General features: G+C 38.9%; 3 protein-coding genes across 10 annotated transcripts; 2 read left to right on the forward strand and 1 right to left on the reverse strand.

The window, feature by feature from the left end:
* Positions 1 to 1,493: 1,493 nt before the first annotated feature.
* LOC128211480 (uncharacterized) lies at positions 1,494 to 16,667 on the forward strand. Of its 2 annotated transcripts, none has more exons than XM_052916315.1 (3): positions 1,494 to 1,546; positions 15,395 to 15,618; positions 15,965 to 16,667. In XM_052916315.1, exons 2-3 carry the CDS (start codon positions 15,425 to 15,427, stop codon positions 16,269 to 16,271), a joined length of 501 nt encoding a protein of 166 aa, XP_052772275.1. In that variant the 5' UTR covers positions 1,494 to 1,546; positions 15,395 to 15,424; the 3' UTR covers positions 16,272 to 16,667. The 2 variants fall into 2 exon arrangements, with proteins under 2 accessions (XP_052772275.1, XP_052772274.1); XM_052916314.1 differs by lacking the exon at positions 1,494 to 1,546 and adding an exon at positions 14,930 to 15,012.
* On the forward strand, positions 16,258 to 38,737 carry LOC128211479 (TM2 domain-containing protein 2-like). 6 transcript variants are annotated; one of them, XM_052916311.1, is made up of 8 exons: positions 16,789 to 17,178; positions 22,955 to 23,132; positions 23,607 to 23,760; positions 28,105 to 28,240; positions 28,484 to 28,574; positions 29,707 to 29,822; positions 32,402 to 32,490; positions 36,099 to 38,737. In XM_052916311.1, exons 4-8 carry the CDS (start codon positions 28,119 to 28,121, stop codon positions 36,221 to 36,223), a joined length of 543 nt encoding a protein of 180 aa, XP_052772271.1. In that variant the 5' UTR covers positions 16,789 to 17,178; positions 22,955 to 23,132; positions 23,607 to 23,760; positions 28,105 to 28,118; the 3' UTR covers positions 36,224 to 38,737. The 6 variants fall into 6 exon arrangements, with proteins under 6 accessions (XP_052772273.1, XP_052772271.1, XP_052772272.1 ...); XM_052916307.1 differs by lacking the exons at positions 16,789 to 17,178; positions 22,955 to 23,132; positions 23,607 to 23,760 and adding exons at positions 23,767 to 25,128; positions 25,873 to 26,016; positions 26,197 to 26,339; XM_052916312.1 differs by lacking the exon at positions 23,607 to 23,760.
* A 55-nt stretch (positions 38,738 to 38,792) lies between these two features.
* LOC128211478 (C-type mannose receptor 2-like) lies at positions 38,793 to 55,212 on the reverse strand. Of its 2 annotated transcripts, XM_052916306.1 has the most exons (15): positions 55,060 to 55,212; positions 50,817 to 50,983; positions 50,182 to 50,327; positions 49,520 to 49,641; positions 49,106 to 49,269; positions 47,617 to 47,738; positions 47,153 to 47,283; positions 46,742 to 46,902; positions 46,327 to 46,451; positions 45,768 to 45,877; positions 43,234 to 43,251; positions 42,727 to 42,902; positions 41,421 to 41,554; positions 40,547 to 40,683; positions 38,793 to 39,761 (listed from the first exon to the last, which is right to left on the reverse strand). In XM_052916306.1, exons 1-15 carry the CDS (start codon positions 55,100 to 55,102, stop codon positions 39,685 to 39,687), a joined length of 1,833 nt encoding a protein of 610 aa, XP_052772266.1. In that variant the 5' UTR covers positions 55,103 to 55,212; the 3' UTR covers positions 38,793 to 39,684. The 2 variants fall into 2 exon arrangements, with proteins under 2 accessions (XP_052772266.1, XP_052772265.1); XM_052916305.1 differs by lacking the exon at positions 43,234 to 43,251 and having other exon boundaries at positions 45,750 to 45,877.
* Positions 55,213 to 72,089: the final 16,877 nt, after the last annotated feature.

Consider the following 72,089-nt stretch of genomic DNA (forward strand, 5'->3'; position numbering starts at 1 on the left):
TAATCAAGTTCATAAATTCGTAGAGGAAGCTCTTGTATCATTCACGTGATTAATAAATGACCGATAAAGATATTGTATTATTCATTCCAGTATTTTATCAGGTCATCTAACAGTCTTAGAATACTACCTGATTGGCTGACACATTGTCAACACAAAACTGACGCAGTGATTGTGTATCGGATGATTGGAAGTAGGTGGACCTTTAAACACACATGAAAGTTGATATTCTTAATGATTAAGTCTACTTCTTAATGATTGCCTATCTGCAATTTCATTGGCCGAAAATGTAGGTTGTTTTCTACGAAAAAATATTTTTTATAGCGCCCCTATCCCAAACATTCCGACACATAGGTCGCTGTTTCGATAACTTAGGTTATGAAAGAGGTAGTTTTATGGTAAAATTTACGGCACCATGCCTACTGCTTTCGGACTAGTTTTCACTTTGGTTAAGGTAGTTCGCGTAGAAAACTATTTCTGCAACTGGTGGGCAAAACAAACATAACAATAAATCTTTATGTTCGGGCGCAAAACATACTCGGCAGCGCAGTCACTTGAGCAACAGCGCCACCGCTTTTATAAATATGTGCATATTTACTTTTTAAGAAGTGCTTATTGTTTTATTGTGTTCCGGCGATAGTACTATGTACATTATAGTTATACTTGCATGCGCCAGAATGTCCTTATGGTGTGTGTGTAAGCAACGATGTGTACTTGAAAATTACAGCTGCACCACGGAAGTGTCGACAGCTCATTGTTTTACCCCAGCGATAAGTGGTAGAGCTGGCGTTTAGTGGCCAATAACATATTATCATTATTATACAATATACCCAGATTTTAAAACTTTTTTTATATCAACCTAATAATAAAATTGGACAACAAAACGGCATATGACCACACGAGATAGCATGTTCGTATGTCAGCATGTCTACGATGCGCATGATTTATTGCAATAAAAGGGGTAAAATAACTTATGACAATATTTAGAGAAGGCTTACTTCAGTAAACCATGGAGCGTGTGCAGAGACAAACAAGAGGCTGTCATGTCCGGCACAACTATCCTCTTATGGCAAGTTAGCATAGCCAAGTGAGCGCAAAACAAAATCCATCGATGTAATACGTTAAGCAAACAGAATTGACTGCTTCAATCGACCAATGTCTTATTTTCAAGTATTTTCTACTGTTTCTCACAGATGCAAGTGAGTTCGTGCTAAAGAAGATTTAGAATGGTTTCCGAAGCTATTGTACTAATTGAGCGATTTCATGACTTACGCTGGTAAGAGAACACTCCATGGACACAAGCTTTACTCTGTCGTACCATTTACGGTGGAAATAATATTGAGAAATTGAATACTTCATATCACTGAGAACCTGTTCGCTTTTACCAGTGGAAATATTCTTAAAGTATTGTGAAAATTGCGGCGTTTCTTTGACAAGTTGGCATAAACATGTATATATTTAGTTACTTGTGACATTTACCATTTCTACATTTTCAGAAAGAAGTTAACTTGCCCTGTGCTCACAGATACACACAAACGGTGCCCAATTGGTAAGTGTTTCAAATAACGCACTCGATATTTTGGTCAATTAGAGAGACACATCCAATAGAAGAAATAGCCGGGACCGATATTTCTGATAACAATTCAATAATACATTTTGTAGTCAATGAAAACTGACAAGCCAATTTGTAATGTAAAGGCTTTGTCGCATTGGCAAAAACAAAGTGTCTTTTGTCTGCTCAAGTCACGTCAGATTAATCTGAAAACGTTTTATCATTATTCAAGACCAGTGCTTCTTCGGCCCTTGTGTCGTTGTTGTTAACTGTTTTCTGCTATTACCAGGAGTGTATGTTAGACGATGTATAACATGTGTACACTACCGTACAGTATTCATTTAATCATGATGCAAAGAGGAGTTTCTCGGATTTTATGTTCTTGCTTCAACTTTTTCACTTTAGTTATTTTTATACAAGTACTAGATGACAAAGACGGCACAGACGACATCCTCCCATTGCAATAATGCACCAATCTAGCATTTGAGTTTCAGGCACATTGCAATAATGCACCAATCTAGCATTTGAGTTTCAGGCACATTGCAATAATGCACCAATCTAGCATTTGAGTTTCAGGCACATTGCTAGAAAGTGAGGAGCGTGCACAGCTGTTTCACTCACTGGTTTTATCTGTTTTTCGCCGAAATGTTCAAACATAAAACTTCATATTAAGGAATTTAAAAATGCTAACAATCGCGTTAAAAAACGGATTCACTTGAAATTAAAACAGCTCTTCGGTGATGAAAATGCTATTTTCACTGCCAGTTTTGTTATTGTCTTTGCTCTTATATATTTTGGTTATCAAGTTGGTTACTTAAGGTCAATGAGGTAACATAGAGTTTATTACGCCGGGTTGAAAATATTGGAAATGACGTCACAAAAATGTAGTCGTGACGTTGTGTAGTCGTGACGTTATGTTGTTCTCAGACGAGTTAGAACTATAAACAATTATATAGACAATTTCCTTAAAAACTCATCTCGTGACAGTTTATTATATTATACTTGTGGCTGAGGATTTTGATTCGAAAGCGGATTAACCTAAATATGGCAGTATTCCGATAAATGACCATGTTTTTAATTGAAACAAACATAGCAAACAAGATCATATTTCCTATTTTGACCATTCGAAAACTAAGGAGGTTTTACTACTCACACCGGCGTCAGTTGGCAATTTTCCACTTATTATTCATTCATAAATTAATAGTTCACACAATTGTCCAGGGCCACCACACAACGAGTTTACAGTTCTGCCTATCATCCTTAATCCAAAGCATGGTCCCTGATTGACGTAGGAACTCATGTCGAAATTTTAGGGCAGGCTACAGTGACACCCTTATTCCAAATCCATATGTACACATGTACAACAAACATCAATCTTGAGTGATTAACCTTTAACTACTTACTAAATAATGCATTTATGGAAAATATTTATTACTGATATTAACAAGATTGTAACCGTGTATTTAATAGCTGAAAACGCAAAAAATATTAAATGATTGGTGAATGCTAAAAGATAACTATAGATTCTAAAGGCACCCTTCTTTGAAATTACGCTCGGTATCCTTCATAAGAACCATTGTTTTCGAAATTTATTCATCCATTTGGGTATATAAAACAAAATTGTACTCATTGTTGTAAATCTTATTTGTGAGTAAGAGTGCATCTTTAAAGCTAACTTCTATACGCTTCATTCAATTAATACTTTATTACACAAATATTGACGACCATCTAACAGTTACATGAGTATTAGAATGTGTATGTTTTATACAATACCAAAGAGCTTGAGCAATAAATGTCTCTTTAAATATATACATAAACAAACAACTTTCATTATTCGCACTTACCAATTACATTTTTGTTTCCCCAAATTATGACAGTTTGTCATATTGACACGCACGGTATTTTGCGACATGCCGCAAACCGTCATGAATATTTTCACACCTACTTCTCGATCTACAGTTCGACTTAAAGAACATAGGATTGTGTGAAATTCGACCACTGGGACTGAAAAACGTGGACGACATAGCGAAAAAGTCGAGATAAAAAATCGAAACAAACAGATTTATTTTATATAGAATAAGAAGGAATAAATTCGGGACCGGAAAAAAGTCGACATAACCGGAAAGTCGACTTATCCGACGTCGACATAGCGAGGTTCGACTGTACATGAATTTTCATGGGATTGCGATTGCTAGGATAAATGTCACTGTTATTAAAATATATAACCATTTGGTACTAAATAACTTTAGTTAGTGTTGACATATTGTGACTAAACTTGATATAGAGGAAGTATTTAAGGAGGACTTCCATGCGAATGTATCTGGGGGCCCTAGGGTCTAGATCGCGCTACAATAATGCCCTTTTTTGTTTATTGATTATCTTAGACACTTCCAAATACATTCACAGACACATATAAATAAATAACTAAAATATGACAATTAACAATTTTAATGATATATTATTCCGTACAAAACTCTGAAAGTAGGACAGTATAACCTGCAGGTTTGTGTATATCACTGCGTGCATTTATTCAATTGTTTAGTTCCACGAAAAGTAGTCAAGGAATCTGCCATTTCAACTCCTAAATTATTTTTTTTGACCACCTTTCTACGGTTCAAGTATTGGATGTATGTTAGATATGGTTCCGATACTTCATGGCAATGAAGTGCACAACTAAGATTACAATATAAAGATAGCAATGGGCACAATTATACCACATGTCATAACAATGTGAGTATACATAAGTTTTAAGAACAAGCATATCAGGCGCACGTTTTGTTTGTTTCCACAAGCCCGACCGGCACTATCTTATCCTCCCGACCATACACTGTTTTTGCCGAAGTGAGGAGTTTTTACGTAATATTCTAAAAAACGTGCTTTTTTGAGTGAACATCAAGTTTGACCATTTTATATTTATAAGTTTTTACAAAAGTGATAATATATAGGGGATATAATGATAGGACGCTTATCTGGTGACATGTATCACGTCGAGTTCGGTGTTTAAACTCGAATCCATCGAGACCACAGGTCGAGACGAATACATGTTTACTCGCCGAGTTAAGCCATAAAACATTAATTTTAGAACGGAAATATGAAAATCTACGATCTGATCTTTTCTCAGCAGTCTTTTATCACTGGTTTGCAGATATTTACGCAAATAATTGCTCATTCCCAGACAAAAAAAGTTGTAAGAATGGTAAATCTGTGAGAGTGCAGCTTTAAAGAAAACACAAAAGTAAATGATATAAATTATTCTGTCTTAGTAATGAATACTTCAAATAGAAAAGCATAAGCAAATAATGCAATATATATATTAAAATAAATATATGACATCGGCAAAGACACCAAAATCTTGCAACATGTGATGTTAGCAACATACACAACACTGATAAAAACATTATTTTAGGGTTATGAATTGTACGCATTCATTGATCCGTAAATCATTAAATGTACTAATGTCACGTTTTAGCAGTAAGTCATCCCACACTTTACGTCTAGCAGATGATAAGTCTGGTTAAAATAAAGTATATACACAATAATTATTTCAGTCAAACTGTCGCATTTATAACAAGGCTGAATGAAGTACACGACATTGCGACACAGGTGGAATAATTGGCTGAATGAAGTACACGACATTGCGACACAGGTGGGATAATTGGCTGAATGAAGTACACGACATTGCGACACAGGTGGGATAATTGGCTGAATGAAGTACACGACATTGCGACACAGGTGGAATAATTGGCTGAATGAAGTCCACGACATTGCGACACAGGTGGGATAATTGGCTGAATGAAGTCCACGACATTGCGACACAGGTGGAATAATTGGCTGAATGAAGTCCACGACATTGCGACACAGGTGGGATAATTGGCTGAATGAAGTACACGACATTGCGACACAGGTGGGATAATTGGCTGAATGAAGTACACGACATTGCGACACAGGTGGGATAATTGGCTGAATGAAGTACACGACATTGCGACACAGGTGGGATAATTGGCTGAATGAAGTCCACGACATTGCGACACAGGTGGGATAATTGGCTGAATGAAGTACACGACATTGCGACACAGGTGGGATAATTGGCTGAATGAAGTACACGACATTGCGACACAGGTGGGATAATTGGCTGAATGAAGTACACGACATTGCGACACAGGTGGGATAATTGGCTGAATGAAGTACACGACATTGCGACACAGGTGGGGTAATTGGCTGAATGAAGTACACGACATTGCGACACAGGGTGGATAATTGGGATGTGTCCTGAAACTATCCATAAAGTTTCACAAGTTTTCTGCCTAAAAGCACTTTAAACCATTGGGCGGCAAATTGTTTGGCCGAGCTTTATAAGTTGGCTTTCCTGTCCTGGCACTTTAACGTTAAAGTCAAGAATCGGTTTCAACGTGATTTTAGGGAGGAACTTTCCCGTTTTCAAGTAATTAAAAAAGATTTAATATACACATGCCCATATTTCGGTAATTATAGTCTATATTCTTCTCCTAAACTATTTTTCATAGCAAATATACATGCATTTCCTATAATTAAATACTTCTTTAACTAGACACCTGTTTGGTAAACGACACAATTTCAAATTGAGAAATTCCTATTGCACATAGTGACCACTCTGTATTTTTGTTTGTTTGCAGTGGCTGCGTATACTTAACACAAAATTTGTCCATCTGTTTTAACAACCACTTTGAAAATCTTTTGGTCTGAAACCGCTAAACCTACTCGTGATGTTTTGAATGAAGCATCATCAAGTGGTATTTCATTAAGTTTGTTCAAATTATGCATCTGGGGACAAAACTGAAAACAAATATTAATGTTGTCCTTGGATGACATTGACTGTGACCTTTTGACCTTTTGACCTATTTATGTTTCAATTTGAGCAATGAAATTTGGAACATGGAACATTGGATTGTGTGTACAGTTTTTAAAACAAATATCAATGTTGTGCTTGGATGACGATCATAACCACTGCAACAGTTGACAATACTCGAACAATGTTTAATCCCAAGTAGCATTGCCACAAAACCTATAAAAAAACAAAGGTTTAAAACTTACACAACGTGGAGCGATAAAGGGCCGTCATGGCCCTCTTGTTCGATTTCATGTTTTTAATTTTATCAAGTTTCCATATTCCGAGATTTTTTTATTTTGAGCACAGACACTGCAGCTTATCCCCTTTATTTCATTCATGGGTTGTATACAACGATCGTAACAATTTAGCTGAGAAAACATGCTTGTTAATCCTCTCTTGTTGATTTAACGATATTTACAATCTATTTTTACAATTTTCATCACAATACGACACTGTTGTCTTTATAACCAGCAGAAGTCGGCGAAAATGGTACACCTTATAATATCAAGATTTAAATTAATCGTCGGCTATGTACCCACTACCTTACCCTTACCCTTACCTTTACCCAAGTGACGTATATAATAAGCATCTACGCAGGAATTTACACCCGTTAAATATAGCGCTCTCATTATATTCGATTTTTTTCTTAAATTTGGTCTGTTTAATAGTTTTAAAACGATTTTTGCAAACGAAGGGAAATTAAGCAAAATTATACTTTTCATCGAAATTCAAGCCCTTTTTAAAGAGGGTTCGGCCGTAATAATTCCAAGCAGATTAAAAGATTTTTCAATAGATTCAAGTCATGTGCGAACCTTAGTCACTTTCCTTTCACACATTCTCTCTTTTCCCTCCTCTTCCGCTCCTCCCCTGTCCTATGTTCTTCTTTCTTTAGCCTCACTCTCTCATCCTTTGTAAATTGATAATCGGTACTGGATCAATGTCTTCCACTGCACTCCCCTTTCACAATTGTCCTACCACACTCTCTCTTTCGTCTCCCTCCTCTATTATCCCTCCCTTACCCCTTCTCTTCTGCGCCTTTCTAAATCATTATGATTTTACACAATATCTTTCAACTATAACATCGTACGTGCGTGTTACGAGAACGGTTGAATCGACCTTCTCTGTTTCTACCAAGACACAGTTTCTTTTAACCTACCATTTATATTTTTTGTTTCTCTTTTAGCCTTTTCTTTCCTTTTGGCCCCCATCTTTTTCTCCCTTTACCTCGTCTCATCCCCTTTCTTTTCTGCCTCCCCTCCCCTTACCTTTCTCAATATCCCTCTTCTTAACCTCTCTCTTCGACCTCTTTCCATTCTCTTGTCCCCTCCCCTTTTCGCTCCCTTTCCTTTCATCCCCTCTTTTTTCACACTCCCCTTCCACCCATTCCCTCTGCTACCTCCTTATATCATCACATCCTCCTCTCTCATCTTTCATATCGCGAGAATCTCTCAGTCCCTGATTCTACTTCTTCTCTATCTCCTCGCCTTCCCGTCTCATTTCTTCCCCTCTTAATATCTCACTCACTATTTTCTCCCTCTATCATTACCAGCCTCTCGTCCGTATTGATCTCTCCCCCTTATCTCATTCCGCCTCTCTCATCGTACCTCTCTAACTCTTTATCTCTGCTCAAACTATCTCTCATCCTCTATTCCTATCTCAACTATCTCTCAACCCACCTCTCATAATTCATCTATTTCTTCCCACATTTTCACTCTCCCACGACTTCTCTCATTTTCTGTACATTTCTCTTCCAACATATTCTGTCACTTTCTTCGTACCTTTCTTACTTATTTCCTCCTTCCCCATTCTTCCAATTACTATATTTCATTCCCCAGCACTCGTCCATATCTCGTCTCTCCCCCCATTTCCCCCGCACACGTCTATATCTCCTCTGTCCCCCCATTTCCCCCGCACTCGTCTGTATCTCCTCTCTCCCCCAATTTCCCCTGCACTCGTCTATATATCCTCTCTCCCCCATTTCCCCTGCACTCGTCTATATATCCTCTCCCACCCATTTCCCCTGCATTCGTCTATATATCCTCTCTCCCACCATTTCCCCCGCACTCGTCTGTATCTCATCTCTTCCCCATTTCCCCCGCACTCGTCTATATCTCCTCTCTCTCACCATTTCCCCGCACTCGTCTATATCTCCTCTTTCCCACCATTTTCCCCGCACTCGTCTATATATCCTATTTCCCCTATTTCCCCCGCACTCGTCTATATCTCCTCTCTCCCCCATTCCCCCCGCTCTCGTCTATATCGCCTCTCTCCCACCACTTCCCCCGCACTCGTTTATATCTCCTCCCCCCTATTCCCTATAATTATCATAATAATATAAAAAAAACACACACAACATATGAAGCTGCAGGGGATTTTTAAACATAATATTCTCGAAAGGCATGTACTTTGGGTCTTGTTAATGTGGTAAAAACAGTCTGTACTAGCATTTTTGTTTCCATTATAACATGATATTATAAATCAAGGCGTGGGCAAGCGCATTAAAGGAAACGCGTTTGAATACTAAATAATACTACCAAACTGGAACACTAAATATTGTCTCCGTTTTGGAATTGTTTGTTCAATTTATTAGGGATTTTATAGTTTGTTATATTTAAGTTTTATTTGTTACAAAACTCATTGTGCATTTATAAAACATCATGATACCATTCACATGGGAACACTGCATGTAGTAACTGCTGACAGGTGTAAGGACTTACAAAATCAGACTCATGGTGAACTTTGAAATGCGAAATCCACACGGTATTCACTGACTCTAAATATATTTTTCACGATCGGTTTTAATGACGCAGTAATTGTCTGGAATCCACAAGTTTTTATTTCTGGTTCTAAACAATATTTGCTGCAGTAAAGCTACCGTGCAGGTTATACCTCAGTATATTGAATACGGGTGTTAAAGTGAAGCCATCGTGCAGGTTAAACCTCAGTATATTGTATACGGGTGTTAAAGTGAAGCCATCGTGCAGGTTAAACCTCAGTATATTGTATACGGGTGTTAAAGTGAAGCCATCGTGCAGGTTAAACCTCTGTATATTGTATACGGGTGTTAAAATGAAGCCATTGTGCAGGTTAAACCTCAGTATATTGAATACGGGTGTTAAAGTGATGCCACCATGCAGGTTAAACCTCAGTATACTGTATACGGGTGTTAAAGTGAAGCCATCGTGCAGGTTAAACCTCAGTATATTGTATACGAATGTTAAAGTGAAGCCATCGTGCATGTTAAACCTCAGTATATTGAATCCGGGTGTTAAAGTGAAGCCATCGTGCAGGTTATACCCAAGTATATTGTATACGGATGTTAAAGTGAAACCATCGTGCAGGTTAAACCTCAGTATATTGAATACGGATGTTAAAGTGAAGCCATCGTGCAGGTTAAACCTCTGTATATTGAATACGGGTGTTAAAGTGAAACCATCGTGCAGGTTAAACCTCAGTATATTGAATACGGATGTTAAAGTGAAGCCATCGTGCAGGTTAAACCTCAGTATATTGAATACGGATGTTAAAGTGAAGCCATCGTGCAGGTTAAACCTCTGTATATTGAATACGGGTGTTAAAGTGAAGCCATCGTGCAGGTTAAACCTCAGTATATTGAATACGGGTGTTAAAGTGATGCCACCATGCAGGTTAAACCTCAGTATACTGTATACGGGTGTTAAAGTGAAGCCATCGTGCAGGTTAAACCTCAGTATATTGTATACGAATGTTAAAGTGAAGCCATCGTGCATGTTAAACCTCAGTATATTGAATCCGGGTGTTAAAGTGAAGCCATCGTGCAGGTTATACCCAAGTGCATTGTATACGGGTGTTAAAGTGAAGCCATCGTGCAGGTTAAACCTCAGTATATTGTATACGGGTGTTAAAGTGAAGCCATCGTGCAGGTTAAACCTCAGTATATTGAATACGGGTGTTAAAGTGAAGCCATCGTGCAGGTTAAACCTCAGTATATTGTATACGGGTGTTAAAGTGAAGCCATCGTGCAGGTTAAACCTCAGTATATTGTATACGGGTGTTAAAGTGAAACCATCGTGCAGGTCAAACCTCAGTATATTGTATACGGGTGTTAAAGTGAAGCCATCGTGCAGGTTAAACCTCAGTATATTGTATACGGGTGTTAAAGTGAAGCCATCGTGCAGGTTAAACCTCAGTATATTGTATACGGATGTTAAAGTGAAACCATCGTGCAGGTTATTCCCAAGTATATTGAATACGGGTGTTAAAGTGAAGCAATCGTGCAGGTTAAACCTCAGTATATTGTATACGGGTGTTAAAGTGATGCCATCGTGCAGGTTTAACCTCAGTATATTGTATACGGGTGTTAAAGTGAAGCCATCGTGCAGGTTAAACCTCAGTATATTGTATACGGGTGTTAAAGTGAAGCCATCGTGCAGGTTATACCTCAGTATATTGAATACGGGTGTTAAAGGGAAGCCATCGTGCAGGTTATACCCAAGTATATTGAATACGGGTGTTAAAGTGAAGCCATCGTGCAGGTTATACCCAAGTATATTGTATACGGGTGTTAAAGTGATTCCACCATGCAGGTTAAACCTCAGTATATTGAATACGGGTGTTAAAGTGAAGCCACCATGCAGGTTAAACCTCAGTATATTGTATACGGGTGTTAAAATGAAGCCATCGTGCAGGTTAAACCTCAGTATATTGTATACGGGTGTTAAAGTGATGCCATCGTGCAGGTTAAACCTCAGTATATTGAATACGGGTGTTAAAGTGAAGCCATCGTGCAGGTCAAACCTCAGTATATTGTATACGGGTGTTAAAGTGATTCCACCATGCAGGTTATAACCAACTTTCTCTTATGCTTTTCGATGAAATACCGAATTTTTATTAGTGAAATAACCACAGTGAAAATATCAATTTGATATTTTCACTGCAAAATAAGGAGTGAAAATATCAACTTTCAGAACTTCTTTTAAAATCCTTTGTTGTTACTTCCCCTTGATCAAAACAGAACACTTCACTTTGAACTAGAAAATGATGGCAAAATAATGTTTAAAATTCAAAGAAATGTTTTATAAATTTAAATAAATATATATTTGGAAATTAACGTTACCGTTTATTACCGGTTATCCCGTTTTTCAATCGTTTTCTTGATCTTGAAGCTGAATGTTCGAACATTTGCTTTCATACCAAACAAATAACAGACGAAAACAACTGTTCGAACATAAACATAATTTTATGTCATAGTTCAAATATATTTTGAACTGTTTGTCATTGTAAAACGTAAATTGAGCTTCCCGGAAAATTCACACACCAATTAACAGATAATCTGATTTTTTTACGCCACCCAGCCTCAACATTTGTCAACAAACTAGCTTGGCCTTTAATCTTTACTTGGAAAACAAACCTGTTTTCAAGCGAAACAGACTGGTCTCTGATAGTAACATGACTGAATATCCATGTATCACGAAACACACTCTAATACTAAGAAAAATGTTTAAAATCCAATGATTATCCGCATTTGTGTTGCTTACACAATTGACCTTCCAAATTTTCATTCATTAAATGGCGGCGTGGTAATTTGGTTATGTATTCATGCCCCGCATAAAATAAAAGTGCTTTCGTTATTTTTTTCGAACATATGTGCACTTATAAAACTTTATTGATTACTGTTCATAAAAGCTTTGCACTAAAAAAACGAGCGTATAATAAACTATAAGAATGAATAGCAGAGTATAAGTATCTTCCATGACCTAGAATGTAAGATAGGTTCATTCCGACCCGAGCGTATGGTGTTTTGCGGAAACGAGGTTTCTCGACAAGAACCGCTATTCATCAGTATTGACACATTTATGCCTTCCGGGCAATAAACGGCCCTAATGACAGTTTTTTCGGCCGATGATGTTATACTTTTCAATTATACTTTTATGGATACAATATGTAATGATATGTTTAATGAATTGGATATTCCATTTTTATCAGACGAATTGCTTTAGGGTAAGTCGAAATTAAATACCGGAACGAGTGCAGGTTCAGATCTAATGCAAAATGAATTTTTAATCAATGGTAAGGCCACACCAAATTGATATTTCGTTCCGCGGATTTACCGCTCCTATTTTTTTGAAAATGTAAAAAAAAAAATATTTTAATTTTTTTTGTGCGCCCGCACCTCCATTTTGATCGCCAAGCAGATTTTTTTCAGGTAATAATTCATTAAAGGCTAAAAATAATCAAGTATAATTTTTCTACGCTAGTTTTCGTGTTTTTGTAAAGGGAAGTTACCGATGCGTAGTGTTTTTATACTGTATATCGATCGGTTTAGCATGGGTTTCAATAAATTCAATCAAAATGGCGGCTTCCGGTATAAACAATGTGGCTCGAAGTTTGGAAATTAAATCTTATTTTTGACAATTAATATGTTTTAAGCATGCTTGAAGTCATTGTTGATCGTCTCATGCACTAAAGGATCATTATTTAAAGCAATCATTATGCAATAAAGCATGTGTATATAAGACTGGTAGCGATTATATTGCGTAATTTGTCACTTTCTGTATATGGAAATATGATTATAAAGGTATACCTCTTAGTACATAACATATATTAAAGATTAAAAACACCCCAAACAACATTTAAGTATAGTTTAATTATTATTTCTCAGGGGATTCCGGTAGCTTGGTCAAATCATTATAATCGGCAATCCGACCTGCAAACTACCGGAATCCTTGTCACTTTCTGTATATGGAAATATGATTATAAAGGTATACCTCTTAGTACATAACATATATTAAAGCTTAAAAACACCCCAAACAACATTTAAGTATAGTTTATTTATTATTTCTCAGGGGATTCCGGTAGCTTGGTCAAATCATTATAATCGGCAATCCGACCTGCAAACTACCGGAATACTTGTCACTTTCTGTATATGGAAATATGATTATAAAGGTATACCTCTTAGTACATTACATATATTAAAGCTTAAAAACATCCCCAAACAACATTTAGGTATAATTTAATCAGATTATGGTAGATTCCGGTGGATTCCGGTGGATTCCGGTAATAAGGGGATTCCGGTAATTCTATGGACCGGAAAAGTACCAAAAAAAAATAAAAAATGAATTTCACTTTTTTTTCAAAATTATTTTCCCGACCGTATTCAGTTTGGTGCGAAACAATAGCTAATACCAATATAAACACTGGTGTTATGCTAAAATATAAATGCGAAACAGAATAAAAATTGAAGAATGTCGACCAATCTTGCCGTGAAATAGTTCACAACATAAGGATTTGAGTTTAAACTGTAACAACATGAATTTCTTATATAAGTGGAATCCAATGGATGACTGTTGAAACAACCGAATGTTCACGGTTTATTTCTCATCTTAAGTTAATTATATATTTCCGTTGTTTATTGAGATTATATGTATCTTCCATGGCCGAGAGTGTAAGATAGGTTCATTCCGACCCGAGCGTAGGGTGTTTTGCGGAAACGAGGTTTACCGAGTTTCCGCAAAACACCATGCGCGAGGGTCGGGATGAGCCAACCTTACACGAACGGCTATGGTAGATGCTTTTCTCCCACCTGAGTTAAACAAAATTAAGTAAAAATGTATTTTTTGCTGGAACTCTTTTGTGCTTAGTGAATATAATTGCGTATGGATATGCGATAATTCGAGGTTGCCATGGATGTGCGCGCAGTGATTCAGATTATGCTAACAGTCAAATCAGTCTTTAAATAGTTCTAAGAAGAGTGAAGCATTATTTCTCGAAAGATGCGTGAACACTTTTTTATGGTGGCATTTGAAGCGAGAAATAATTAATTAGCGTTCTAAATATTGCCACAAGACAAGATTTCCATGATGCTACAGACGACAGTCTTCAACAAGGGAGGTAATTACAATGTGTTCCATACGGGCATTTTATCTTCGCCCTTGGGCAAGATAAGAATTTCTAGCATGATCGTATCATTGGATCTACTTATCTGAGGTGGGAGAAAGTGTACTCTATGGTCTTATGTGTACGTACTGTACATGTACATGTATAAGGTATATGGACTTGGTCTTAAGCACATTACCTTTAGGATCGACAACAAAACAAATGGATTTGGCTAAATTGAGAACCGAATTGAAAAAAAAACAAAAAAAAACAAAAAAAAAACGTGATGATCATTTAAAATTTGAAATAGGTCGCCTTCTTTATCACGTGTCACTTTAACCTGATATATTGCATATTTTGGTAATGAGTATTTCGTATCCCTCCAGATTTATTTCACTGCTTCAGTCTTTTAATACAATAAATATTAACTTATAATACAGTATCATCAGCAGAGAAAGAAATAACTAGCATTCGAGTGAAACAAGAAATAAGTTAGTTACACTCTCTTGAAAATTGACTCCATTTCCCCGGATACTTTCAACTAACCACCATCCACAATATTTTTGTTAAATTTACCCTCTTTATTCAGGAAGTCATTGAGAGACATCCGCTTTAAGGTATATATATACAAACTCAGATCTTCGATGAGCATATATTTTATTACTTATAACTTCTAGTATCACACATAGTTTTTGTACCAACCTACCTTCAGTATTAACTTTTTATCATGAGGATTGCAATGGTAAATACTGTATATACATGTACAACAAAGTTAACAGTTTTTTCAAATAATTTAAGTTGACAGGATTCTAATGTTACCAATCTTCATTGTGATTGCGTCAACATATATCTTTTAACACTTTATTGATGATGAAATATTAACTCTGTGTTTCTTGTACTAGTCTATTCGACAATTAAGCTTTATTGCTTGTGGCTTATAACATAAAAGTAGTAGGCATGTTTGGCATGGTTTACGACCACAGTATTAAAATACAATTAAGCTTATCCTCGTAGATCGTCTTATATTACAAAGAGTTGTGCTCTGTTATTAAAAATATGAGTATGCTTGAACTCATGAGTGGAGGTTGACATAGCATTTCTTTGACTTGTGTGTTTTGTTCCAGTTACTCGTCCAAACGTATCTAGTCATATTTATGGCGCTTCATGTACAACCGGCAGTGCTTAGGACACACAACGGATGCAGGCATATGAGTAAGAAGCAACAAAGAAAAATGGAACAAGAATTGTGGACGGACTTTCCACACTGGACCTTCTTTCTGATCCCGGTATTCCGTCAATATGCTACCGGAAATCCATCGAGTGTAATCAAGAACACTCTGTCCAACAGGTGAGCTCCCACATAATAAGTTTTTCAATCACATTTCAAGATCGTCTTAATAAACATAACGAAGGTGCAAAAGGCCAAATCAGGTTGAACTGACTATTTCCAAAAGTGCAGTTATTTATTTAGTTTTTGCAGTGTTGAACTTAGCAAACCGAGACTGCTGTTCGCATAATCTGGGTGTATTGTCTTATTTCGAAGGATCTCACTCACAGGAATGCCCCAAAACTTGTATACATACAATTAAGGTTTTGCATACAAAAGCTTATGTTCATTCCATCCAGACGCTGTATTAAGAGTGACTCGTTTACCCCCATTCTTTCATTTGTCATTTTTGTTTACGAATCCGTAGGTCTCCATCAGAAATCCTCTACGGTGAATACGGTAGCAGATGCCCGCGTATGGCGAATGTGGACTGTCCTGTTTACTACGTGCTGAATCATGATGAAAACAGAATCCCCGAGAATATAGTGCACGCCCGCTGTTCTTGTACGGATTGTATACGCAATAAAACGGATATAAATGGGTGCCGTCCGGTGAATGTCCATATTCTAGTCTGGCGAAGAGACAAGAAGACCTGTGATTATTTCAGATCTCTGGAACCCGTACCGGTCTCCTGCCAATGTGCCACCACCATACATAAAGCTAAACCATTATGACTTGAGTAACTTTGACTTGAGTATCCAGTGAACATTTATAACTCGCATTTTTATAGTGATGCAAGTGGATTAACTTAAACATCTAAGTATATCAAAGGAAAGGACGGTATTAAGAGTGTAAATATGTTATCTGTTACTTTTATTTATTCTAAGTCAGCTTTAGAAGTATTTTTTTTACTGATATTATTTTGATATTTGAACAAGTTACATATTGTCAAATGATTTACTCAATTTTACATTTCATGTGCTCTAATTGTAAAATGTTTTTACGCATGTTACTTTTTATGGAGGCAATGGGGTCTGTGCTTATATTATTTAGGATGCTATTCATTTTGTCATTGATAATTTGCTGTTGATTTATTTTTTAATTTCACCTTTATTATAGTTTATACTGCATTGTGTTCTTGTTTTGTTCTGTTTGGTGTGTGAGCTGGATATTGCTTTTCTGTGGTCGACATAGCGTTTTTTTAAAGCTAATAATATAAAGCTAGCTTCATTGAAGGAAGCTGATATAACGGTAACTGGATACCATCTCAAAATTGGAAATTCAGTCAAAGTGAGTGTTTATTATATGGATTACAACTAGGTAGTAGCAACCTGTTGTCATTGGATGCTTATTTTTTTACTACAGGTGTGTGATTTTCATGTGATGTAGTGTTTATTGCTATATCATTTTCTCTTTTAACCTGCATTTCTACCACTCCTATATCACGTGTCGGTGGTGGGAATTTATTTGATGTTTACATTTTAGCTAGATAAATTCTTCCAATAAAATTGATGGATTATTTCAAGAGGATTCGGAAGTACTACCCGTTGAAAGATGAGGTTATAAATAGGAATTTGCAAATTCGGCCATATGAATCGAATATGCGCTCACAATACTTGTCACATGAATGCCACTTTGAAAGTAAGTTGTGCTATATAGTCCGTGCAATTGAATGCGCATTTGACATTCAGTATTTATTCACAAATACTCAATATTTTATTAATAAATGGTTATAAGTCTTGTCCAAATGTACTCGTCACAAAACCTTTCATTAACATTCATCATTGCATAACGCTTAAGCATATTTGATCCCCGGAAGGTGTTACAGGAGTTTAACAGAAATTTTACTTTTGGAAATATACCTTTAAAGATATTTCATTTTCAAAGTGCCACACATTTCCGCAATTGTACTTAGCACAAGATCAGTTCTCAATAAAAATCTGCACATGATGTAAGTCATCTGAACATAATACCTGACATGAATTCATTCGCGAATATCTTAAGCGTAAAAAGCTTACGTATATGACCTAATTTAATCATATTATTTACTCAAACTTTATTTTACAAATTTGGTAGTAGGACTGTTGTCTTGATTGGTACTGGCAAGTGGAACAGCAAGCGATTCAGGTTCGGTGTTGCGGGAGGTCTAGGAGGTTTCTTGATTGAAGGCAATTTCATAGATGGCAATTTTGTATAGCATCATGAATCTTGCTCCTTTTCGTCTGATTTCAAGGGGTTTCCAAGTCATATTTCATCTCTGTAACGCTAAATATAGTGTGATATCGATGTTTAATGAACCTAGCACCACTCGCAGCTTGCGAACTCAACTTTCGGTCTGACTATACTTTTGTTTTTTACTGTTTCTTTGTTGTTGTTTTTTATTGAGGCAATGGTCAGATTTCTCCTCATAAAGCCAAGGGTTAACTTTTCATACTTAACAAACCAGCCGATCAGGTTCTAATTGCTCTTCGATTTCGATTTAGTATGTGTGTCATTATCATTTTATCATTATTATCACAAACCCGTTACTTTTGTTTTGCTGTTGTTGCTCTTGCACTACTGGGAATGTCTATATTTGTGATGGCATTGAACTTAAGACAATAGTTTCTGGTGTTTGTGATGATGTACTATTATTCGATGGTATTGATATCAGGTCATTTTTGTTTCACCTGGGTGACTTTCTATCTTGATATTGTGGTGTGTGTGCACTGATTTCTACTATTGGAATGGCTTTTCATAGACTTAAAGTGACAACTCTTATTCAAATTCAATACACACACATGTAAAACAACCATACATTTTGACTGATAAACCTTAAACTTCTTACGATATAATGCATCTACGGAAAATATTACTTACTGATAACAATATTGTAACCATTTATTTAAAAGCTGAAAACACAAAAATATTAAATGATTGGCGAATGCTGAAAGATTTACTGTGATATACTATCGTCTCATAAGGTAGCAATACCGTGTTTTCTGCACATTTCTTTTGAATTAAACTCGGTATCGTTTTCGACATTTGTTTATCCCTATTGGTATATCAAAACAATTTTATTGTATGTGTTAAATCTTATTTGTGAGTATAAGTGCATCTTTAAGTAAGTATCTTCGATTTCTGCGATATGAACTTCCTTCAGCAGTTTCTTCAATGACCGATCTACCGTTAACTAATTTCCTTACCTAGTTCGTACCTTGTCTAAGGCATATATAGCCTCACTTGAGGATGTTGCCCAACAGCAACATTCGCAAACATGGCAAATGTCTGCGATTTATTTCGGTGAACTGCGATAGTCAAGAAACAAATAATTTACCTAGAGAGCTACTTGTCAACGTCTCTTTGCTCTGAGTACCACATGTGTGTGCTTTAAGTAAATGCACTTTTCTCATCGCTTGACAGTTTGGAAATCTCCATATAGAATTATGTTTGTCGGGGCTCTTCGTGTAACTAGGCTTTGTCGGTTGATTTGTTTTAACAGCTGATGTTTTTTGAGAACCTTTCTACATGTGTTCTTACAGTTTGGTGTTTGTCGCCAGTCCCTATGTGTTTCATCTGTGGTTGATTAGGTTTTAAATGTGTCCATTGCTGCTTTGAGAGTTAGGTCTGTACCTTCATTGATGAATGACTTTTTCTCGAACTTAGATGACTTTACTCTGAACACAATAAATATGTTCTCGCACCATTTCGTCGGCAACTGCTTCACTGTTCGCACAATTCTTGGGATCGATAACAAAATATTCAAAACTCTCATCTGGATTTTAAAAAAAATAATCGGTTGAATTTTGTATTTGGCTTTGGTTTGCAATATGCTCCAAACTTTTGGTAGAATGTCTGGTTTAGCTTTCGCTCATCATCTGCTTATATCCAAGTTGAGTATATTTGACGACCTTTGTCCCCTGCCCAAAGTATTAAAAAATCACTGTTTTTTAACTCTTCCATCCCAGTTCATGGGCGGGTGTTGTCCTTCGATTTGTTTGTTACAATGCCAAATAAGTCAAGTATCATATATAATTAATTGTCACTATTGAATAATCATATTTATTTTATCCATGTGCCAACTCTAGATTTCAATATGTTCTATCACGATGTTGTATTCCTTGGGATAGCAACGGAATGAACAAAGTCACAAAGTATTGATGACATATTTACTGTGTGAAGTCCGATCAACAATTGCTAGTATGTAGTGAACAACAATATAGTTTATGATTGAAGGGAAGTAATGAAATCTAACTGATGTCTATTTTAGTATTTTATTTTAGAGTTTGAGATGTTTGTATAACACAAGAGTATACATAATAACATACTACTGCTGTATTCCATTGTTAATACGCTCCAGATTTCTATGATTAACTGCATTTGACTATGAGTATTGGTGTTACCAACTCTTTCAGTATTCTTGGTTTTGTGCTATCTGAGCTTGCTGTTTTGTGGATGGTTAGATTTTCCTGGAGGTTCTTTCAAATATGCCATTATGTTGATCTTAATTTACCCTACTGCTTTGAACGGCTTTTATTTTCATCCAAACAATTCATTCATGAAACCTTGTTCATTGATGTTGATGCTCTCCAGTGGTTTCAATAAGACCAAAAATCAGGATTAATTTAAAATTCCATGTCTGATTTTCAGGATTTTTTAGGAATTTTCATTAAAGTTGTAGGTAAAGTAGCGCGTTTGATGCACAATTCAAAATGTTTATATTCAACCATTACAAGAGTCTAAAACATGTTTTTCCATTGTGTAATATGTATTATATCAAAACTCTTTTTGTCATGAATTGTGACATGAGTTATATTTAGTAAACTTGGAAACTTAAAGCTTTGAAACTTAAAATCTTTTCCATGTTTTGCAAACATCACATCATTATCAATAAATAAAAAAAACATGAAAAAAATCACATGCAATTAAATATTATTTATTAAGACATCTACAAAAGCTTTTTATGGTGCCATATCAAAAGCATGAAATAATCCAACTCTCAAATAACTAAGAAACATAGCCTAAATAAATAAATTACATAATGATTTTTAAAAAAAAGCATATTGACATCAGCGGCAACATTAAAAAGTAAACGTTTCCTTTGCACTACTGAGTATTTACTAGTCACCAGTGACTTGGATTTTGGATTTCTTGGCAAACTCAACAGTCCCATAGCATCTACGCTTACAGCGGTTCCAGTGTTGGACTGCCTAAAAGAAGGGGAAGTCCACTGTAGCTGGCCCAACACCCTATCTTCACCAGAAGCTCCAGGTTTTTGACTGTAAGGGTAGCCCTGATCCTTGTCTTCAACGGGTTCTAATGGCTGAAGCCCCTCTCACATGCCACAGAGGTCACTGCTATGCACATAGCTGCTTCAGCCACATAGCTGAAGCCAGGGAGGTTCCCTTTGTGTCTGGTAGCCAGCTTCTTGCAGAGCACTCTGGCAAAGCACTTCCTGTACGCCCCAGTCATAAGCGTCCTCATGATTGGCCAATCCTTGCTCAGACATCCCTGCTCTAGCTTCTTGTAGTGCTGCTCTACATTGGCTAGACTCTCCCTGATCTCGCTGTTTGTGAGGTATGCCAGTGTGCTAGGGTCAAGAACAGCACAGAGCTCTTCGATGATATCACGAGTGGTATCTGATGGTGCCAGCCTGTCTCCAAGGTTTTCCTGGATCCTAGAAATGTATATAACCATCACATTCATAACGTCTGACTCAGCATAGCTAAGCTGTATGTCTATGTACATAGTTTTGCCATTAACTTGTCCTAAATCTCACTTAAACTGTTTATAATGGCTACCACCGCCACTTTCTAGTCCCTCAAGACTTCCAATAGCTAATTTGACTACAGGCATAACATCGTCAAAGTAAACATCATCCTTTTGCAAACACAAGCTGAGAGTTTTTATGCATACCAAACTATCATTCAACATCAGCAGCACACTGATAAGCTTAAAGTTTGTCAGTTTTTCAACAGGCCCTTGGCTTTGGTGTCATTTTTCCTCTCCGCTTCATCTTCCAGACAACTCACAATGGAATGATAGCACCTACGGATGGTATCAATTGCGCCATGCATTGATAGCCACCTGATGTTGATAGGGAGAGCTCGCTGAAGAATGTCTGCCGGTTCTTTAACTTCTCGTACCGCACAGCAGAGTAGTGGAAGTGGTTGTACAGCGCAAGGACTGTAGCTTGGATGTCCTGCATGTAAGGGAATGCCTTCAGATCTGGCTAGAGACACCCTGTGCGCCAGACAGTGTATATGAACAAGCGATGGAGCACCGGTGATGAGTTGTGTTGACCGGTTGGTTCGGAGTTTAATGATCCTCTCCCCCTCTGTGTGCTCTCTGCTCTCATTGTGTTTACGAAGCGCCGGCATTTGCAGGTTGGCTGAAATAAAATACGTCTCTTAAGCAATGCTCATTTGATGACATAATACAGTTAAGAATGAATGATGCCAAACTGTTAGTTGAAGGTGTACAAAGCCAGCAAAACCCCGGACCTATATTTAATAGCACAATTTATATGAAGAGGAGACGAAGCGAATGTTTTGTTACAGTTCCAATGTTATCTTTGAACTTTCTACCAATAACCACAATTTTTCACAAATCATTTGGTCAACAAATTGTTACAATGTTCATTATCGGCTGAAAATTTTCATCAAAAAAAAAATGCATATTCAATCAAGAACAACATTAATGAATACTAGTCAGTATTGTTCGCCTAATTTTCAAGTACATGTAATTTGGTCATTTTATGTTGAAATAAATTCAACATACACTATGGTTTATTTGTAATATAAGGCCACCGGCCCAAAATACATATCAAAATATTATTTTTTTACAATAAAAAAATAAGTGATGTCAATTACAAATTAGTTAACAAACAAATGTTGCTTTAATTTAGTATTATTACATGAGTCTATCAGCATATTTGATCAACGTGCATACAATACGACTCGATATATTTATGAAATATCAACATTACAAGTACACTGTATGATATTATTCATAAATGTAAACTAAACATACAACTTTCACAAATTAACCAGCTGGATTATTCCAAGAACGCCGACCTTATTTGGAATGCATAATAAAGGAATTTAGATAAATGCAACAAAGTTTCGTGAGTTGAAATAAATCTATCCATGTAAAACTATAAACTGTACATGTACTCGCCAGCACCATCGGTTGCAAATTTGTTCTTCGAGTTCTCCGAGAAAACTGATCTGAACTGCTTATTTAGTGTCAGGTCAACTCGGACTACTTTGTTTGTTTAAGATGTCTACCTTTCTCACATAGGAATCAGTGTACTTTTGCGTGCAAATTGGTCAATTCACTACAGAATATTATAAGAAATTTATTTGTTGGTCTACTTTATGAAAGGCTATAAATTATAGCCTGTACATAGCCACGGACCTACATGGTTTATTTATAGGTCCGTGACATAGCGTTTGAGAATCAAGAGATGTAATCGCTGCATGTATTTGGGACCGATGTCAGCAAAACTGTTGTGTGCTACACTGTAGAAATGAGAAAATCAACACATCTTAGATTTCGTTTGATTTCAACCGGCGATGTTGTTTTTATGACGAAATAATGCTAATTTAGTAAAAGTAAGTATTATTATAATACTCATACAGTTAAGTGCTTGTAATTATTCTGTTTTCGTAATATAATTAATGCAACAAAATATACATCAAAGTCCGGATATTATTACATTTCGGATATGTCCGGTTATGTCAAATTATTAATTTCAAGGGCTAAATATCATGCCAAGCTTGCCTTTTAAGAGAAATCAATATAATAACATACATTGCATCTGGGCATTTTTACCAACATTATAAAAAGCGTAGGGTAGGCTCCTATTTCGTAGGTAGGGTTGGGTTAGCTACAATAATGAGTGATCAGGGATACTTTTTTTTATTATTTTGACTTTTCTTATGTATCCCTGTAATGCTACAACTCTCTACCATTTAACACTGGGCGAACGAATATATAGTAATATTATGCATATGAATTTATGACATAAATAAATATGTGTTTTATAGTAGCCAACAATATTTTCATAGAAATTTGAATTTTGACAGAGATAATTTCAAAATTGTGGCCACGAGGATTCTTTGCGCAAGGACTGTTTAGCTACTTTTTGCCGGGATGGGGGACGTCTCGACCCTGCCATTGTAAAAAAAATCATCAAAAGACTCGTTTAGGTGGACTAGCGTTGGGTAACCCGAACCAAATGTATGTAATTTGATTGAAGTGTTGGTAATAAGTTTTAACTTTGCAAGGATATTGATATTAACTAACTCTTGTCATTTTAAAATGCCATCCAGGCTTTTTTTAATGATGGTTAGGCTAACCATCAGACATGTGAACCTTTGGCCATGACAGAGAGGTAGATATAGGTCTCAAAAGCGGTAGTTTGTGTTCAAAAGCGGTAGAATTTCTAATTTCTTAAATTTTCAGACAAAAACAATGATGGAAACAATGTAAACAAAAACTTGATATTTGTTACTATTTTTAGATTTTTGGAAAATACGCATAAAATACGTCATGGTTAAAACTTGTCAAGTGTCAGTGTTTTTGATTGAGAAACAGGAGAAATATTACCTCTGACTTGTAAAAACAAGTTTATATTCAGACGAGCTGCTAAAAAATCAAATCAGACTGCCAAAACAGGTCAGAGTGTTAACTATGCAGACGACTGCAGAACTGTTTATGTCCCGCCAAAATGTCGTAAAATTTTATACACTGTCAGATAATTAATAACACCTTGGTAATGTTGTTTTCTTTAATGTTTTGACAGTTTTATAATGTCTTTGATATTTACAAAAAAGCTGATTAGTAGGATGCCAATTAACAAAGAATGCTGATTAGTTGTATTTTGTACCGTACCGGTAACTTAACAACGATCTCAGCAGAAGTGTGAAGTGATTTGACAAGTTGTTTATTTCACCATGTTCTTTAAAGTGACAGATTAATATGGAATTTTAGCATGGTTGATTTAATTATGAGGTTTAATTTAAATTTACGGCCAATTTGATATAATTTTGGGATTTTTTAGAAGAGCTTTTAATAACGGTAGATTTCGACGGGAAAGCGGTAGGGCGTTTGAAGAGTCTCAAAAGCGGTATATATTACACACCGCCGGTAGAGTTCTCATGTATGGCTAACCATCATTAAGATACATGTAGATGTTAACACTCAACAGTTCGGTAAATTTGTGACTAGTGGTAATAAAACAAAATTTTGTTTTTGAAAATTTGATATCTTGTGATATTTTATTGAACTATAAAGTGTATAGCAAACCCAGCTAACTAACTTTTTTATAATGATGAATTGTCATTCAAACACTCAACTGTACAAAGACTGTACAAAGATAAAGGAGGCTTCACTACCCATCGTCTGCATTGGTGTCCGCATTTGCGATCGCTTCCAGTTCAAGGTTTAGGGCAAGTTAGCATTTTCACTTTACTCCAATTATATCCTTCATTCAATTCACTTAATACTTCATCACCGGGGATGAGCAAAAAAAGTCACGTGACCACAAATGCAAACGCCAGTAGTATTACGCCAGTAGTATTTTGGCTCGATTGATCGTCAATCAAGGTAAGTTTCTTAATCGATATTTTTGTTATACGCGAGAGTTCGTTCAAATGACATAGCGCAAAAAAGAATGCATTGTTTTGTCTTTCGATCGGTGTATTTGTCACCATTCATGTATGCATAGTTTCCGAGAACACTTCGATACAAATTGTGTCTATGAATGCAAATGCATGTAGGTAGTGTTAAAATGTCACATATTAAGATAAATTGCCACATTTTTTTAATTGTTTTGACTTTCAGTTGTTCAATAATGGCTTTTATTTGTTTTATGAATATTTTGTGGGATGCAATTTGTACAAACAAATGCATTTTCTGAAGTATTTAAATTTGGCAAACGCACGTTGGCAATTTCATAAGGCAAACGTACGTAGTCTACCTGAAATGACATACGCACATAGGCATCGTATATAATAATAATAATGAGTTATCGTATATGTCGAAAGCTTTTAAAACTTTTTATTCTTTTTATAACTATTGCTGTAAGATTTTTGAATTTATATTTAATTATTATCATGATCATAATGCTTACGGTCATATGCATAAGGGAAAGTGAAACACTTTATGTCGTTTTACTTATCTAGATAAGCCATCTTTTAAGATTTTAATAAGCGTTTGTTTGCACGAGACGTATTTTTTATGAACATGCTTTTACAGATGATATTCTTTTAACAAACTACAATTTGTGTAATATATTTTGCGAAGTAAATCAAGTGGCGCTTAATTAATGAATGACAGTGTCTGTTTCAGTGATGTCATTTGTTTGCCACGTTTGTGGAAATGTGTTGAAAACGACATGGGGTTGAAATTGCATGAGCGCCGCCATGATGGTGTAAAAGCATTTACATGCTGTTAGAAACAGTTACACTCCACGGAGAGCTTGACGTGCCATATGTAAGTGTATTCTAGTATTAAAAAATGCTTATATTATTCTTGTTTTATTCTATATTATTCTATAATTAAGCAATTATCTACCAGTCACAAGCTCAGGCGTTTTTATTAAAGGTTTCCAAAATATTGCAATTACAAGTATTTTAATTGCATACTTTTAAAGGCATACATGTATTTATACAGGTGCACCACACATGGATCCAATAAGCAGTTTCTGTGCCCAAAATGCATGCAGGAGGTCACCACACATACGTACCTGAACAGGCATTGGGGAGGAGAAGATGGCACGACACGTTATACGTGCGACATGTGTGGGATTTATTTCTGTAAAACAGCACTTATACATACAGTTCAAAGAGTATTTTCAGTGATATAAACATTGCTTTGGGTAGAGCATACATTGTCATTGTATCATCGCAATATCATTTTATGGTTATCATTATCACATTATCTATCATTAACAATTATCATGACAGTATTATCATCACAACATGAAGAATGGTTAAATAACAGGTTCATTAAAGATGTTTAAATTATGTTCAAATGAAACGTTTATCCCCATGCGATCTGTTACAAGCATCTTAGATTCGTTGCGTCTGGCCCACTCCCAGCACACACCAATGGTTCCCTTCTGTAATGCATTTCTGTTTATCAAAACAGTCCCGTACTGTACTGTTCTCCGACTCTTTGTATCAAACATGTGGTTCCTGAAATGTGACATTACAACAGCTGTTCTAAATGTTCGAGATAAACATTTAACAAGCATTGTTAAGTTAGTTAAGTCTGTATACCACCGGTATGGCCGGATGAGAGTTTGTTCGAGAACTCATATTTCCCGCAACACTCCCGCATAATATCGTGTCTATGTTTGTTACGTATCATAAATTTATATAATTTTCATTATGATGGATATTTAATAATAAAGCGGATAAATATCTTCAATATCTTGAACACATTTTCAGTTTTTAAACGCTAACGAAATATTCGTTTGCTCCTTATTATAAAATGCCTACGTGCATTTGCTATTTTAGGTAGACTACGTACGTTTGCCAAATTTGAAATACTTCAGAAAATGCATTTTTGTACATATTGAATTGCACAAAGTATTCATAAAACAATTAAAAACAATTATTGAACAACTGAAAAACAAACATTTGAATAAAATGTTGCAATTTATCAAAATATGTGACATTAAAACACTGCCTACGTGCGTTTGCATTCATAGACTCAATTTGTATCGAAGTGTTCTTGGAAACTATGCAGACATGTATGGTGACCAATACACCGATCGAAAGACAAAACAATGCATCTTTTTTGCGCTATGTCATTTGAACGAACTCTCGCATATAACAAAAATATCGATTAAGAAACTTACCTTGATTGACGATCAATCGAGCCAAAATACTACTGGCGTTTGCATTTGTGGTCACGTGACTTTTTGCTCAAACCTGGTGTCATACAGTTTTTCAGGACCAGCAAACAATGAGGTTACATTACTCCATATTATTTGCAATACAAAGAAGGGCCCCTGATTGACTTAGAAACTGAGGTGAAAGGTTAAGGGCACACTGAGTCAGGTCAAAGTTTAATGGGAAGTTGAGATTTTAACTAAAAACCTCTACTGTATACCCTTCATTCAATTGACTTAATACTTCACCAAATTATTGACGACCATCTGACAAATAGGTTCAATGGTTGTACACAACAACATTTCATCCTCAATATTAATTATTGTCCATGATTGATTTAGGAACTTTGGTTTAGTCTTAGGGCACACTGTGTCTGTTTTGGGGCAATTTTGAATTTAGGCATCGTATCTCCATATGATTCTTAATACTAATTATTGCCCTTGATTGACATAAAAAAGTTTGATTATTAAGGTTTTGGCAACTTTGGGTTTTAACTCAGATCTTAAAGACCATTCATTTAAAAAGGGATTAGATATTGAAACAACTGTTTCCTTGGATTACAGTAATAATTGTCTTAAATACGTATACATTTGATGGTGTGTATCTTTTCATATTGATGCTTTTTTCCTTATGATAAACTTTTGGGAATTTCATAGTTTTCATCAACAATGTCTTGTTGTAGTTTCAGGTTCAATAATGCAGTATTTGTGTTACCTCCTGGGGGTTCTGACAGTGGCGTTTGCCCAGGAATTAGAAGAATGCTTCGAGAATTGTACCGAGTACAGGCCACATGCTCCTCTTGTTCTTTGCTCGTATTTGTGAGTAAGAGTTTGTTCATGAGTATGAAGGACAATTTAATACCAAAAACAAATAATGATAGTTTTTAAAAAAACAAATTAACATTTTTTTTAAAGTACAGGCAGTGTTTAACTTAAAATTGTCTTAAAGTACAACATATTAAGGGGTGAAAAGTGTGTCTTATACAATGTATTATATAGTGCCTATTATTCACAAAGGATGCACCCTATGAAATCATTATGTTCAGGAATGTTTACCTTCAGGCCGATGGAATACCTTGCTTGTATTGAACCGGTGGATCTGAATGGTAATGAGACTCGCAGGCTGGAGCTTGATGGCTTTGGATGTACCAAGGTTTGTTCAAAAGTTTGTGTTCAGTGAATGAAAGGTCATAGATGGTATGGGATGTAAATTCATCAACACATTGGATGCGTAACAATTTGATGCCTGGTTTTTGATGCATGATTTTGGTATCATTTGAAAGCGTATTTCTTACTGATTACTATGCCTAGAATAAATGACTTAATAAACATTAAATAACAATATTGCAAATTGTATTTTAGGCTAGTCTGTTCTTTTAAGAAAAGAATGTTGAGTTATTGCCAAAGCCTATGTGTTGTCTGCATCGTTGTGCAAAAACTTTGGCTGACGAGTAATGATTGAGTAAAACTTGGTACACATGTTGCCATAGACACTGGGAACAAGTACAGCAAGGCCATTCACTTTGGCTTTAATACTTTATAACAAATTCAATATAATCACATGAAACTTTGTTCATGAATTTTTGAACACTTATTACCGGTACAACATGCAATTGTAGCAATCCCAATTAGTCTTGTTTTATAAATGTGAAGTTAATTACACCCTTGATAATGTGAAAAAGTCATGCAAAAACTTGACCATAGCTTGTGTAGGGATTTGTGTAGGATTTCCCATACCTCTGGCATTAATTATTTTTAAGGAAGCTTTTTGTTTTTTTGGAGAAACAAGCAGACAAGTGATTTCTTTCTATAGCTCTTTTGTTTTAATCTTATGAAAAGGCATGTAATAATAATATAATCTTATGTTAGTTCTGGCAATATTTCATGATTTTTAACAAGTACCCACGACATTTTTATGTAAAACAATCTATTGTATGGCTTTAAAGTCATAATTTTGTCCATGTGCTTGCTTTGTATAACTTTCAGGCCCAAAACAGATGCTGACATTTTGTTTTATCATAGTTAGTACAATGCTGTATAGCGACAATACTTGGTCTTGTAAAGTATCTATTTACAGTGAAGAAAAAGAATCTAAAGAAAAAAAATCAAAAATGACAAAATGTTTTAACCAAGTAGAAAAGAAAAGTTATCACACAAAAAATGTACTACGGTTGGGGCACAAATATGTGGTTGGTAGCGAAACTGGAAAAAAGCTGGGACAGGGGCCGATGGGGATGGGAATGTAAGAAATGATTCTTGCCTTATGAAAGTTTATCTACTTACAGTGGGGAGGTGAGCGCTATGAGGATGTTCAGAAATCAAAGGTCATGTGCATAGTGTTACAGGGTATCACTTGTCATGGCAACCGCACATTCCAAAAGGACGGATTTCCGTGTATAAAGTAAGACTTTTTGATTGTTGGGTACATTGTGTTTCAAGAGTACAAATACAGACCAAAACACATAATTGGTTCATCTTTATACATAATCCCGACATCACCTTGTTGGAAATGGAACTCTATGTAGGCAAATGTCTGGAACACAATTGATCTCATTTGTTTACAAAGAAAAAAGTTCAGGTGTGAGAAGTGCTTGTTTGATGTTGCACTGCAGAATAAGGCTCAAATACTGCACAAGATATCCACATGAAACTTTGTACACATTAATGTTATGGAAGGCCCATTACTCTGGCCTAATTTTAAATGTTAACTTGTGCACATTGTCAAGGAAATGGACAAGGGTTGACATCTGGATAATTGTTTGTTTGTAAAGATATTCAAATTGATTCTATAGTATACATTGAAATACATGATATTACTATTTTGGAAATGTCTTTGTGATTGAATAATTTTAAAGTTACAAATTTGGTCAATGTTTTTATGAATAAGATTAATAAGTTTTTTTTGTAGAGTATATTAGATGTGTGGTCTTTTATTATGGTGTTTATTAACCAAGTTATCTAAAACTGATAATGATTAGCCTTGGATTGATCCGGCTAGGTTAAATATCTAAAACATCATCATAATAATTGAACAGTTTACGATCCTATTCATTTATGACGCCACATCAAAAGTTATACCACACTTAATTGTTGCCCCTGAGCAGCATGGCAGACATATGTGTCTGCCATGCTGCTCAGGGGCAACAATTAAGTGTGATATAACTTTTGATTGCCATCATTGTCAGACTTTCATGTCCACTGTCTAACTTAGACATTTCTCCTCCAATGTTGAAGCAAACTAGCCATCATGACATATTGACTGTGTTCAATTACTCGTCAGATTGCTGTCGACACTCTTTGTTATTGCCATTTGATTTTCAATATATTACCAATAATAAGCGCTCCTGACAGGTAACATATCTGATTTATTCTATTTTAGTATAATTCTTTTTATTGTGACTTTATTTGATAATAGCGACAGTAGGCCTATTGTTCAGAATGTTGTTTAAGTTAACAACGCTGCTAGCCGGATCAGTGTTAACTTTGTATATATTTAATACTCTAAAAGTTTCATGGACACACACGTGATCTGCGATACATTTTGCAAATATTGAGACAACTGAGTCAGCTATGCTTGTTGTACTAAAATACATTGGCAAATAATAAAAGAATTCACTTTTAAAGCTGCCCTCTCACTAGGGATTGAAAATCGGACCAAAGTCATAATCGATCATCGAAAATAATCAGACGAGCCATTTCGATCAATCATCGATTATATAATCGAAACGGAAAAAGTAAATATATTACAAATATATCCAAACCTATATTGGTTTGTACATACATGTCTTTAAATGAATAATCATATGATATTACAATCAGTTATGTTTTATATGCTGTTTTGTTATACAATCCAGGTTACAATTGATAATTTAGTGAAATGTTTTTAGGAGATTACTTAATTCTAAAATAATTGAGAATAAAAAAAAAACTTGATTTTTTCACAATACAAGTATATACCAGACAGTAGTTTTATATTTATTAAAAAGATCAACCATAAACTGATGAATTATTTACATAATTATCAGCATTTTCATCACTTTAAAACAGATATTACATAATTTGGAACAAAAATGTTGTACAAAATGTATTTACATGTAGCATTTTAAAAATTGTTCCAATCTTTTACATGAAATACTTATCAATTATCATGACATCATGTTGAAATGAATTTAATATTTTTCTAGCAAGATATTACATTGGGAAATGCTAAATAAATAATCATTTTTACTTGATAATTTTTTTTATATTTGATATTACAATGAAGATGATTTTTTACTTTAAAAAGACACGTTCGTCCATGGGAGCTGACTTTTGGAACGGATGTTGCGAGAGTTAGCTCCCCTGATTTCTAATTGCCATAAAACCCAGTATAAGTCCCTACCATTTCCCGTTTTAAAGAAAATCTGTGCATACACAACATGGTTACTTCCCTTTGCCGTACATTAGTGATAATCGATTATGGAAAAATGAAATCGATTATCGCCGACCTCGGACACAAATAATCGACTTTCGACAATACTCAATCCTCGTTTTATCCCTACCTCTCACAGATAAACCATTTTTACATCTTTAAATTTTTTTGTCTTGGAAAGAGCAAATTTTTGCGTAAATATCTGCAAACCAATGATAAAAGATTGCTGACTAAAGATCAGATTGCAGATCTCATAATTCTGCTCGAAATTAATGTTTAATGGCTTAACTAACAGTTGAAGAAAAATGCATAAAACATCAATTTTTGAACTTAATAAAAAACATGCGATCCAATTTTTTGTTAGCAGTCATATATAACTGGTTTCTATGGATTTTTGCAGAAATTGGCTCATTCCAAGACAAAAATTAAAAAAGTTGTCAAAACATTCAATCTGCGCGAGTGCAGCTTTAAACGGTTTACAGAGATAGCATTTTACAAGGTATAACTTGAACAAACTTTTGAACAATCTGCCCATTGTTAAGGCTATAAATGGTTGTGATCTGTTGCAGGTATGAAGGGCATTATTTTGTCACCACCCTGATCTACTCGGTGTTGTTGGGTTTCCTGGGAATGGACAGATTCTGTCTGGGGCACACAGGTACTATTTACATGTAGTATTACACTGAACAATAATCCATTAAGGGTCACCTTTAAATCGGCTGAACTTTTAATAACTAATGTAAACATTCAAATACCTATTATAGAGTTTCTTACAAATATATTGATAAACATGTTAAGATGTTTAGCTCGACTATTCAAAAAATAAGAAGAGCTATACTACTCACCCCAGTGTCAGCTTTCATTCATTATCTCAGCAAATATATCATGCAAATAAATCATGTATTGCATTGTAACATTAGATATGTGTTCCCATTTATTCAACCTCCTTTATTCATGAAGTTGGATAACACTATTTTGAATATAATGCAAATTATGGACGGTTATTATTCAACTTACTTGTTTGAATTAGAAATTCTAGTTAAAAGTGACACTCGTATAAAAAATCAATACAAACATGTGTCTAACAAACATAAATTTTGAGTTATATATCTTCAACTACTTACTAAATAATGCATTTATGCAAAATATCAATTGATAACAAAATTGTAACTTTGTATTTAATAGATGACAACGAACAAATTAACTGATTGGTGAGTGCTAAAAGAATTACAGTGATTAACTATCAACTCATAAGATAGAAATACCATGTTTTTTGCATCTTTCTTTCAAATTCAGTACGGTATTTTTATAAGAACCATTGTTTTCAATATTTATTCATCCTTTTTGGTAAATTAAACAATTGTATTCATTGTAATACATATTTTTTGGGAGTAAGAGTGCATCTTTAAGGATTTGCATGTAATATAACTTTACAGTGATCCATGCATGTTTCACTTAAAACTAAACTTTGCAATTCTTAAACATAAAATCACTGTCATAGTCAAGAGCACTGTTACTTTGACAGAATAGAATCCCATCAGTTACAAATAATTCATGAATTGATTAAAGAATGAGTTATTTTAAAAAATGACCCTGAATTTATTTTGTTGAGGGTATAAATGTCCAAATGTCAGTGATATGTTGAGGGTATACTTGTCCCATTGTCAGTGAACAGTTTAGGGTATAATCATCCCAATGTCTGGTCTGTTGAGGGTATAAGCATAACAATATCTATTGAGGGTATAAATGCCAAATGTCGGTGGTCTGTTGAGGGTATGAATGTCCCAATATCGGTGGTCTGTTGAGGGTATGAATGTCCCAATGTCGGTGGTCTGTTGAGGGTATAAATGCCCAATGTCGGTGGTCTGTTGAGGGTATGATTGTCCCAATGTCGGTGGTCTGTTGAGGGTATAAATGCCCAATGTCGGTGGTCTGTTGAGGGTATGAATGTCCCAATGTTGGTGGTCTGTTGAGGGTATAAATGCCCAATGTCGGTGGTCTGTTGAGGGTATGAATGTCCCAATGTCACTGGTTTGTTAAGTGTTTAAATGTCGCAATGTCAGTGATTTGTTGATGTATACACATGTCAATGTCAGTGGTCAGTTGTCTGCTGAGGATATAAAAGCTAAAACATTATTTTTTTATATTATTAGGTGTTGAGATTTATATATTATCAATTATATTTTTGAGTGAAAAAAATTGCTTTGCTATTAAATCATGGAAAAAATGCTTTGATAGCATAGTATGACCTAATGATTAGTGATCATTTTTCAGAAAAAATCTAAAATGGGCATCCTTGGCTTGAAATATTTCACTTCAATAATGAATTTTGGAGCTAGTTAGTTTTATTAAAGCAACAAGTCAGGGTAATATGATAGCCTTGGTAGGGTTGGCTCCAGCGCTGACAAATGAATACATAATTATGCCTTTGAGGAAGTGGGGGTATTTTGCTTTGCACAGTCAGAGATTGGTTATTAGAGTATGCTCAAGCCTAAAGTCCTTAAACAGGAGGGGGCTTAGACATGACCAGAGGCTGGATTCAAAATGCTTCTCAGTGAAAAAATTCAACTTAATGAAAATAATCGAATTTTAAAGATTGAATATTTTAAAAACGGTAGGTCAAATGTCATGGTTGCGGTGACCTTGGACACAAAAAGCTTGTCCAATTGACAACAAGAGGAAGCTTGGTTTTATGTCAGGACTGGAATTTAGCACTCGCACGCTCGCAAAAATTTGAGCCAAAATTTGAAAATGCGAGTTAAATTTAAAGACATTCGCAAAAATTTGCGAGTTCAAAATTTGCAGAAAATATGCAATCATTGAAATAGATATGAACATAATCGGTGATCAATTCCTGCACAATAGATACAAAACTAATTTTAAAAATGCCTACTTTCGTTTACCAATAATCACACAGAAATTGATGACGTAGACTAACATTATGCGCACAGGCAGGTACTCATTACAATGTGGCAGGTACTCGTTACTATGTATTTTTGTAGACTGGTCTTTCGTTTAAACTTTTGGTGGCTATTTTTAGTGATAATTGTATCGAGATACAGTCTATAAAATGATGACAAGCAAAAAGAAAAAAAAAAAAAACATGTTGATTTTAAAATCACCGACGGCTGATGGCAATGATCAATCAGTTCCAAAAAAGAATCCAAAATGAAATAATCCGTCCGTTAAAACTGTTTCAATGTGGAAGAGGAAGTTGAACATTAAACAGACCAATACTGGCCTGATCAGACTTCCTCAGAACGTATTGTCAGTGTTACATTTATGATGATATCGTTTAATCAGTAATAAAAAATTACATGATCATTCATTAAAACAGTTACACTATACCTTTAACCATTGTTTTCCATACAATATAAGTCTTTTCCTAGCAAACACTATGGTTGGCCTTAAAAAAATGTGAGTGAGTGTCTGGTTTTGCGAGTTGAAAATTTAAGCACTCGCCAAAATTAGCGAGTATCAAAAAAAGTTAAATTCAAGCCCTGTATGTTTCTCAAGTTTTGCAGGGAGGATGGTCATGAACAGCAGATGACCCCAATTGATTCTGATGTTAGTAGGTCTAGGTCACAGTCGTTGAGACCTTGAACACAAATTGCTTGCTCAATTGATAACTAGAGTATGCTTGATCCTATGGCCCTCAAAGTTAGTAGGAATGTTGGTCATGAAATACAGATGGCCCTTTTTCAAATTGAGCTCAGAAGGTCAAAGGTCACAGTGACCTTGAAGATAAAAAACAAGAGTAAACATATTCCTACGGTCCTCAAACTTTGAAGAGTGGTTTGTCATGACTAACAGATCACCTCTAATGATTTTGAGGTCAGCAGGTAGAAATACAGGTCAAAGTGACATAAAATTTTAAAACCGTGTTTGATCAATATAACGATCTCAAATGGTTGGATTTATGGTCCTCAAACTTGGTGGAAAGGTTGATCATGACATTAAATTATCCCGTCTGACTTTTAATGTAAAATAAATAATGGGCTGCCATAATTGAGGCATAGATGTTTTACAAACATCTAATTTGCTCATATAATGACTATCCATCTGACAATTGGAGACATTTGTTATTCCACTGTGTCAGCTCTTGTTGATAAATGCCCCTGCTTCAACTGAAGAAACTAAAACATCAGACAAACATTGGCTTTTACCTTCTGGCACATGGATCCTTATAATGAGTCCTATGTTTACAGAGTAATTAAGAATGATTATTGCACTGTGCAGAAGTTTAGATGTCTTACTCTATTACAGGTACAGCAGTTGGAAAGTTGATGACACTGGGCGGTGTTGGGATCTGGTGGATTGTGGATGTCGTTTTGCTGGTGACCGGTTCATTGAGACCAGAACAGGGCAGTAACTGGGTACCGTACTACTGAAATATGGGCGCCAGGGAAATGGAGAAAACTAACTTTTGACACTGGTAGTTGGGGGACCAAGTGGATTGTGGATGTCATGTTACTGGTGACCAGCTTATGGCAGCAACTGGTAATTGGTATGGTTCCACTGACAACGGGAACCAAACTGGCATTTAATAAAGATGAGCATTTATTTACCATTTATTGAAATTTGGAGCCAGACCCAGAATGAAAGTAAAAAAGAGGGTGTTGGGTCTGTGTTTAACTTACCAAATCCTCGCAGCGGTTGCTTATGTTCTTGTGCAGCAATCACTACCGTCATGTGTTTCATGTTATTGTAAAAAAACATGTGAGTATTTTCTACAAAGTCTCAAATAGTTTTGCCTATTACCAAACATAATTTTTTTTAAAGATTTCAACAAAACTAAATGGCAATATGATCAAATAAAATACATCTCATAAAAAGTCAATAGCTGAAGTCCAGCTTTTTGTAAGTAGTGGTGCTGTGCATTACACTTCATACGCTTACCTCCTGGCAAAGGTTTAGTAGGCAGGTTGAATGGTGATGATAACGTGAACTTTATAGCCGGCATGGGCAATGAATGTTTTGAAAGTGAGATTTGTAAGTACTGGATATATTCAATGGTTGTAGTGATTATTTTTTTGAAATGATGATAGAAACCTTGAGAGACCTGTTCATTTGTATATAATGTTGAAACGGGATATAATGTTTACCTCTGCACTCAAAGTGACTGTGTTGTCCATGTATTGTTACATATTGTGTATGTTGCATGATACCTTGTATGGTACCAGATACAGAGCAGCCCCTTAGATCAGTAATGCAGCATTTGAATTACAAAATAAATTTAATGTAAATCTTGATATGATAAATTCCATTTTTATTTGTGTGATGAGATAACATGACTTTTGTTTTGTGAAGCTGGTTAGATTCTCACATATGCATTTTTATGCCCCTGAAGGTGATCGTATTAAAATCGCACCGTCCGTCCGTCCGTCCGTCCGTCCGTCCGTCCCGCTCTGTAACTTTCCCTTGTATGGACAGATTTTAAAATAACTTGCCACATGTGTTCCACATACCAAGACAACGTGTGGCGTGCAAGACTCGTGTCCCTACCTCAAAGGTCACACTTAGTGTTTATTCACAATGGAGTGCTGCATATAAGGACATAGAGTATAGGTTGTCGTGTCCGGGCTGTAACTTTCCCTTGTATAGACAGATTTTAAAATAACTTGCCACATGTGTACCACATACCAAGACGACGTGTCGCATGCAAGACCCGTGTCCCTACCTCAAAGGTCAAGGTCACACTTAGTGTTTATTCACAATGGAGTGCTGCATATAAGGACATAGAGTATAGGTTGTCGTGTCCAGGCTGTAACTTTCTCTTGAATGGTCAGATTTTAAAATAACTTGCCACATGTGTTCCACATACCAAGACGACGTGTCGCGTGCAAGACCCGTGTCCCTTCCTCAAAGGTCAAGGTCACACTTAGTGTTTATTTACAATGGAGTGCTGCATACAAGGACATAGGGTATAGGTTGTTGTGTCTGGACTGTAACTTTCCCTTGTAAGGACAGATTTTAAAATAACTTGCTACATGTGTTTTACATACGTAGACGACGTGTCCTGTGCAAGACCTATGTCCCTACCTCTAAGGTGAAAGATACACTAAGTGTTTATTCACAAGGGAATTCTGAATATAAGGACATAACAGTGCAGGTTGTCAAGTATGGGTGGTATTTTTTTATGTTCAGAGGAAATTTAAAATAACTTGCCATATGTATTTGACACATAAAGGCAAGATCAACTTTTCATGTACTGACCTTGTTCGTAGGTCAATGTCACATTCGGGGGCATTCGTCACATACTGTGACAGCTCTTGTTTTATGTATGGTTTATGAAAAGTATATAATGCAATTTCAATAAAGCACAATCAAATATATATGTATGCAATACTTTTTATTAAAATTGAAAATAATTTATCTTAAAAATGCGATTTTTAGAGGAACTGTTTGACGTCAATAGTGATTTAAAATTTCTGCTTTTTTATGTCAGTAAACAACCTCGCTCGTGCTTTTGGTGAAATGTAAAAAAGTCCGTTTTCTATGTCTATTTTTCCACAAATTGATAATTTTAGATATGCAAGAAAAAATATCAATCATGTTTTTCCGGTCCGGATTAGAAAGCCTCGTAACTGGTTTACGAGCGTGCCCTCGGGTTGGATTTTTCGATCAGTACCGGAAACACATTAAAGATAGTGAAAGATATTGTTATTGCTATTACGACAAAAATTACATGTACTTTTCGTTGCTTTTGCCATTAATCAATAATTGTTGAAAGCTTTTGCTTTTTCAGTTATTTAATTACCTGTATTTATTAAAATATCAATTGTTCTGTAACGGCATGTATATATTATTTTTTTTTTCTGTGTTAAATTGTGCAGTGTTAATACATATTTATAGGTAAATGCATTCCTTAAATTGTGTAATAAAATAAAACTACCGGTAACTTTGGTTTTATTTTTAATTTTTTATTACTTATTTTTACACTATTCATACATGAAAATATATTAAACAAATAACAGCCTTCAATATATTAAATTCTAAATGTTAACACAATAATTCTATGAGTATTAGCATAAAACAATAATACTGTTTCTGACACTTCAATTTAATGGACACTATACATGCACTAGTACTTAATAATTGAATTATAATTAATGTATATAATTGGCTTGCATCCTTAGTACATCCAAATAAATGCATGCAGTCAAATCAAAATCATACTGATGATATCATATTTAAGCCTTGACACAATTTAAGGCTTTCAGACATACATTTGCTTGCCTGATTTATATTTCAAATCTTTGACATTTTAAAAAGCAATGCTTAGGATTTATGTGTTAAATTGCGAAAGATACAGCTGTACAAGCATGACAAGCAAAATGTTACTGCAAAATTTGACGTCACCCTCATCCTAATGAGACTATCAATATTTAAACTGTGCTTTAAGTTTTTCACATACCTGGAATATTTCTAAAGAACATTATGTTTGAAAAGAACAACTATGAATTTGGGTCCAATTGTGTCCTAATTAAGAACTGTGGTTACTATCAGAACATGGGTAAAGTATTTGTTATAACTCCTGAAGAAATTGATGTGAAAATTCCTTTACATTCAAAGATACATAAAATATTTAATCATTTTTGGCATTCTTTTGACAATTAAAATTTAATTATACCAATTATTTCTGATTGCCCCAAATTGCCATTGCAACATTGATTATTTAAGAGCACATATTAACATGAAAATAAATAAATATAAATATGGAGGACTATTGCACAGCTGCAACAAAATTGGTGATACTTTCATGTCCCATCTGCAGATTGTCATCAATTGCTCTGTCTTGATAAGAACAACATTTTTATCACACAACTTTACACAAGATGTTGATGTCCAGTTATTGCAAATAGCTCAACAATGAGGCAGCTAGGGCGAGAAGTAGTCCGCTGTAGGTCCATGATGTCATACCGGAACCTTGAAATAGAATAGTTACATTCAGCTACATTTATGCTCACTAGGGTATTTGGCGAGTGCCTTTGTAATGACCTGCACCATTTGATTAGAATCACATCAACAATATATGCGTTGCATGAGGATCTGTGGACGACATTTTAATGTCACCTTCCGATGACCTTTCTCGATTCTGTCAGCCATTCATGGAAAGTGATGACAGAAGTTAGTTTCTTTCGATAGCAGGATACCTAATTTTTAAATTCCCATGAAAACGCTGCCATTTTTCATTTCTATCTTCTCAAGGACAACATGGCCACGCATTTGCCCATTCCAAGCATGACCAAAATCAATACCAGGAAACAACACATGACTACGACTTAAATGCTAAACAGAACATCCGCTGTAACAACTAATCTTGGTAACTGAATTTTAACAGCAATATTGGTTATCCAGTTTCAATATGCATTTTAATGGGTTGTCATCAGCAACTTCAGCAAGCAAGGAAGATCAAAGAAAGATATTGTTCTAAAGTCAGATTAACGTGCAATGTATAATTACTCTTTCCAAAAACATGAGGAGCTCAAAATTGTACATATATATTACCTACCACTTGAGCAAGCAATAGGCTAATTGCAAGAATTAAATACAATGTATCACATATTTATGGTCACAAACATGTTGCATCGTATACCATACAGGTCAGAAACTAGTAATATGTACGTTTGTTTACCAATTATAGTATTGCAAGGCATAATTTGTCTTATAACCAATAACGTAAAACCTTCATATATTTCCATATAACCTACCTGCAGTGACACCATATGCATATTTTTCACATATAAAGGCCAATTTCATGTTGCATTCTCGTTCATGATAAGCCCCTGCGAATGTGATCAGACCACAGTTGTCTCCCGGCTTGGTGCTGGGCTCTCCGGTCCAGTCCCTAGAGGAGGATGTGGGGGAGATCATTTAATAAGTTGTATGTATTCGGAAATCCTCGGCCATTTTTATCGAAAACATTTTTTCCAAGAAGTTCCGAATTAAGTTTTATTTTCTCTTGTTGTTTACTTGGTACGAGTCAATGTAACACCCAAGAATAAACTTCCTTTTAAATATAGTGCAGAATCAATTTAGAAAAAGAATATTACCTGCTTCGCAACATGCATTTAAATGCTAGAACAGTAATTTAGGCCTGAAAAATGTCTGTTTCGGGTAACCCAACCCTACCTATAAAAATGCGCCGACCCTAACTATTTTTCTCCGTCTCTGAGCAAAAAAAGTATTCGTTAGCGAATAGAGTGTTACGAAGGGCGGATAAATGCAGATTTTAATCAGAATTATTGTTTATATGATAAAACAAAGTCAGGCAATGGCAGTAATGTAGGAAAGACTGCCATGTGCAAGAACACACTCTGAACTTACGACAGATTTTGAAAAAAATAAATAATCAAAAATCAAAAAAAATAATCCTAACCTACCTAGAAATTTTGGGAAGGTTACCCTAAACAAACAATTATTTTTTTTGGCCTTACACAACATGTGCTGTTAATCTGATAAGTACAAATCTGCTGAATAAAAGTGCAGCTAATATATTGTACAAGAGTATGATTTTGACATGGGAGCACATTTTTAAATACTGTATTAACAATCTGATGAGTAATAAACCCATTAACAGCTTACACAAGGGTCTGGTCCAAGAGCGGTCCAGAATTGAACATCCAGTAGCCTTCAGTCTGTTTGTCCGAGAGAGAGGTCCACCAACCAATTACGTTGTCTGCATACTTTTGCTGTGTAACTTGCTGCTTGATGAAGTCCTTAAATGTTGTATAGATTCGTGTTATTATGCACTTTATATTATAAATATTCAGCGCGATACATTGTGTTGAGAAGTATTCTGCACCGTTCTGCGATTTGGTTTTTAGCTTGACTATTTGAAGAACAAGGAGACTTTAATATTACTCACTCCAGCGTATGCCTCAGGTTGAAATTTTAGGGCAAGTTGGCATTTTCTCTTATAACTCCAATACCTTTCATACAATTCACATAATACTTCGCACCGTGTTTCAGAACCATTACTAAATAAGGTTACATAGCTCCATAGTATCCGTAATATACATTCTGGCACCTGATTGATTTTAGGGTAAAGTTTTTGGGCACATTGTGTCCGGTTAAAGTTTAAGGGCAAGTTGGGATTATCACTTTTTACTTCTTTACCCTTCATTAAATTGACTTAATACTTCACATATATTTTTGTTATGGCAATCACATAAATAGGTAAGAAAAACATGGTTATTCGAATGACGTACGCCATTGATGGGGCGGTATGGTATGAGGGCAGCGTCAAGCTCACCTATGGTATCGCATACTTTAAGTTTAATTTGACATATACAAATTGGTATATATGGAGAGATTTTGAAGTCCTTTCATATGATTGGAGGCCCTAGGGGTCAAGGCCATGGTCACTGTTACTCAAAAAAGATAACCGTTTGGTACTGAATAACTTCAATTAGGGTTGACATATCGTGACTTAACTTGGTGTGCGCATGTAGAAAGAGTTTATGGTGATATTTTATGAGATTGCATTTGGGGCCCTTTGGTCAAGGTCAGTGTTGAAAACGCAGTTGAAACAGAAACTAACAACGAATGCTGATCATTAAAAACCTGATTTAATCTCATTGCGGTGTTTCTTGTTTACTCTTAATTTGACCTCTTTGTTGCTTTTGACAGGCACATATTACATCATTACATCATTGTTGTATTAATTTCAAAGACAAATCGTCATATAGATGGGCGCGCTGTCATTCAACAGTTCTTGTTGCACTATACAGTAAACAATGGAGTTAGCCAGCGTTAGCATGCGTATTGTCAATTTAAATGGGAACAATAGAAACTTTAAAGGAACTTTGCTCCAGTTATAAACATTACTTCCTAGTTACATTGAGCAAGTTATATACAAAAATAAATGTGTTTGAATGATGTTCCGTACGTGTTCCGCCTTGTTGTCCACTGAGAGGAGTGCCCCAATCTGGGTGCTGGACGGGGAGAATGTCTGACAGAAAGCTGCCGCCTCCTGCTGGATAAACATGGAAGAGGCCGAGCTGTATGGGGTGAACAAGTAACAGTTGCCGCCGTTGGACACCCAGCTACTGTTGGGACAAGAACCTGGAATAAAAAAAATGGTGAAATGCATAACAAAGTCCGTTCCTAGAGGGCGTATGTGCACAGGTGATGTAACAGTTACTGAGGTTGTCAATCTCAGATATAGCGGCTGCCTATCTGGCACAGGTGATGTTGTTACACTTACTGAGGTTGTCAATCTCACATATAGCCGCTGCCTGTTTGGAACAGGTGATGTTGTTACACTTACTGAGGTTGTCAATCTCACATATAGCGGCTGCCTATTTGGCACAGGTGATGTTGTTACACTTACTGAGGTTGTCAATCTCACCTATAGCGGCTGCCTGTTTGGAACATGTGATGTTGTTACACTTACTGAGGTTGTCAATCTCACCTATAGCGGCTGCCTGTTTGGCACAGGTGATGTTGTTACACTTACTGAGGTTGTCAATCTCACATATAGCGGCTGCCTGTTTGGCACAGGTGATTTTGTTTCACTTACTGAGGTTGTCAATCTCACATATAGCGGCTGCCTGTTTGGCACAGGTGATGTTGTTACACTTACTGAGGTTGTCAATCTCACATATAGCGGCTGCCTGTTTGGCACAGGTGATGTTGTTTCACTTACTGAGGTTGTCAATCTCACATATAGCGGCTGCCTGTTTGGCACAGGTGATGTTGTTACACTTACTGAGGTTGTCAATCTTACATATAACGGCTGCCTATTTGGCACAGGTGATGTTGTTACACTTACTGAGGTTGTCAATCTCAAATATAGCGGCTGCCTATTTGGCACAGGTGATCGTTGTTACACTAACTGAGGTTGTCAATCTCAGATATAGCGGCTGCCTGTTTGGCACAGATGATCGTTGTTACACTAACTGAGGTTGTCAATCTCTCATATAGCGGCTGCCTATTTGGCACAGGTGATGTTGTTACACTTACTGAGGTTGTCAATCTCACATATAGCGGCTGCCTATCTGGCACAGGTGATGTTGTTACACTTACTGAGGTTGTCAATCTCACATATAGCGGCTGCCTGTTTGGCACAGGTGATGTTGTTTCACTTACTGAGGTTGTCAATCTCACATATAGCGGCTGCCTGTTTGGCACAGGTGATGTTGTTACACTTACTGAGGTTGTCAATCTCACATATAGCGGCTGCCTGTTTGGCACAGGTGATGTTGTTTCACTTACTGAGGTTGTCAATCTCACATATAGCGGCTGCCTGTTTGGAACATCTGATGTTGTTACACTTACTGAGGTTGTCAATCTCACATATAGCGGCTGCCTGTTTGGCACAGGTGATGTCGTAACACCTACTGAGGTTGTCCATCTCACATATAGCGGCTGCCTGTTTGGCACAGGTGATGTCGTAACACCTACTGAGGTTGTCAATCTCACATATAGCGGCTGCCTGTTTGGAACATCTGATGTTGTTACACTTACTGAGGTTGTCAATCTCACATATAGCGGCTGCCTGTTTGGCACAGGTGATTTTGTTTCACTTACTGAGGTTGTCAATCTCACATATAGCGGCTGCCTGTTTGGAACATCTGATGTTGTTAAACTTACTGAAGTTGTCAATCTCACATATAGCGGGTGCCTATTTGGAACATCTGATGTTGTTACACTTACTGAGGTTGTCAATCTCACATATAGCGGCTGCCTGTTTGGAACATGTGATGTTGTTACACTTACTGAGGTTGTCAATCTCACATATAGCGGCTGCCTATTTGGCATAGGTGATGTTGTTTCACTTACTGAGGTTGTCAATCTCACATATAGCGGCTGCCTATTTGGCACAGGTGATGTTGTTACACTTACTGAGGTTGTCAATCTCACATATAGCGGCTGCCTATTTGGCACAGGTGATTTTGTGTCACTTACTGAGGTTGTCAATCTCACATATAGCGGCTGCCTGTTTGGCACAGGTGATGTTGTTTCACTTACTGAGGTTGTCAATCTCACATATAGCGGCTGCCTGTTTGGCACAGGTGATGTTGTTTCACTTACTGAGGTTGTCAATCTCACATATAGCGGCTGCCTGTTTGGAACATGTGATGTTGTTACACTAACTGAGGTTAGCAATCTTACATATAACGGCTGCCTGTTTGACACAGGTGTTGTTACATTAACTGAGGTTGTCAATCTTACATATAACGGCTGCCTGTTTGGAACATGTGATGTTGTTACACTTACTGAGGTTGTCAATCTCACATATAGCGGCTGCCTGTTTGGCACAGGTGATGTCGTAACACTTACTGAGGTTGTCCATCTCACATATAGCGGCTGCCTATCTGGCACAGGTGATGTCGTAACACTTACTGAGGTTGTCAATCTCACATATAGCGGGTGCCTGTCTGGCACAGGTGATGTTGTTTCACTTACTGAGGTTGTCAATCTTACTTATAGCGGGTGCCTATCTGGCACAGGTGATGTTGTTACACTTACTGAGGTTGTCAATCTCACATATAGCGGCTGCCTATCTGGCACAGGTGATGTCGTAACACTTACTGAGGTTGTCAATCTCACATATAGCGGGTGCCTGTCTGGCACAGGTGATGTTGTTTCACTTACTGAGGTTGTCAATCTTACTTATAGCGGGTGCCTGTCTGGCACAGGTGATGTTGTTTCACTTACTGAGGTTGTCAATCTCACATATAGCGGCTGCCTGTTTGGAACATGTGATGTTGTTACACTAACTGAGGTTAGCAATCTTACATATAACGGCTGCCTGTTTGACACAGGTGTTGTTACATTAACTGAGGTTGTCAATCTTACGTATAACGGTTGCCTATTTGGCACATGTGATGCCGTAACACTTACTGAGGTTGTCAATCTCACATATAGCGGCTGCCTATTTGGCACAGGTGATGTTGTTACACTTACTGAGGTTGTCAATCTTACATATAGCGGCTGCCTGTTTGGCACAGGTCATGTCGTTATACTGGCCGGTGGTAGTGATGAGAGCGCAGTCCTCATAGCCCTTGTAATCATTCGGCTCCTGGTTCCAATTACTGGAATCATGAGATAAAAGGAAACAACCATGAAAAGAGATTTTTTTATAGACTTTTATTTTAGCTTGTGTGTTTTTCGAACGATAATTTGTAGGTACCATCATCATGCTCTTGTCGTTGTCATCGCCGTCGGCTGCCAATGCGTCATACAAAAACGACTCGAAACAGTTTACTGTGTTCTCAAAACAGCTTAAATGAACACATGACGCTTAATTTCTTATCGCAAAATGCAGCATAAGGGTTAAAACTGTCGAATTATGTTCCTAAAGTAACTGTACGACCATCCTTCATATTTGCTTTTAATGTGTTTGTCTGTATTATCAATATGAAACGGTTAACAAAACAACAACTCCAACATTAAATAATTGAAAAATACACAAGTCTATCAATAAACGTGTGTATGAATAAATGCCGTTTCGATTTTCCGCATACAATTCAATTTAACTTACATATACGAAGCGTTGACGGGTGATCCATCAGCCCAAACATATGTGCCCTCCTTTTGAACGTCATTGAGGCCCGTCCAGAACCAATGATCGTTGTCTGGGTCTACCATCTGCCCGTTCAACCAAGACTGAAAACAGGATATGATATGTATAAGCTTGTTGATTGATTCATTTAGTATGTAAACACATACAAGTGCTGAGTAATTCTATCTAATACTTCTTACTTGGCTCGAAATTCAGGAATTGGAAAACGAGGAACTTCGGTTGGTGGAACGGGTAAGGCTATGCCTAAAGAAAACTCTACATTAAATGTATTGATACAAAGCACTTAAACATATGCATATATATTAAGAGATGTTTGAGTTTAAAGGATATTTTCTATCAATGGCCTATGCACAAACATCTAGAATATACTTACAACTTTGTCATACGAATCCACCTTGACGAGATCACCGCCGTATTGCTGACAGTAAGACCGGGCACCCTGCCAGGTGTTTGAAAGTTTGGTGGACATAAAGCCGTAACACAGCTTGCCTGCCCGAATCCATTGGCCACAGCCCAGGTTGTCGACTGTATCCGCTATTAAGACAAAAGCAAAGCGGCTGATAGTGGGATATTTGTAACTAAGAACAAAAGGTACAGTAAGTGTTTTTGATATGAGGATTTCGCAATTCCAGTCACCGTATATTGACACTAATTGCTGTTTTGTGTAAACGTTGTAGTCCATCTGTAAATAGTTCATATAGTATTAAAACAGTTATTTCAAAGTGTACGTTAAAGCTCTTACAACTATTTCATAGAGTAAGCACACCACCAACGATTTACTTACTGTTATACTGTGGTTTGTAGCAAACAAAGTTGGCATTGGATGTACAATCCCTGTCACTAAATTTGCCAGTCATCCTCAGAACTCCACAGTTTTCAATGCCTGCAACGTTATCCGGTTCAGACTGCCAATTGCTGAAACAGAAAGGCTTACACATTTTATTTAACTATCGACTGTTATATATATCTTTTTTCTCTCTTAACACAGTGTCGATATGACTTAAGGAGAGTCATGTGCCACTAATTTTAGTATCAAACTAGGTGTTATCGACTCTAAAATAAACAACATTGTTTGATGTTCCTGCATGCCCACTGGTTTGAACGCCGACTTTGCGATGAACAGTGTTTTTTTCATTATCTAAAGACACATAAATGGTCCTATTTGTTGCATTCTAACGATGCATACAAACATACCTTAAAATCAGAAGAAAAACGCATATGTATTCAGAAATATGTTTTATGCTTTACACAAGGTTTTGTTGAACTTGAGCCCCCGATGACCATCCCCATTGACCATTATTGTATTGCAGACCGATCCAGTAAACCTTCGTGTTTTGTGCCTGGTATGGAAGGTTCATGGTCAGGAAGTCCTGAAGTAGAATAAATGACATTCTGATAAGGTTTGGAAAATACTACATGGAAAGCAACTAGTTAAGACAGGAAATAGCAACTAATACTCTAACCTACTTTTATTACACACCAGTTTATAGTGAACATTAAAGAAATGAACAAACTCTTTACATTAGGCAGCCTGCTATTGCCATAGGTAGCAATAATGATAGATACGTCAGATAGGATTGCACCCAGAGAGCTTGAACACTACTTGTACTTTTTATTGTTATGAAGGAGATGAAAGTTGCCTTATTATAAGTGCCTCAACATGCAATACTACAACAACAACAACAACAACAACAAACATCATCAACAACAACAACAAGAAACAACAAATATCTTTATTGCACTCAGGTCATAGAAACATGACAACACAAGGACAAATAAGGTTGGACAGCAGTGTCATAAAGAGCTTAATGATATTTATACGAAGGATGACTTTCCTTCTCGAGTGGCGGAAATAAAACGGTTGTTTATTTTTTATGGTCGGATATGTATGAAATATGTTTCTTATCATGGAAAAGAGGGAGTTATTTTAAATACCCTTGCAGAATAAATTACGTCATACATGCTACGTTGGGAAGCAGTTTGTTTAAAATAAAGACTTAAATCAAAGATAACTTTTCTTTCACCATTCTAATTAAAACGAAGGGCAGTCTATGTCGCATAAAGAGCCCCGCCTTCGTTTTATTATCGAAGTTTGATAATGTGATTAGTTTCATTAAACACTTCGACAAATCTGTTTGCAAATAATGTTTTGACAGTGCTCCGTCAGACGGCCATATTGTGAAAAGGTTTGTCGAAGTGTTTTGAGAAACTAAAGTCTCAATCAAACTCTGGTGAAAGACCGAAGACGGGTCTCCATTAGTGGCGTAGACTGCGCTATAGATCGAAGACGGGTCTCCATTAGTGGCGTAGACTGCGCTATAGATCGAAGACGGGTCTCCATTAGTGGCGTAGACTGCGCTATAGATCGAAGACGGGTCTCCATTAGTGGCGTAGACTGCGCTATAGATCGAAGACGGGTCTCCATTAGTGGCGTAGACTGCGCTATAGATCGAAGACGGGTCTCCATTAGTGGCGTAGACTGCGCTATATTTCATTTAAATGGTGAAGAAATAGTGAAGTTATCTTTGTTTAAAGTCTTCATTCGAAGCAAAATATTGCCTTCCGACGTAGCATTTATGACAAAATTTATCACGTGGTATACACACACTGTAGCAGACAGGTCCCCTTTTGGTGAAAGAATGCACATTTCTGGTCGCAACTTCATTGTCCCCATCCTTCGTTACTTAAATAAATTAGATTTGTTTTCGAACATTTGCCCATCCTTATACCTACGTACCACGTCGGTCTGTGTAGATATCTCTAGCAGGGCCGCCCCCTGCTGTTGTTGAGAGCACCAGGTCTTGGCATCTTGCCAGGTTTTCAGCTGGGAGGGGTCGGTTGTGTTGGCAATCCAGTAGCAAGCAGTGTCAGTGCTCAGCCAGCCAAGAGCACAACCCCCGGCTGAAACATTTTTTTGATGATATTTTATACATTTGCTTTTGTTTTAGAGCATTATTTTGGTACATTGAACATGCTTCTTATGCTTTAATATGTTCTTAAATAAAAGAAGCCTCCATACCGTTGAGCAAAATATCTACTAATATTGTCTGTATGGTAGTTACATTGTATAGGTACGATCAGTCAAACATGGTAACCAGAATACGGTTCTATTAACATGTTTATGTTCCGGTAGATATATAACGTTACTTACTGGTTGCGACCTTACAAACGAACCCCTCTCTGGCCTGGCACGTGAGGTCAGCTAGTTTTCCCTGGACATTCACACTCCCACATGTTGACTGTCCATCGTTTGCTGGAGATTGGTTCCATTGACTGTTTAATGTTAATTAAATTATTTATGTTCCTGCTTACAGTACTTTGATTTCAACAAATAAATACTGCTTTCGGTACTTTGGTTTAAATATATATGAAGATTTTTTTTATTAAAATAACATTAACTGTTTGTCGTTTACAGGATTACTTAATATACATACATGCACATGTTTCACTGAGGCTGTAGCGTTCAGTAATTGTAAATAACAACAAGTTTTGTTTTAACAGAATTTGGTTTAAAAATACAGCATATTGACTTTATCGGATATATTCAAACTATTTGTATAAGAACAATACCCAAACAGTAGCAGCAACAATACCATACACGACAACACTTAAACTAGTATGTACACTATCTACCTTTGACCTCTAGCCGTAACCTTGGTCTTTGACTTTCAGTTCAGACGGACGAAGCTAGCATGCACAGACGCACATACATACACGAAACCGCCATTGTTACAACTATGTCTCGCTCAGCGCAAGCTGGCTCGAAAATAATGGTCCAAAATCGAATAGAAAAAAATCTGAGAATTTACTAACATTAATGACATGTCGGCCATCTGGTACATTCCCCATTTCCATACGCTGGTACCCAGCTTTGTAATTGGATTGGTGGGATTATCATTCAGGTCCGTCCACACACCGGAAGTAGGGTACGTGCTTTTCAACTGGTTTGTGACCCACGTCTGGAGTTTGAAATACATGTAAACGTTAAGATATGTTTCCGAAAGTTTGTCTAATCTTGTTATCGGGTCCAGGCTGGCTTTCAATTATTTGGACCGATTTAGATGTGCTGGCACCAAACTAGCGGTCCCTTGTCATGGCCTTTCAGTTTTTGAAAACGTAGACTGCTAAATGCAAATTTTGACGTATATTAAGAGGGGAAAATTGACATAAAAGTAAGATTCAATAGGCACACTTTTGGTTGGTTGTTGTTCTTTTATTTTAAGGAATAAAGGCAAAATGATGTGCAGTCTAGAGCCTTTTGTCTTGCGGAAGCTACGCCACTGAATTTTAATGTCTGCTATTTCTTACACAACTGGCAGAATTCCGTTAAAGCTTAAAAAGTTATTAAAGTTTCCTAGAAAATGATTTTTAGAATTACAAAAAAACAACTTAAATCAATTAGTGGACACTGTATTTAGATCAGGGCTGTGCAGCCTGAATATACTAACAATTTCATCCTGTCCAAACAGCCTGAGAAGCGATGAGCCCTGATTGCTACACTCAGAGGCTGCAGATGTCTGGGACACGGCCCTTGTCGTTGTGAACTTGTAGCAGCTCGTCTTAAACGGTGACCAGCCGTCATCACACACAGTGCCAGCAGCTGATAAGCCCACGCCTATAGGAAAAAAATAAATGGTTACTTTCAATTATGATAACTGTAAAATGTTAATGATTACTGTAAAATGTGAATGATTACTTTAAAATGTTAATTATTACAGTGAACTGTTCCGGATTTTTGAGAACTGTTCACCATTCCTGTGAACTGTTCATGATTACTGTGAACTGTTAATGGTTATAGTGAAATGATCATGATTACTGTGAACTGTTCACTATTACTCTGAACTGTTCATGTTTACTATGAACTGTTCACGATTCCTGTGAACTGTTCGTGATTACTGTGAACTGTTCACGATTATTGTGAACTGTTCATGTTTGCAGTGAAATGATCATGATCACTGTGAACTGTTCACCATTACTCTTAACTGTTCATAATTACAATGAACTGTTCACGATTCCTGTGAACTGATCATGATTACTGTGAACTGTTCACGATTACTGTGAACTGTTCACCATTACTCTGAACTGTTAATAATTACTGTGAACTTGTCATGATTACTGTAAACTGTTCACGATTACTGTGAACTGTTAACTGTAAAGATGATAATGTAAATGATTGCTTAATCATATTAATGAATATTGTTTGATACTTATGATGAAAATGTGAATAAAAGCTTAACATTGTTAACGATTAGTGTGTAAGTTAAATGATAACTATGGCATGTAGAAATAACATGTTAATGATAACAGTAAAATTTATTTTTTGAAAAAAATATATTTTACTGTTATCATTAACATGTTTTCATGTTTTTTCATTGTAGTATTGTTAATATTGTTAATAACTTGCAATGAATATGTTTTATTGTGTTTGTTTTCGGGAACAAACTTTGTTAGGGTATATCGTGTTTGGGTGGATGTATTGTAGCGTGTTTTGATGGTTCTGCTGTATAGTGTTTGTTTGGTTGGATGTATTGTATGGTGTTTGGATGTATGTATTGTGTGGTGTTTGGTTGAATGTATTGTATCGTGTTTAGAATGACGTATTGTATGGTGTTTGGGTGGATGTATTGTATGGTGTTTGGGTGGATGTATTGTATCGTGTTTGGTTGGATGTATTGTATCGTGTTTGGTTGGATGTATTGTATCGTGTTTGGGTGGATGTATTGTATCGTGTTTGATGGGATGTATTGTATCGTGTTTGGGTGGATGTATCCTATTGTGTTTAGGTGGATGTATTGTATTTTGTTTGGGTGGATGTATTGTGTTTTGTTTGGGTGGATGTGTTGTATCGTATTTATGTGGATGTATTGTGTTTTGTTTGGGTAGATGTATTGTATCGTGTTTGGGTGGATGTATTGTATTGTGTTTATGTGGATGTATTGTGTTTTGTTTGGGTGGATGTATTGTATTGTGTTAATGTGGATGTATTGTGTTTTGTTTGGGTGGATGTATCGAATCTTGTTTAGGTGGGTGTATCGTATCTTGTTAAGGTGGATGTATCGAATCTTGTTTGGGTGGATGTATCGTATCTTATTTGGGTGGATGTATCGAATCTTGTTTGGGTGGATGTATCGTATCTTATTTGGGTGGATGTATCGAATCTTGTTTGGGTGGATGTATCGAATCTTGTTTGGATGAATGTATCGTATCTTGTTTGGGTGGATGTATCGTATCTTGTTTGGGTGGATGTATCGTATCTTGTTTGGGTGGATGTATCGTATCTTGTTTGGGTGGATGTATCGAATCTTGTTTGGGTGGATGTATCGTATCTTGTTTGGGTGGATGTATCGAATCTTGTTTGGGTGGATGTATCGTATCTTGTTTGGGTGGATGTATCGAATCTTGTTTAGGTGGGTGTATCGTATCTTGTTTGGGTGGATGTATCGTATCTTGTTTAGGTGGATGTATCGTATCTTGTTTGGGTGGATGTATCGTATCGTGTTTGGGTGGATGTATCGTATCGTGTTTGGGTGGATGTATCGTATCGTGTTTGGGTGGATGTATTGTATCGTGTTTGGGTGGATGTATCGTATCGTGTTTGGGTGGATGTATCGTATCGTGTTTGGGTGGATGTATCGTATCGTGTTTGGGTGGATGTATCGTATCGTGTTTGGGTGGATGTATCGTATCGTGTTTGGGTGGATGTATCGTATCGTGTTTGGAAGATCTACTGTGTGGTAAATTATAATAGCAGAGAACCATCATTTGGTCGACCTTTTGAAAAAAAATGTTACCAAGGTGCATAAGTTATGAAGTTTTATGATATTTTTCATTAAAACTAGAAAACATTATTGCCGAAATATTATGCAATACTGTTTTGTAGCAACAGCAAGATAATAAATGTCATACGAAGGACAACACGTTCTGATCTGATGTACAGCGACTATTCAACATACTAGATTATGATTACAATGTATTAGTTACATAAATTGTCACTTATCTTAAGTATAGATACATATCACAGATAACCTATTTGTCTACCTTTGGTAAGATAATATGGCATACATTGCTTATATAGTTAAAGGATTGAACAGTGTAAATTAGAGTACAGTTGATATAGCTTAGTGATGTGAATTTTATCACTATAATATTTCAAAATATTTTAGCTTAAGACTCGTTAAAATGATAGTTTTGTCTTTATTAAATATTCTTGTTTAGAAAGAGAAAGTTGATAAAATCATACTATTTTAAAAGTATTGTCCGCCAATCTTTAAGCATATGACTATAGGATCCAAACTCTAAACAATAACTTATCTTTGTGAAAAGTGAAAGATATACTAGCAGAAACTCAAACATCTGATTTTTATCTTAAATTCCAATCACAATTCTATCAAAACAAGGGCATGTTTCAAAGGAACTCGTTCACGTGGTGTAAAATACACTTTGTTATGACGATATGTGTGGTAAATCTTAAGGGTTATTGAAACTACTACATTCCAACTCGGTTTTCGTCAAACTATTATTCAGAATTTTTCGATGAGAAATCCGGCTTAAAAATATTAAATCACTAAATTATAATGTCAACCTATTGCGTCAAACATACGCAAAGTTTGGATGAACAACAACAACAACAACAACAACAACAACAACAACAACACATGTTTGATACTTTGAAAATGTCAATGGAAATGCAATTCTTCTCACCGACATAGTGGCGAATGTACTAGACGGTCGATGCGTTATAATAGTACGTTCTTTAACCTTTTTTATTATGGTTATGAAGTTTTCGAAGGACAATACTATGAGATGTCAAGGTAACCCGAGTTTTTCTACCGCTTTTTCTCTTGGCAAGAGATGAAGACAAACAAGCGCTGTCAAAACCTTGATGATATTCCCCAAAACTTTGGCGCAGGATGTTATTTATTGTTAAGTACACATTATATTCTAAAAAATTCTATATGGGTCGGTATAAAATATCGGCGCTATGGGACCAGCTCAATTTGACAAATCCCCGCTTCCAAAGCATATTTGCTTCGCAATTATTTCTCTAGTTTGACCCGCCAACTCGTGGTCTTCGGCAACAGCATCCAGATTGGTTAGCGCACTCGGGATCGACTCCCAACCTGGGCGCATGTGAGTTTAGTTTGTGGTCACTAAGCCGGACAAGTGGGTTTTCTCCGGGTACTCCAGTTTCAGCCACAACACAATACCACACTCTCGCGTAACATCGTGTCAACGAGAGTGATTGATATAATGTTGTAATAACTTGTTTCACAATCGTTGTAAAACAAATAAGTTTAAACTAAACAGGTCAAAAAGGTGTGTAGATAGATCATCAACAGTAATAGTCACGACATCCACAACCCGAGGTATTGAGATTGTTCACGCGTACTTTTGCGCAAGTGTTTACTATTAATCACAAGGGTTGCGGGGATTATACAGTGTTGTCAAGGACAACGTTCAATAAATAACAGGCGGCATAAATAAAACAAATAACTTGTGAACTATTTGCATGGTCATTATAGAACGGTTACACCCTTTCTACTTGTTACCGTTCCGATAATGAAGTTGATGTGTTGACGAAAACAAAGAAGACGCGCTCAAACATGGTGCACGGAGAAGATGTTCTACTGTCAAGGGGACGCATGGACTGAAATACTGCTGAAAACATCATTGTCATTAACATTTACTTACATGCTGCTAGAATAGTTATTCCAATGAGGTAGTAATGATCCATTGTCGAAGGACTTTAAATAACAATTAAATTTCCTATACCAACAATATGATACATGCAGAATTAATTTGATTGAAGAAGGGGAGTATCAGATGATATCATATCATCCAGTGTATACCAGTGTTCGTCTGTACGTACCGCTTTGAGGTAATCTGACATTTGTGATAACTAATGCAGATAATGTAGATAATTGATTCAAGTACTGAGTCCAATTCAGATAACATTTTGCACATTTAATTGATAACAGACTCGGTTTCCCATAAACCTCAGTGCCTTTTAAAATGAAATAATTATAGAAAAAACAACAACAAAGAAATACGTATTTAACTTTTAACTATGATAGTGTCTTTTATGATGTCCGTTGAATTCCCGAGGTCCATACGATGCTTTATTTAAAATACATGTATGGGAAATACCAACGAAATCGCAAACTGGGCCACTGATGTACTATATGCTAAAGAGGCAGATAAGTGGGCCGAGAATAGCTATAATATTGTTTAGTAAAATTCGCAGATAGGTACTCGCTTTGTAAAATACTTTGTAAGTTTAGGACCACCAACCATTCTTTGCCAATTGAAGAAGGCAGGCATTTGAACATTGAGAGAAATCAAAGATTATGTCAGTTATGTACTAAGAATGTTATTGGTGATGAATTTCACTACTTACTTGAATGTAATCATTGTTCAATCATACGTAAAAAAAATATTGTTCCTTATTACATTCGTCACCCTAACTCTTTTAAATTAGATGAACTTATGAACTGTAACAATAAACCTAAATTAATTAAGTTGGCATTGTTCTGTAAAATCATCTTACTGAAATTCAGATGACTCACTCTCCATACCCCGATTAACCAAAGATCTATTGATAATTACAATACCATTCCATTGTGCCTTATTACGTCATATTTTCACTGATGTTGTTTAGAAAAATTTCTTCTTTTTTTCTTGTGTTTGACATGTTTGTTCACTGTGTTATTTGATGTTAATTGATATGTGTTTCATTGTTTTGTTATGTCATATGTATAGTATATGCCTTGACGAATAAAAACTTGAACTTGAACCTGCTTATGTTTTTGTAACATGCACCTTTTGAATTTGACAAAATAAGTTGTTGCAAAGCATTTGTAGCGTTAAAACTGAGATACTAAAAGCTTGAACCCTTCAGCAAATGTTGAAATTTGCTAAAATATCGTTTTTTAAGACCACAATTGCTATATGAGCGTCAATAGCTTTGTTCATGTGTAATTTATTGATTAACATTATCACGTGATGTTATCAATGCAAAAAAAGTATATCGAACGGAGAAATTAATGTCCTCGTGTTCTAGAGGTTCCGGTGAGAAAAGTCTATTTTTTCTTTACCGGCGTAGGTTCGCACCCAACTAAATCCATCTAGCTTTTTTATACTCATTTTTTTCTGTAACTTCGATATCACTGAGTAAAATAATGATCAAAAAAATGTTTCCAGTTGCATAACCGGGGAAACTATTGAAACCAAAAACTTCTTAATTAGAAATGTCAATTATATTTTAAGTTTATAAAGGAACATAGAAAGGCTTCAAAAAACACGTTATATTTACAATTCATAATGACGTTGTACGCGATAAGATGATATACTGTTTTTTAGAGAAGTTATCCCAGCTGGAAATATCGCACGGCGCTGCCCCACGGTGCATATCCATATCGGCACCCTCTTTGCCAAATCTACTGAAAAGGTACGCTTTTTGCACATGCACCGGTTATTCTCTGCTAAAAAAATCGGCGATGGACAACAATCCAGTTTATGTTCATTCTACTGATGAAAGAAGGGAGGTTTGTCATGTGCAAAAGAAGTGTACCAAGGAACACTAGAATGTTATAGCTTTGTCTTTTTTTGTAATGTGCCCATTTTTCAATTGCTGCAACCCCACAATAAGCTCCACAATATCGATATATCGTGCCTCACCCACCGCCTCTGCATGCTCTTAAATGAACCATTGGTTTGACTATGGGTCTTTTTTTGCGAACGGTGCTGCTCGCTGTAATAAATTTAAGTGAAACCGATTGGAACCGGTTTAAAAGCTTAGGGCATTCAAGAACCATTTAAACTCGACAACCAAATCGGTTTGAATCGGTTCAGTCACACTTGAAGGCGTTAAAGTGTGTACCAAAAAGCTCTATTCTGTTCCACAAACGCGTTAGTTTAATGCTCGATGGGGTCGATTTCGGTTATCATTTGAAGTGATTAAAAACTCTGCTCAGTCGGGGGCAATTTATTTATTCGACCACAAAACCAGTGTGAACCGGTTTTGGAAACCCCGGGTTGCACCGGTTTGAAAGCACGGTTCACTCGGGGGCGCAGCAAACAATTGGCGTTGGAAAGACGTTGTAACAACGTCAGAAACTGACGTTTGATATACGTTGCATATTGGTTGAAAATGAAAGTTTTTTAGACGTCAGAATCACGACGTTGAAACAACGTCGGAGTTACAAAATCCATTGTATATACATGCATACCACACAGGTAACAGGTAATTAGGAATTACCACAGGATTTACCTACATTCATTAACAAACAACTCAGAGAATGTACACGTTTAATTTTCTCAACAAATCTGTACAGACACTCAAACTGTTAAATGATAAAGGCACATCAAATTAAATGACACATGGTAAATTTATATGTTTAGAGATGTAGGTTAATTAACTTGTGTAAACAGTTCGTCCTCAACCCCCTTGTCTGTCTGGAGCGTACTTCAGACAGGATCCAAATTGCCCCATCAACACCCATCATGTTCAGTAGCAGAAATCACAGTGACACTTGCTGAAATACATAAAAATCTTGTTAAATAAAATGATATTAACTTGAAATTGCTGAAAATATAGTTTTGATATCAAATTCCACACAACAAAATTTCTCCAGTTTTGGTACAATATCTGCTGTATTTTTTCATTATCTCTTAATTGTTATATTTATTTCAGTGACTAGAATCTGTGATCAAAGCTATCGCGGATTAAATCATTTTCAGTTAATAATTGCTTTGTTTTCCTTGAGCAGGCACCAGTGCCATTTTTATAAGAGGTGAATGCACAAGACTATACCTGGTACTCACTTTAATAATAACCTAATTAAATGTTTACTGTCAAGAAGCAGATTTGACTTGGGAAGTATTACCTTGAACACCTTGAAAAACTGCTTTTTGAAAGTCATTTTCTCCTTCTCTCCTCCACGTTTAAGCCAGACATTACATCATCCGTCATAAATCTGTCAAAAAGGGGTACAGAATAATATGAATTTAATAACAATATAAATAATTATACAATTTTGCTGGATGACAGTGAATTTAACAATAACAATGGTAAATAATAAACTAGTTTAATTGCAATATACATACAACACAAAATTGCGCATGGTCCTTTCTGATCCTATTTACAGATTTTATTTAAGACGTCATTGGGCGTCGCTGGGGTCCATCTGGGGCCGCCCATACGGTCCACGTGGGAACCTCGTTACGCTTCTTTACACACTTTCCTGTTGACCTAGTGATACATTTCAAGACCAGTACGGGCCTCCTATTAGTTGTAGTTCCGGAGATATCGTCGAGATTTGCGTCCCCTTACAAGGTAGGTTGGGGCACGTTGAAAAGAACGAAATGTCACGAATTTGGTCATGCTTTGACGCGTTGGAAACCGGTGACAAAATATCATCCCGGGTACCCCGACAGGTGCATCTTGTAGGGTAGAGCGTCCCCCTAAATGGGAAATTTGGTCCCAGCCGCGGCAAGTGCAGGGATGCTGAGATTTCTTCGACACCGCCCACCCCAGTTTTAGGCATTTTTCGCTGTATTTTAGAGTATAAAGTAGACTTGTAGGCGAATGGAAACGGTCACGCAATGACGTCAGAGATTTATGGCGTAACGTAGAAAATCGAGAGTGCTAAATTTCAAGACCAGTTCGGACCTACTATCATTTGTGGTTTCGGAGATATCGTCGAGATTTGCGTCCCCTTACAAAGTTGGTTGGGACACGTTGATAAGAACGAAATGTCGCGAATTTGGTCGCGTTACAAACCGGTGACCAAATATCATCCCGGGTTCCCCGACAAGTGCATCTTGTAGCGTACAGCGTCCCTTAAATGGCAATGACGTCAGCGATGCGTCGACGGTGACGTCACGTAGGAAATCGAGAGTTCTAAATTTCAAAACCAGAGCCAACCTCCTATCGTTTGTGAATCCGGAGAAATAGTCGAGATTTCATTCCCATACCGGGTAAGTTGGGATACTCTATAAGGTACGATATGACGTCACTTTACGTCACCGGGATTCACCTGCCCCCCCCCCCCATTCGGTTAACGTGGGAACCTCGTTTCCCGTTTTTGAACACTTTTGCGTTGACGTAGAAGGCTGGGACCGGGCGCGTTGTTCTTAGACAGCGGCTGGCATGGTGACTACGTTCTTACTTCTGACAGATATGACGGCACTTTATGTCACCGGCTGTCGCCTGGGCCCTCCTATATTGTTAACGTGGGGACCTCATTTCACGTTTTTGAACACTTTCCCGTTGATGTAGAAGGCTGGGATCGGGCGCGTTGTTCGTAGACGGCGGCTGGCATGGTGACTACGTTCTTACTTCTGACCGAAATGACGTCAGTTTACGTCACCGGCTGTCACCTGGGCCCTCACATACGGTTAACGTGGGGACCTCGTTTCGTCGTTTTGAACACTTTCATGATGACGTAGAGGGCTAGGACCGGGCGTGTTGTTCGTAGACGGCGGCTGGCATGGTGACTACGCTCTTACTTCTGACCGATATGACGTCACTTTACGTCACCGACTGTGACCTGGGCCCTTCTATACGGTTAACGTGGGGACCTCGTTTCGCGTTTTTGAACACATTAAAGCTGACTTAGATGGCTGGGACAGGGCGCGTTGTTCTTAGATGGCGGCAGGCATGGTGACTTCGTTCTTACTTCTGACCGATATGACGTCACTTTACGTCACCGGCTGTCACCTGGGCCTTCCCATACGGTTAACGTGGGGACTTCGTTTCGCGTTTTTGAACACGTTAGCGTTGACGTAGAAGGCTTGGACCGGGGGCGTTGTTCTTAGACGGCGGCTGGCATGGTGACTACGTTCTTACTTCTGACCGATATGACGTCACTTTACGTCAACGGCTGTCACCTGGGCCTTCCCATATAGTTAACGTGGGGACCTCGTTTTGCGTTTTTGAACACGTTGGCTTTGACGTAGAAGGCTGGGACTGGGCGCGTTGTTCTTAGACGGCGGCTGGTATGGGGACTAGGTTCTTTTTTCTGACCGATATGACCTCACTAACGTCACCGGCTGTCACCTGGGCCCTCCCCTAAGGTTAACGTGGGGACCTCGTTTCGCGTTTTTGAACCCTTTTGCGTTGATGTAGAAGGCTGGGACCGGGCGCGTTGTTCTAAGACGGCAGCTGGAATGGGGTCTACGTTCTAAATTTTGACCGATATGACGTCACTTTACGTCACCGGCTGTCACCTGGGCCCTCCCATACGGTAAACGTGGGGACCTCGTTTCGCGTTTTTGAACACTTTCTCGTTGACGTAGAAGGCTTGAACTGGGTGCGTTGTTCTGAGACGGCTGCTGGCATGGTGACTACGTTCTTACTTCTGACCGATTTGACGTCACTTTACGTCACCGGCTATCACATGGGCCCTCCCATACGGTTAACGTGGGGACTTCTTTTCGAGTTTTTGAACACTTTTGCGTTGACGTAGAAAGCTGGGACTATGCGCGTTGTTCTAAGACGGCAGCTGGCATGGGGACTACGTTCTTACTTCTGACCGATATGACGGCACCTTACGTCACCGGTTGTCACCTGGGCCCTCCCATACGGTTAACGTGGGGACCTCGTTTCGCCTATTTGAACACTTTCCCGTTGACGTAGAAGGCTGGGTCCGGGCGCGTTTTTCTAATACGGCGGCTGGCATGGTGACTACGTTCTTACTTCTGACCGATTTGACGTCACTTTACGTCACCGGCTGTCACCTAGGCCCTCCTATACGGTTAACGTGGGAACTTCATTCCACCTTTTTGAACACTTTCCCGAAGACGTAGAGGGATGGGACTGGGCGTGTTGTTCTGAGACGGCAGCTGACATGGTGACTACGTTCTTAATTCTGACCGATATGACGTCACTTTACGTCACCGGCTGTCACATGGGCCAACCCATACGGTTAACGTGGGGACTTCTTTTCGCGTTTTTGAACACTTTCGCGTAGACGTAGGAGGCTGGGATTCGGCGCGTTGTTCTTAGACGGCGGCTGGCATGGTGAACGTCACCAACTGTAACCTGGGCCCTCCCATACGGTTAACGTGGAGACTTCGTTTCGCCTATTTGAACACTTTCGCGATGACGTAGAGGGCTGGGACCGGTCGTGTTGTTCTGAGACGGCGGCTGACATGGTGCCTACGTTCTTAATTCTGACCGATATGACGTTACTTTACGTCACCGGCTGTCAACTGGGCCCTCCCATACGCATAACGTGGGGACCTCGTTTCCCCTTTTTGAATACTTTAGCGTTGACGTAGAGGAATGGGACTGGGCGCGTTGTTCTGAAACGGCAACTGGAATGGTGATTACGTTCTTACTTCTGACCGATATGACGTCACTTTACGTCACCGGCTGTCACCTGGGCCCTTCCATATTGTTAACGTGGGACTTCTTTTCGCGTTTTTGAAACCTTCTGCGTTGACGTAGAAGGCTGGGATTGGGCGCGTTGTTCTTAGACGGCGGCTCGCATGGTGACTACGTTCTAACTTCTGACCGAAATGACGTCACTTTACGTCACCGGCTGTCACCTGGGCCCTGCCATACGGTTAACGTGGGGACCTCGTTTCGCCTTTTTGAACACTTTCGCGTTGACGTAGAAGGCTGGGACTATGCGTGTTGTTCTTAGACGGAGGCTGGCATGGTGACTACGTTCCAACTTCTGACCGATATGACGTCACTTTACGTGACCTGCTGTCACCTGGGCCCTCCCATACGGTTAACGTGGGGACCTCGTTTCGCCTATTTGAACACTTTCCCGATGACGTAGAGGGCTGGGACCGGGAGTGTTGTTCTGAGACGGCGGCTAACATGGTGACTACGTTCTTAATTCTGACCGATATGACGTCACTTTACCTCACCGGCTGTCACCTGGGCACTCCCATACGGTTAACGTGGGGACCTCGTTTTGTGTATTTGAACACTTTCTCGTTGACGTAGAAGGCTTGAACCGGTTGCGTTGTTCTGAAACGGCGACTGGCATGGTGACTACGTTCTTACTTCTGACCGACATGACGTTAGTTTACGTCACCGGCTGTCACCTAGGCCCTCCCATACGGTTAACGTGGGGACCTCGTTTCGTCGTTTTGAACACTTTCACGATGACGTAGAGGGCTAGGACCGGGCGTGTTGTTCGTAGACGGCGGCTGGCATGGTGACTACGATCTTACTTCTGACCGATATGACGTCACTTTACGTCACCGACTGTGACCTGGGCCCTTCTATACGGTTAACGTGGGCACCTCGTTTCGCGTTTTTGAACACATTAAAGCTGACGTAGAAGGCTGGATCCGTGCGCGTTGTTCTTAGACGGCGGCAGGCATGGTGACTTCGTTCTTACTTATGACCGATATGACGTCACTTTACGTCACCGGCTGTCACCTGGGCCCTCCCATACGGTTAACGTTGGGACCTCGTTTCGCGTTTTTGAACACGTTAGCGTTGACGTAGAAGGCTTGAACCGGGGGCGTTGTTCTTAGACGGCGGCTGGCATGGTGACTACGTTCTTACTTCTGACCGATATGACGTCACTTTACGTCAACCGCTGTCACCTGGGCCTTCCCATATAATTAACGTGGGGACCTCGTTTTGCGTTTTTTCACACGTTGGCTTTGACGTAGAAGGCTGGGACTGGGCGCGTTGTTCTTAGACGGCGGCTGGTATGGGGACTAGTTTCTTTTTTCTGACCGATATGACGTCACTAAAGTCACCGTCTTTCACCTGGGCCCTCCCCTAAGGTTAACGTGGGGACCTCGTTTCGCGTTTTTGAACCCTTTTGCGTTGATGTAGAATGCCGGGACCGGGCGCGTTGTTCTAAGAAGGCAGCTGGAATGGGGTCTACGTTCTTAATTTTGACCGATATGACGTCACTTTACGTCACCGGCTGTCACCTGGGCACTCCCATACGGTAAACGTGGGGACCTCGTTTCGCGTTTTTGAACACTTTCTCGTTGACGTAGAAGGCTTGAACCAGGTGCGTTGTTCTGGGACGGCTGCTGGCATGGTGACTACGTTCTTACTTCTGAATAATATGTCGTCACTTTACGTCACCGGCTATCACCTGGGCCCTCCCATACGGTAAACGTGGGGACTTATTTTCGAGTTTTTGAACACTTTTGCGTTGACGTTGAAGGCTGGGACTATGCGCGTTGTTATAAGACGGCAGCTGGCATGGGGACTACGTTCTTACTTCTGACCGATATGACGTCACTTTACGTCACCGGCTGTCACCTGGGCCCTCCCATACGGTTAACGTGGGGACCTCGTTTCGGTTTTTGAACTCATTAAAGCTGACGTAGAAGGCTGGGACGGGGCGCGTTGTTTTTAGACGGCGGCTGGCATGGTGACTACGTTCTCTTTTCTGACCGATATGACGTCACTTTACGTCACCTACTGTCACCTTGGCCCTCCCATATGGTTAACGTGGGGACCTCGTTTTGCGTTTTTGAACACGCTAGCGTTGACGAACTGGGACCTCCCGTACGGTTAATGTTGGGACTTCGTTTCGCGTTTTTGAACACGTTAGCGTTGACATTAAAGGCTGGGACCGGGCGCGTTGTTCTTAGACGGCGGTTGGCATGGTGACTACGTTCTTACTTCTGACCGATATGACGTCACTAACGTCACCGGCTGTCACCTTGGCCCTTCCATACGGTTAACGTGGGGACCTCGTTTCGCGTTTTTGAACACATTAGCGTTGACGTAGAAGGCTGGGACCTCCCATACGGTTAACGTGGGGACCTCGTTTCGCGTTTCGAACACGTTAGCGTTGACGTACTGGGACCTCCCATACGGTTCACGTGGGGACTTCGTTTCGAGTTTTTGAATACGTTAGCGTTGACATTAAAGGCTGGGACTGGGCGCGTTGTTCTTAGACGGCGATTGGCATGGTGACTACGTTCTTATTTCTGACCGATATGACGTCACTAACGTCACCGGCTTTCACCTGGGCCCTCCCATACGGTTAACGTGGGGACCTCGTTTCGCGTTTTTGAACACGTCAGCGTTGACGTAGAAGGCTGGGATTGGGCGCGTTATTCTTAGACGGCGGCTGGCATGTTGACTACGTTCTTACTTCTGACCGATATGACGTCACTTTACGTCAACGGCTGTCACCTGGGCCCTCCCATACAGTTAACGTGGGGACCTCGTTTCGCATTTTTGAACACGTTAGCGTTGACGTACTGGGGCCTCCTATACGGTAAACGTGGGGACCTCGTCACGCATTTTTGAACACGTTAGCGTTGACGTAGAAGGCTGGGACCTGGCGCGTTGTTCTTAGACGGCGGCTGGCATGGGTACTTTGTTCTTACTTATGGCCGATATGGCGTCACTTTACGTCACCGGCTGTCACCTGAGCACTCCCGTACGGTTAACGTGAGGACCTCTTTTCGGGTTTTTGAACACTTTTGCGTTGGCGTAGAAGGCTGGAACTGGGTGCGTTGTTCTTATACGGCGGCTGGTATGGGGACTACGATCTTACTTCTGACCGATATGACTTAACTTTACGTCACCGGCTGTCACCTGGGCCCTCCCATACGGTTAACTGGGGGACCTCGTTTCAAATTTTTGAACACTTTTGCGTTGACATAGAAGACTGGGATAAGGCGGGTTGTTCTAAGACGGCAACTGGCATGGGGATTACGTTCTTACTCCTGACCGATATGACGTCACTTTACGTCACCGGCTATCACCTGGACCCTCCTTTACGTTTAAAGTTGGGACATCGTTTCGCGTTTTTGAACACTTTTGCGTTGATGCAGAAGGCTGGACCGGGCGCGTTGTTCTTAGACGGCGGCTGGCAAAGGGACTAAGATCTTACTTCAGACCGATATGACGTCACTTTACGTCACCGGCTGTCACCTGGGCCCTGCCATACGGTTAACGTGGGGACCTCGGTTCGCCTTTTAGAACACTTTTGCGTTGACGTAGAAGGCTGGGACTAGGCGCGCTGTTCTTAGACGGCGGCTGACATGGTGACTACGTTCCAACTTCTGACAGATATGACGTCAATTTACGTCACCGGCTGTCACCTGGGCCCTCCCATACGGTTAACGTGGGGACCTCGTTTCGCGTTTTTGAACACTTTTGCGTTGACGTAGATGGCTGGGACCGGGCGCGTTGTTCTGAGACGGCGGCTGGCATGTGGACTACGTTCTTTTTCTGACCGATATGACGTCATTATTGTCACCGGATGTCGCATGGGCCCTCCTATACAGTTAACGTGGGGACCTCGTTTCGCGTTTTTGAACACATAAGAGCTGATGTAGAAGGTTGGGACCGGGCGCGTTGGTCTAAAACGGCGGCTGGCATGGTGACTACGATCTAACTTCTGTCCGATATGACGTCACTTTACGTCACCGGCTTTCACCTGGGCCCTCTCATACGGTTAACGTGGGGACCTCGTTACGCATTTTGAACACATAAGCTTTGACGTAGAAGGCTGGGACCGGACGCGTTGTTCTTAGACAGCTGCTGGCATGGTGACTACTTTCTTACTTTTGATCGATATGACGTCACTTTACGTCACCGGCTGTCACCTGGTCCCTCCCCTAAGGTTAACGTGGGGACCTCGTTTCGCGGTTTTGAACCCTTTTGCGTTGACGTAGAAGGCTGGGACTGGGCGCATTGTTCTTAGACGGCGGATGGCATGGTGACTACGTTTTTTTTCCTACCGATATGACGTCACTAACCTCACCCGCTGTCCCATTGGCCCTCCCATACAGTTAACGTGGGAACCTCGTTTCCCATTTTTGAACACGTTAGCGTTGACGTACTGGGCCCTCCTATACGGTTAACGTGTGGAATTCTTTACGTATTTTTAGACACGTTAGCCTTGACGTAGAAGGCTGGGACTGGGCGCGTTGTTCTTAGACGGCTGCTGGCATCGTGACTACGACCTTACTTCTGACCGTTATGACGTCATTTTATGTAACCGGTTGTCACCTGGGCCCTCCCAAACGGTTAACGTGGGGACCTGTTTTTGCGTTTTTGAACACTTTTGCGTTGACGTAGAAGGCTGGAACTGGGCGCATTGTTCTTAGACGGAGGCTGACATGGGGACTACGTTCTTACTTCTGACCGATATGACGTCACTTTACGTCACCGGCAGTCACCTTGGCCCTCCCATACAGTTAACGTGGGGACTTCGTCTCGCGTTTTTGAACACTTTTACGTTGACGTAGAAGGCTGGGACCGTGCGCGTTGTTCTTAGACGGCGGCTGGCATGGGGACTACGTTCTTACTTCTGACCAATATGACGTCACTTTACGTCACCGGCTGTCACCTGGGCCGTCCAATACGGTTAACGTGGGGACCTCGTTTCGCGTTTTCGAAAACTTTTTTGTTGATGTAGAAGGCTGGGAATGGGCGCGTTGTTCTTAGACGGCGGCTGGCATGGGGATTATATTCTTACTTTTGACCGATATGACGTCACTTTACGTCACCGGCTGTCACTTGGGCCCTTCCATACGGTTAACGTTGGGACCTCGTTGCACGTTTTTGAACACTTTTGCGTTGACGTACTGGGCCCTCCCATACGGTTAACATGGGGACCTCGTCTCGCGTATTTGGACACTTTCTCGTTGACATAGAAGACTGGGACCGGGCGCATTGTTCTTAGCAGGCGACTGGCATGGTGACTACGTTCTTACTTCTGACCGATATGACGTCACTTTACGTTACCGGCTGTCACCTTAGCCCTCCCATACGGTTAACGTGGATACCGTGTTTCGCGTTTCTGAACACTTTTGCGTTGAGGTAGAAGGCTGGAACCGGATGCGTTGTTCTTAGACGGCGGTTGGCATAGGGACTACGTTCTTACTTCTGACCGAAAAAACGTCACTTTACGTCACCGGCTGTCACCTGGGCCCTCCCATACGGTTAACGTGGGGACCTCGTTTAACGTTTTTGAAAACGTTAGCCTTGACACAGAAGGCTGGAACCGGGTGCATTGTTCTAAGACCGCGGCTGGCATGGGGACTACGTTCTTACTTCTGACCGATATGACGTCGCTTTACGTCACCGGCTGTCACCTGGGCCCTCCCATACGGTTAACGTTGGGACCTCGTATCGCGTTTCTGAATACGTTATCGTTGACGTAAAAGAATGGGACGCGGCGCGTTGTTCTTAAAAGGCGGCTGGCATGGGGACTACGTTCTTACTTCTGACCGATATGACGTCACTTTACGTCACCGGCAGTCACCTTGGCCCTCCCATACAGTTAACGTGGGGACTTCGTCTCGCGTTTTTGAACACTTTTACGTTGACGTAGAAGGCTGGGACCGTGCGCGTTGTTCTTAGACGGCGGCTGGCATGGGGACTACGTTCTTACTTCTGACCAATATGACGTCACTTTACGTCACCGGCTGTCACCTGGGCCGTCCAATACGGTTAACGTGGGGACCTCGTTTCGCGTTTTCGAAAACTTTTTTGTTGATGTAGAAGGCTGGGAATGGGCGCGTTGTTCTTAGACGGCGGCTGGCATGGGGATTATATTCTTACTTTTGACCGATATGACGTCACTTTACGTCACCGGCTGTCACTTGGGCCCTTCCATACGGTTAACGTTGGGACCTCGTTGCACGTTTTTGAACACTTTTGCGTTGACGTACTGGGCCCTCCCATACGGTTAACATGGGGACCTCGTCTCGCGTATTTGGACACTTTCTCGTTGACATAGAAGACTGGGACCGGGCGCATTGTTCTTAGCAGGCGACTGGCATGGTGACTACGTTCTTACTTCTGACCGATATGACGTCACTTTACGTTACCGGCTGTCACCTTAGCCCTCCCATACGGTTAACGTGGATACCGTGTTTCGCGTTTCTGAACACTTTTGCGTTGAGGTAGAAGGCTGGAACCGGATGCGTTGTTCTTAGACGGCGGTTGGCATAGGGACTACGTTCTTACTTCTGACCGAAAAAACGTCACTTTACGTCACCGGCTGTCACCTGGGCCCTCCCATACGGTTAACGTGGGGACCTCGTTTAACGTTTTTGAAAACGTTAGCCTTGACACAGAAGGCTGGAACCGGGTGCATTGTTCTAAGACCGCGGCTGGCATGGGGACTACGTTCTTACTTCTGACCGATATGACGTCGCTTTACGTCACCGGCTGTCACCTGGGCCCTCCCATACGGTTAACGTTGGGACCTCGTATCGCGTTTCTGAATACGTTATCGTTGACGTAAAAGAATGGGACGCGGCGCGTTGTTCTTAAAAGGCGGCTGGCATGGGGACTACGTTCTTACTTCTGACCGATATGACGTCACTTTACGTCACCGGCTGTCACCTGGGCCCTCCCATACGGTTAACGTGGGGACATCGTTTCTCGTATTTGAACCCTTTCTCGTTGACGTAGAAGGCTGGGACCATGCGCGTTGGTCTTAGACGGCGGCTGGCATGATGATTACGTTCTTACTTCAGACCGATATGACTTCACTTTACGTCACCGGCTGTCACCTGGGCCCTCCTATACGGTTAACGTGGGTACCTCGTTCCGCGTTTTTGAACACTTTCCCGTTGACGTAAAAGGCTGGGACCGGGAGTGTTGTGCTTAGACGGTGGCTGGCTTGAGGACTAACTTCTTACTTCTGACCGATATGACGTCACTTTACGTCACCGGCTGTCACCTGGACCCTCCCATATGTTTAACTTGGGGATTTCGTTTCGCGTTTTTGAACACTTTTGCGTTGACGTAGAAGGGTTGGACTGGGCGCGATGTTCTTAGACGGTGGCTGGCATGGGGACTACGTTCTTACTTCTGACCGATAAGACGTCGCTTAACGTCACCGGCTGTCACCTGGGCCCTCCCATACTGTTAACGTGGGGACATCGTTTCGCGTTTTTGAACCCTTTTTGCGTCGACGTAGAAGGCTGGAACCGGTTGCCTTGTTCTTAGACGGCGGTTAGCATAGAGACTGCGTTCTTACTTCTGACCGATAGGACGTCACTTTACGTCACCGGCTGTCACCTGGGCCCTCCCATACGGTTAACGTTGGGACATCGTTTCGCGATTCTGAATACGTTATCGTTGACGTGGAAGAATGGAACCGGGCGAATTATTCTTAAAAGGCGGCTGGCATGGGGAGTACGTTTTACTTCTGACCGATATGACGTCACTTTACGTCAACGGCTTTCACCTGGGCCCTCCCATACGGTTAACGTGGGGACATCGTTTCTCGTATTTGAACCCTTTCTCGTTGACATAGAAAGCTGGGGTCGGACGCGTTGGTCTTAGACGGCGTCTGGCATGATGACTACGTTCTTACTTAAGACCTATATGACGTCACTTTACGTCACCGGCTGTCACCTGGGCCCTCCCATACGGTTAATGTGTTGACCTCGTTTCGCGTATTTGAACCTTTTCGCGAAGAAGTAGAAGGCTGAGACCGGGCGTGTTGGTCTAAGACGGCGGCTGGCATGATGACTACGTTCTTTCTTCAGACCGATATGACGTCACTTTACGTCACCGGCTGTCACCTGGGCCCTCACATACAGTTTACGTGGAGACCTCGTTTCGCATTTTTGAACACGTTTGCATTCACGTAGAAAGCTGGGACCGGGTGCATTGGTCTAAGACGGCGGCTGGCATGATTACGACGTTCTTACTTCAGACCGATATGACGTCCCTTTACGTCACCGGCTGTCACCTGGGCCCTCCCATACGGTTAACGTGGGGACGTCTTTTCGCGTATTTGAACCCTTTCGCGTTGACGTAGAAGGCTGGGAACGGGTGTGTTGGTCTAAGACGGCGGCTGGCATGATGACTACGTTTTTACTTCAGACCGATATGACGTCACTTTACGTCACCGGCAGTCACCTGAGCCCTCCCATACGGTTAACGTGGGGACCTCGTGTCACGTATTTGAACCGTTTTGTGTTGACGTAGAAGGCTGGGACCGGGTGTGTTGGCATAAGACGGCGGCTGGCATGATGTCTACGTTCTTACATCAGACCGATATGACGTCACTTTACGTCACCGGCTGTCACCTGGGCCCTCCCATACGTTTAACATGGGGACCTCGTTTCCCGTATTTGAACCCTTTTCCGTTGACGTAGAAGGCTGGGACCGGGCTTGTTCGTCTTACACGGCGGCTGGCATGATGACTACGTTCTTACTTCAGACCGATATGACGTCACTTTACGTCACCGGCTGTCACCTGGGCCCTCCCATACGGTTAACGTGGGGACTTCGTTTCGCGTATTTCAACCCTTTCGCGTTGACGTAGAAGGCTGGGACCGGGCGCGTTGTTCTTAGACGGCGGCTGGCATGATGTCTACGTTCTTACTTCAGACCGATATGACGTCACTTTACGTCACCGGCTGTCACCTGGGCCCTCCCATACGGTTAACTTGGGGACTTCGTTTCGCGTATTTGAACCGTTTTGCGTTGACTTAGAAGGCTGGGGCCGGGCGCGTTGTTCTTAGACGGCGGCTGGCATGATGTTAACGTTCTTACTTCAGACCGATATGACATCACTTTACCTCACCGGCTGTCACCTTGGCCCTCACATACGGTTAACGTTGGGACCTCGTTTCGCGTATTTGAACATTTTCGCGTTGGCGTATAAGACTGGGACCAGCCGCGTTCGTCTTAGACGGCGGCTGGCATGGGGACTACGTTCTTACTTCAGACCGATATGACGGCACTTTACGTCACCGGCTGTCACCTGGGCCGTATTCAATATACATCTTAGATCTGTCCTTACAATTTGATAAAATCCTTATTTTTTAATCTTACGGAAGGTTAGAGTCGATCTTATTTATTAGTTATATTCAAAACTAATCTTGTTCTAAATCTTCCGAAAGGATAACCTCAAATCTAAGATCGAATCTAAGAAATCGTTGTCAAGCATAGGCAAGTGCGCGCCGGAATTTCTTTCTATTAATTGCCCTGGAAGTAACGAAAGGTTTCCCCGGTATGTTTAAAATAGCACGCGCGAACCTTATCGAAGACTGCAGACGATCGAAATGGCCGCTCCGATCGCTCTTTCGGAGAAGAAGGATCGTAATCCTAATTTTGCCGACCGATTGCATTCTGCTGTGCGAGGTTATGGGTGCACGGTCAAGTGTTGATAAGAAACTAACCAACTACGCCATGTATAAGGCTAAATCTTTTCCTTGTAAGTATTTTTTTAGGCATGGCAACGAGTACCAAATCATTACTCGAGTACTCGGAAAAAAAATTAAAAAAATCTATAAAAGTCACCAAATACACGATTTACAGACAAAATATCAGATCTGGTTAGTTGCCAAGGGGACAATTTACGGTCCCTCTAATCCCCGCTGTGTACACAATTGGCCTTAATCAATTAGTTGACAGTTGTTGTGATAGTTGCAAACTGTGAACAAAGGACCCCGATTTCAAATTAGCATGATGTAAATAAGCGAAGTTTTGATAGCGTTACTTTCACCAACACAATTTTATTGTATACCAATAAGAGACCTTTCACCAAACAATGGACGCTAACGAGCGAAAGAGTATCGAGAATTGATTTCTTAATTGGCGTATTTAAACTATTTTTGCAATGATTATCACAATTGATTGGTTGATATTTTAAATCAAGAATTATGAATATTAATGAGGTAAACAACAATTACACAGTACGAAAAACTATCATTTAAAAACAATTAAGTTGTAGAGTAAACAACTGAACAACTGAACTTCGTATTGAATTTCGTTCACTATTTTTATGTAT

The sequence above is a fragment of the Mya arenaria genome, chromosome 12, assembly GCF_026914265.1.
Source record: "Mya arenaria isolate MELC-2E11 chromosome 12, ASM2691426v1".
NCBI classification, from domain to species: domain Eukaryota; kingdom Metazoa; phylum Mollusca; class Bivalvia; order Myida; family Myidae; genus Mya; species Mya arenaria.

Excerpts from the sequence above, each read along its gene's own strand:
- LOC128211480 (XM_052916314.1), top strand. Across the intron at positions 15,619-15,964 it reads AAGAACACTCTGTCCAACAG|GTCTCCATCAGAAATCCTCT; the intron begins GTGAGCTCCCAC and ends ACGAATCCGTAG.
- LOC128211478 (XM_052916306.1), bottom strand. The coding sequence starts at position 55,102 with ATGGATCATTACTACCTCATTGGAATAACTATTCTAGCAGCAT. Across the intron at positions 49,270-49,519 it reads CGTTTGTAAGGTCGCAACCA|CCGGGGGTTGTGCTCTTGGC; the intron begins GTAAGTAACGTT and ends AAAATGTTTCAG. Across the intron at positions 47,739-49,105 it reads TATCTACACAGACCGACGTG|GACTTCCTGACCATGAACCT; the intron begins GTACGTAGGTAT and ends ATTCTACTTCAG.
- LOC128211479 (XM_052916307.1), top strand. Across the intron at positions 26,340-28,104 it reads CATGTGTGGGATTTATTTCT|TTTCAGGTTCAATAATGCAG; the intron begins GTAAAACAGCAC and ends GTCTTGTTGTAG. Across the intron at positions 29,823-32,401 it reads GACGGATTTCCGTGTATAAA|GTATGAAGGGCATTATTTTG; the intron begins GTAAGACTTTTT and ends GATCTGTTGCAG.